This window comes from Zosterops lateralis (genome assembly GCF_965231275.1).
Source record: "Zosterops lateralis genome assembly, chromosome: 31".
Taxonomy (NCBI): domain Eukaryota; kingdom Metazoa; phylum Chordata; class Aves; order Passeriformes; family Zosteropidae; genus Zosterops; species Zosterops lateralis.
This window is the reverse complement of record NC_139791.1, coordinates 2,355,493-2,426,896: the sequence shown is the minus strand read 5'-3', so window position 1 is coordinate 2,426,896 and position 71,404 is coordinate 2,355,493. Positions and strand designations below refer to the sequence as shown.

At 49.2% G+C, this 71,404-nt stretch overlaps 1 protein-coding gene and 1 pseudogene across 2 annotated transcripts; both read left to right on the top strand.

Moving 5' to 3' along the window:
- Positions 1 to 21,312: 21,312 nt before the first annotated feature.
- Positions 21,313 to 22,008, top strand: LOC310920616 (olfactory receptor 14C36-like; the record flags this gene model as incomplete). The annotated part of the gene is made up of 1 exon (XM_083880676.1): positions 21,313 to 22,008. The coding sequence occupies one exon, from the start codon at positions 21,313 to 21,315 to the stop codon at positions 22,006 to 22,008; it is 696 nt and encodes a 231-aa protein (XP_083736802.1).
- Positions 22,009 to 28,366: 6,358 nt separating this feature from the next.
- On the top strand, positions 28,367 to 41,427 carry LOC310920693 (olfactory receptor 6F1-like; annotated as a pseudogene). Its single transcript has 2 exons — positions 28,367 to 28,566; positions 40,649 to 41,427. The product of its transcript is annotated as an olfactory receptor 6F1-like (transcript).
- The last annotated feature ends 29,977 nt before the right edge of the window (positions 41,428 to 71,404 follow it).

Here is a 71,404-nt window from a genome sequence, read left to right as displayed (position 1 = left end):
ACTGTGGGACTTATTGATGCTGATTTTACAGGTGAGATTTGTATTTTAGCACAGACACTGTATCCGCCGGTGCTCATTCCAGCTGGCACCCGGATTGCTCAATTGTTACCATTTTCGACCTTGGCTCCGGAACATCGCTCAGAAACACAAAGAGGGGACTATGGTTTTGACTCTACAGGAGGATCAGCATTCTTAACACTGGGCCAGCTGAAGTACAATATATTGGTTGAGGTCACATGTGTGTGCTTACACCCACAGGTCCTGTGTGGATTCCCAACCGCTGGATGCAAGCAGAGAATGACAGCACCCAGCAGTCCAGCAGAACGAGAGCGGCATCGCCTGCTCCTGATCCTTCAACCTGTGATAGCTCGGCTCCAGCCACTGTGGCCTAATCCTCTAGTAGTAGAAAATAGAACTGATGTACTAACATTGTTGCATGAACTACAAAGCACCCGACTACAATTAATTAAGAGTTCTAACTGTCTGCACTGCGACAAGCCTAACTGTGGTGCTTGGGTAAAAATATATTGTGGGGCTTGTTGCAGACAGTGGTGGGTTTTTCAACAGCAGCTTGCACACCCATGGTGCCCACGCTGCTCCTTTTATTGGCATCGTTATAATTGGCAGACAGCCATAAAAAATTATACAGGGTGCAATACTGTGCCAGAAGCAGTAAACCTTGTTCAAGATTTGGGTCAAAGAGATAGGCTGGAATTGGTATTTTTAATAGAAAGAGAGGTGTGTCGCCTGTTGGCACAAAAGGCTACTCGAATATTGCAGACAACCTGCAAATATGGGGTGGGGATACCTCATATGCATCAGGCGGATCCTGCTGATTGGGATATGTGTTGTCGCCGCTGGGCTCACAGAGCTACCAAAAATAGACGAAAGGCAAAACGTGTGGGTCACTTGGGTTAATCAATCTGGTCAGGATAATTTGCGTTTATCACTTGCCACGCCTTCCAATCCATTTCGCACTTGTTTAATTGGAAAACAAGAATGTGCGAGGGAAGCGTGGAAAAGCTACGTTTCTCATTGGCAAAATGAGACAACAGCACAATGGGAATATTGCTCTTGGTTTGCTGAAATCATTCAGCAAGGCAGTATTTCTCACTGTGACCCTCTCCTGCCTATTGATTTGGCTATATGGCTCAGGAAACGCTATCTTCTTGGAGCCCTTGTTCAGCAGTTAAAGAAAAAGGGGGAGAATAGGGGAGAGGAGAAAGACATTTGGGTATTAGAATGGTTACAGCCACCCATGCAACAATGTAAAACTGTTTTTCAAAAATCAGAAATGTTGGCAGTTCTTATCCATAAAGGCAGACAGCGTGCACAACAGATTACGGGGAATGAAGCAGGCACTATTCTGTTGCCAATAGCTCGAGATATACTGCAATGGTACATTGAAAATCATGAGGAGGTGGGCCTTGCTCTGCTGGGAGGAGGGGCCACAGTTGTGACAACGGTAAAGTGGCCCCCACCCTTGCGATGGGTGGGAGAACAACAGTGGCTGAGCAAACCTCTGCGGAGTGAACAGCCCATCCCAGAAGCAATCAGTTTTCACAGATGCTGGGAAAAGGTTACAAAAAGCTGCTATTACATAGCAGCAGGGAAATGAATGGCAAGAAGTAATATTGCCTGCTGAAGAGGGGGATTCTTTACAAACTTTTTCGAATTTGTTACTTGTGCTTTCATCGGTACCACAGGGAGACACCCGTTACTGCACTAGAAAAAGATACAGGGCTTCCCGCCTACTTGGCAAGCCAGTTGTTTGAGTCTCCGGAACAAAGAATAATAGCCGGAGTCCGCTGGGAGATAACGCATCATGCTGTACGCTTGCTTGCTGCTGCACGCTCAAAGATTTGTGCTACTTGGTGTGGTAAAACAGTAGGTGTCCCCAGAAGGTGGGTAATTCCAGAAAATGACTGAGATGATCTTTGTGCTTGTTTTGCTAAGATCGGGCATAAATCTAAAAAAAAGAGGTAAACGCAATGCCTCCAGTATGGAAAAATGCTAATGTGTGGGTTACTTGGGCAAATGCAACCAAGACTAATGCTTTTTGTCTGTCATTAGCCAGTGTCTCACAGCCTTTCAAAACCTGCCTGATAGGGTTACCCCTTAATCTTACTAATCCAAAGGACAGAGGATTTGTTTAGCAAATACAGTAAACTTGCATGTTGGGCTATAAAGCAGGCAAATGTTACTACAGAGGTCATATCAGCACTCACTCAGGATGTAAACAGCCTGAGACATGCAGTCCTTCAGAACAGAGCTGCTATAAACTTTTGGTCTAACACCCTGGCTAACTCAGCTTTTGAAAAAAAAAAAAAAAAAGCTACGATTTTTGCTTATGATTTTAATTGTCATTCTATGTGTGAAATTAGTGTTTGCTTGCTTTTTTTTTTCGTCGTCAGTCCCAAGTGCTTGCAACCATTAAAGAAAAAGGGGGAATTGTGGAGAAGATAGCTGAGGAATAGAGGATAAGGGACACAATAGCTCTTAGACTAATATTGTAACTAGAAGCTAGGACAAGGCCAGCATGAGGACGAGGGAGAGAAACTGAGATCATGAGAAAAGAGGAACTGAACGCTATAAGGCAATACAACTGTTGCAATATGCTGATATAACATGAAGTAAGCTATTGTGTAGTCACTACCAATCAGGAGCTTGGCTTTTGCAATATGTATGAACTAATTACTTAGAATATAAATGTAAGTGAGAAAACAAATAAAATCGAGCCTGATTGATCAGCATCAGTTGAGTCAGTCTCCCTCCATCCAACAATTATGGCTCTACCATTATGGCTTTGGATTTCAGGAATCTCTGTGGGGAAAGCCAGTGTCCTCCTTTTACCTGCAGGACTGCAGACACTGTGTGGGACACCAGCACAGTCATCTTCTGGCCTAGGGTGACTTTGTGTGCTTCCTGACTGTTCATCACCACTGCAGCAGTGGCTCTGAGGCGCCCTGGCCATCCCTTGGCTGCTGCATCCAGCTGCTTGGAAAAGTAGGTGATTGCCCTGTGATATGGGCCCAGGTCTTGTGCCAGTATTCCCAAAGCAATCCCCTGCTTTTTGTGAGAAAACAGAAAGAATGGTTTAGTCATGTCTGGAAGTCCCAGGCCTGGAGCTGACATGAGGGCCATCTTTAGTTGGTTGAAGGCTCTTGCTGCTTCTTTTGTCCATTGGAGATCTCTGTTTCTTTCCATAATCAAGACATAGAGGGGATTGACTAACAGCCCACAATTGTAAATCCACAGTCTACACCAGCCCAACATGCCCAAAAAGGTTCTCAGTTCCTTTACTGTCTGGGGTTTTGGGCTCTGGCATATTGCTTCCTTGTGATCCTGCCCTGAGGTTCTTTGTCCAGCACTGACCTCGTAGCCCAGGTAGAAAATTGTTTGCTTCACTATCTGAGCTTCCTTGTGAGATACTTGATACCCTTGTAGACCCGAAAAGTTTTGGAGGCTCACCATCCAATCTACACATATCTCTTGGGTTTGAGTAGCTCTCAGGAAGTTTCCTACATACAGTAACAACTCTCCTTCTCCAGATGGGACTTCCCAGGATTCCAAATCTTTTGCAAGTTGGTCTCCAAATAACATGGGAGAGTTTTTGAATCCTTGGGGCAAAACTGTCCACGTGAGCTGGGTTTTGCACCCTCTCTTGGGCCTTTCTCATTCAAATGCAAAAATTCTCTGGCTGGCTTCATGAAGAGGAAGGCAAAAGGAAGCATCTTTCAAATCTGAAATGGTAAGCCAGACTAGTTCAGGTGTTAAATGGGTTAGCAATGTGTAGGGGTTGGCAACCACGGGGTATAAATTCTCAGTTATCCTTTTAACAGCCCACAAATCCTGGACTACTCAGTATGACCCATCAGGCTTTTTAACAGGTAAAATAGGAGTATTAAAATCAAACTGACACTCTTAAATAGCCCCATCTGCAAAAAGCTAGGGTCAATTACTGGGCTATTCCCTTCCCTGTCTTCTTTTTTTAAAGGGATACTGTTTAACTCTAGCTGGTTGATTTTCTTCTTTAAGTTTAATTTGCACTGAGGGTGCATTCTTTGCCCTCCCTGGCATGTTAGAGGCCCATACCCCAGGAAATACCTGATCCATTTCTTTTCTGCTAATCTCTACTTCACTTTTAGCTTTGGTTTCATTGGCTGTTAACATTAAGCTTAACAATTCCACATATTGTTGATCCTTAACATCCAAAATAATCTCTCTTTTTTTGAATATTATCTTTGCTTTTAGTTGCTCCAATAAATCTCTACTCAAAAGTGCTGATGGAGCATTGGGCATGTAGAAAAACTTATGAATTCCCCACTGTTTCCCAAGTTTTTATTTCAATGGTCTACAAAATATGCTCTTTCAAATTGGCCAGTTGCCCCCTTTACCATAACACAATCATCTGTTACAGCCATTAAAGCTTTATTTAACACTGAGTACATTTCCCCCATGTCCCCCAAAAATTTAATTTCCTTTTCTTTGTTCCCTAGCTTGATTATAACCTGAGGGTCCCCTAGGGTAAGATCCTCCAGTTCTCCTCAGTCTTCTTTGATGTGAGCAACCACCCCCTCCCCTTTTCAATCTCCTCTTCTTTGATCATCACCCTTTCTCTGTTCTGGGCACTGTTTTTTCCAGTGTCCAGATTTGTTACAAAATGAACATTGGTCTTTCCCTAGTCAAGGTGGTCCTTGCTTTGGGAGCCCTTGTCCACGTCTCCCTTTTCCTTCTTCCCTTCCTACTGCTACCAATTTTCTCATCCCTTGTTTGTATCCTTCCTCTCAATTGCTGAAAACTCTTCATGCCTCATCTAGCAAAGTCTTCAAATTCCGCCTCCATTGGCCCCCAAATCTTCTGAAGTTTGCACCTAATATCCCAAAATGTTAGCCAATTTGCCCTGAACCCCTCGTGAGCCCTCTACGACTTGACAAATCCCTCCGCTGGCAACAAAGTCCCACTGTAGCTTGCAAGCAGACTGCATAGGCTCAAGCTGAGTGTGGGACATCTCCCACAACTTACCAACAGCCTCCTGGCCACACGTACACCTTATAGGCCACAATTTTCAATTTTTGAACAGACCGTTTTGTCCAGAGTTCTGGCAGTCCTTGTCTGTCCCCAATGAACAGCTGAGGAGCAGAGCCCTCTCTCCAGGGAGATCCCTGGGGATGCCCCGAGGGGTCCATGACCCAAACTGCTCTCACAGCTGAACACAACCCAGTCCTGCTGTGGTCACCAACTGATTTGCATAAAAACGATAGGATCATGGACAGAAGACTCCCTAACAAGTTGAAGTTAGAAAGTTGTGTGCTTTATTTAATGTTGGTGGCATGGGAGTAGCCTTCTAAAGGTGTGTGCACCAATCACAAAGCTCTAGCCCTCTATTTATTTACAAAAGTCTTACACATTCATTCAATTACTCAAAATGCCTGTATATATGCATAATCCTAGAACTGCCTATCCCTGCTTCATATTATAATGAGCCTAAAGTCCTTTATGTCTGCTCAGTTCTTCTCTAAAAATTGGGTTGGTCGACGTTGAAATGGGTCAGTGGTCTTGAAGGATGAAGTCAGAGACGTCTTCCTCACAGTGACCTTTCTACTTTAATCTTATTGGCAGTCTCCGTGACCTCGTGGGCCTAGTCCAATCCTCCTGCTGGATTCCAATTAGTTGATGTGTCAGGTGCATTCATGGTTTCTTCCATTATCACAATGGTCCATCTATCTTATTTTCTTCTAGAAACACAACTAAAATGAGCAAGTAATATATTACCTATACTCTAGCTTAAGCATCGAACAATTATAAACTCTTCCACTTCATCTCTACTCTTCTAACTTAAATCCTAATAAATATAAATTGCTTCTATTCCTTAGCTAAAACCTTAACTCTTTAAATTCATAATTCAAGTCACTGCAGGACACTGCAGACAATTCCTGAAGCACTTGGAGGATGATCCTGCTCCCCAAGAGATGTTCACATGGTGCCAACTCAGGAACTGAAATGGGGAGTGGGGTCAGAGAGGAAAGAGCAAACAGGGACGAGATGTTTGCAGGGGAGGGGACAGGAATGGGTAGTAGGAAGAAATCTGGCACAGGAAAGAGGAAAGAAAGCAAAGGGGAAGCAAAGGAAATGCTCAGGGCAGTTTGGGGGTGGCTGCCAGGCAGCCCTGGCTCTGAACAACAACATCTGCAGTGGGAAAGAAAACTCACAGCTCATGAGAACAAATTTTCTGTGTGACCTCAGAGACCATGACAAAACTGAGTGGTTTCCCTCCTGTCCCCCAGCCCTTCCTGGCCCCAGGGGCTGATGGCATTTGTGCTCCCTCAGGTTCATCTCCCCACACCAACACCATGGGGGTGCTCAGGCCTGCTCTGGGCACTGCAAACAGGGGCTCCTGAGCCAGTGCTGCCCTGTCTGTGCCTGCAAGGATCCTGCACCTGTGTGAGCTGGGGGAGAGGCCAGGGCTGCAGAGGGGGGATGTTGTTGGCAGGTGCATGAGGACGCTCTGGGACGCTGCCTGGGGAGTCCAGTGCAGTGGGGATGGATCAGCCCCTGCTCTGCTGCTCCTTCCCATCTCCCCCAGGGCCCTTGCAGAGCCCCAGCCATGCTGTTTGTCCCCAGCCTGCCCAGGGCCACCCTGGGGCTGCTCATGGGGCTTTTCTGTGCTGAGCATTGGCCTGGGCGTGTTCTGGAGAGAGCCTGGGCAAGGAGCCTGGAGCCCCCAGGCCCTGCCCTGAGGCGTCAGCGCTGCCCCAGCAGTGCCCATGGCCTGTCCCTGCTGCAGCCCCGGCACTGCCACCCCCAGCCCTGTGCCCGGCCCCGAGAGCCCTCAGGCCCTACAGCAACACCAGGGCCAGGAGGGCAGTGGGGCAGGGCCACGGGAGCAGCACTGGCAACACCAAGGGCTGCTGGTGCTGGGCACAGCTGCTGTGCCAGCCCTGATCTGCCCCCAGCTCTGCACACAGACATTGCTGCTGCAGCTGAAGAGAAGGGAACAAAAGGGGGATCCTGAGAAATGTCTGCTGGGAGATCATTTAGTTCATTTAAAGCCACTGAGAGCACAGCTCCTCACTCACGCCATCTGGGGCCGCAGAAAATGTGGAGACAATCAAAACAGGAAAGGACACACAAACAGTGGCCTCTCTTTGTGAACACCATTGGAAATTAAACAAAGAAAAAACCCAACAACCAAATCAACAAGTGCTATCAAAGAAGACTTTTATTATGAAAGATTTGCAGGAACTGGCCAGCAGTTCAGTGTTTTTGAAATAGTCCAGTGATCAGTGTCCAGACTGCAGCCTTGAGCTCCTGGTTCCTCAGGCTGTAGATCAGGGGGTTCAGGCCTGGAGGCACCACCAAGTACAGAACGGACAGGGCCAGATCCAGAGATGGGGAGGAGATGAAGGGGGCTTCAGGTAGGCAAATGCTGCAGTGCTGAGGAACAGGGAGAGCACGGCCAGGTGAGGGAGGCAGGTGGAAAAGGCTTTGTGCCTTCCCTTCTCAGAGGGGATCCTCAGCACAGCCCTGAAGATCTGCACATAGGAGAAAACAATGAACACAAAACAGCCCAAAGATAAACAGATACTAACAGCAAGAAGGCCAAGTTCCCTGAGTTTGGAGTGTGAGCAGGAGAGCTTGAGGATGTGTGAAATTTCACAGAAGAACTGGCCCAGGGCATTGCCATGGCACAGGGGCAGGGAAAATGTATTGGCTGTGTGCAGCAGAGCATTGAGAAAGGCACTGGCCCAGGCAGCTGCTGCCATGTGGGCACAAGCTCTGCTGCCCAGGAAGGTCCCGTAGTGCAGGGGTTTGCAGATGGACACGTAGCGGTCGTAGCACATGATGGTCAGCAGGAAATACTCTGACCCCAGGAAGAAGAAAATAAGAAATAGCTGAGCAGCACATCCTTCATAGGAGATGGTCCTGGTGCCCCAGAGGGAATTGTGCATGGCTTTGGGGACAGTGGTGAGGATGGAGCCCAGGTCGGTGAGGGCCAGGTGGAGCAGGAAGAAGAACATGGGGCTATGCAGGTGGTGGCCGCAGGCCACGGTGCTGATGACGAGGCCGTTGCCCAGGAGGGCAGCCAGGGAGATGCCCAGGAAGAGGCAGAAGTGCAGGAGCTGCAGCTGCCGTGTGTCTGCCAATGGCAGCAGGAGGAAGTGGCTGATGGAGCTGCTGTTGGACATTTCTTCACTCTCGGTATGGTGGGCTGTTGAAAGAAAGCATTGAGAAGCTGGGATCATTTTCTTTGAGTCAATCCCTTATATTGTATTTAGAATCCCCTCAAAATCACTTCTGTTCCAATGAGGGAACTTTGCTAAACTTTTTTGACTTTGGGTTTCTGCTGCTGCTGAATTATTGCTTCAATTTAAGCATTGGTCTTAATGTGAACACTGAGTAGCCCAGAGGGAAAACAGAGTTCTTTGTGCTTCAGTGCAGGCAGAGATGCTGGTCCCACATAGGTGCTCTTTGCTCAATACACCTCCCTATATTTCAGGGCAATCCCAATTAAAATTTTCTTGAAAAAAAAGTAGTCTTTTTGAAGGGTCCAAATTTAATTTCTCAAAACGCTTCTCTTCTTCTGTGCAGCTGGACAAGGGCAAACAACAAGGGTTGATGTGTCTCTCTGCCGCATGGAGTTGAGCATACTGGGAGCTGTTTCTCTCTATCCAAGCCTTGTCCCTGCCAGTGCTCCCAGAGCCCAGCCCAGCCCTGGGGGCTCAGCTCTGCCCTGCACACCCCTCCCAGCACAGGACACTGCCCAGGGGCATCTCCCTGGCAGCAGGGCCTTAAGGGCAGCTCAGACAAACAGAGATGCTGCAAGCCAAGGTGCTGCTGGTGCTGTCTGTAGGCAGAGGAGGGTGAGGAGGCACTTTCTGAGGGAGATCTGAGGCAGATCTGCTGATCCCCAGGGTGACAGTGCAGGAGTCTCAGTGACACAGACAACCCTGACAGACCCTTTCCCTTTCCTTTAGGAGAAAGCTGAGAGCAGCCCTGGCCATGCAGCACCATCTCCACAGCAGGAGGAATCTGCCCTGATGGGGGTCACTCCTTCCACCTCCAACTTCTCCCCACAGTGCATGGGGAGCTCCCAGGCAGGCTGAGAGCTGCCCCTGGCAGGTGGCAGATGCCCTGGCCTGGCCAAGAGCCCTCAGGGCTGCAGCACCTGCTCTGCACCACAGCCCTGGCTGCAGCCCCAGCCTCAGCCCCTGCAGCCGTCCCTGGCAGCAGGAGCCGTCCTGCCCTGCCCCTCTGATGGTGCCCAGGGCAGCCCTGCTCTGGAGCACATCCTCCCCCAAAGCAGAAAGGGCAGCAGAGCCATCCTTACAGTGCTGTCAGTCCTGTCCTGGGTCAGCTTTAGGAGATCCCTGCAGCCAGAGACTTAATGTGTCAGAAAGGATGAAGATTTCTCCATGAAGAAGCCCAGAATTGTCCTTCCAGTGGCTTTAAGCCCCTGTCTGCTTCACTGCTCTGAGGTACCTGCAGGCAGTGCCCTCAGCCCTGCTGGGCTTGGAGAGGAGCTGCTCTTTAGGAGAAATGTCTTTTTGATGCTCTTCTTGATTGCCAGGACCTACCTCTGTGCCAGGAGCCCAGCCCAGCTCAGCAGCACAGACACAGCACAAGGACTTTAATGAGCCTCTTGGGGTTTACTGTTGTTTACATTCAACTCAGTCCCTGAGAGTGTATTCATAAAACTGCTCAAGAACTAAAAGTCAGATTAAAATCTCCAAAGTTTCTTGAAATTTTAATGGGTCCCACTGAGTGACACGACTGACAAAGTGTCCTCAGGTTCCAGTTAGAGCAGAACACTGCAGGCAGTGATGACAGGTGGGGACAAACAAGACAAAGATGTCTCTCATGCTGACCAAACCTGGATGTGTTTCAGGAATGTCAAGGGCCAAGGCCTGAGCCCCAGCCCCTGCCAAGGCACATCCTGTCCCTCCCTCAGTGCTCAGGGCTCTTCCCAGGCCACTGGGATGTGGGGATGTGCAATGCCAAGGGCAGCACCATGGGGTGGCCCCTGCCAGGCTGCTGAGCAGGGCCAAGGAGGCAATGAGGCCCCAGGGCTGCAAGGGTCACTTGTCTCCTGCTCATGGCTCAGGCCCAGGCCCAGCAGCCATGGCCCAAGTGCTGCAGGAGTTGGCTGTGTCAGGGCCTTGCAGCTGCTGCCCATCCCTGTGCCCTGTGCAGCCCAGGCTGTCCTACGGTGTCCACGCCCTGCGCCTCTGTCCCTGCAGGCTGTCGTCATCCCCCGGCTGCCCCACCTGGCTGGGCCCTTCCTTTGCTGACAGCTCTGCCTCCTGCCTGCCTCTGCAAAGCCTTGATTCCAAAATGTTTGATTCCATTTTTACCGTGCCTGTGAAGATGTAGCACTGGGACAACTCATGCAGGGCCTGCTGTCTCAGTTAGGACGGTTGGAAGACAAGAAGTCATTTGGCCTAAGAGTGTAATCATAGAGAAAACAAGGACTGAATCTTGAAAGTTTGGGTTTGTTTTATTGAAATGGGTAAAATTTAATATGCATTTAGCATCTGTATATAAGAGAGACAGTTTTAGAATCACGTGTCAGCATAAGATAGGAGTTAGGAGTTATCCCATGTTGTACCTCAGCCCTGTATAATGATGCCCTGCCCTGGGAGAGAAATTCCTCTCTTCTTGTGTCCTGTCTGGATCTCCCCAGGTGATGTGTGTGGCAATATTTTTCTCAGGCTGTTTCATACAATGAAAAAGAGCTCCAGCAGGTCTGAATCCAGCCTTCAAGCCCTTTCAGGCTACTCCTATTCTGTCTTCAGTCTTCACTACCTCAGTCTCTGTGGGTCATGTGCGTGAGGCCTCCAGATCCCATCTTGGGGGATTTTTGGGTCCTTGCAAGGTCTTTTCAGATTAAAACATTGTGGTCATAGTCCATGAAAAATTGAAATATTTTATAGGCCTGTAGTGACAGAGGAAGGGGTGAAGCCTTTAAAATGGTTAAGCATAAATTCAGATTTGATGCAAGAAAGAAATATTTTAGGATGAGGCTTAAAAGGTGGAAACAGGTTGTCCACGAATGTCAATGCCACATTCCAAAAAGTGTTCAAGGTCATGAGCTTTGACCATCTGTTGCAGTGGCAGTTGTGCCTTCCCACAGCAAGGGAGCTGCAGTAGATGATATTTTAGGGCAAATACAATTTAAAAAGCAAACTATAAAAAAAATTAATTCAAGGAAAGTTCTGACATTTCCTCATGAAGGACTCACAAAGGGGGTCATTGGCAGAGATTTCCAGCATGACCTTGCCAGCTAAGCATGGGGGGTTCTGCATCGGGGTCTGAGATTCTTGATGGAAATCCACAAAGGGCATTTGGGGAATGTGCAAGATTTCCCATGGGATGTCTATGAAACAACTCCAGGAAGGAAGAGGATGGGGGATCAAGGTGGTTTGCTGGGAGGTGATGCTCAGTGCCCATCCCTGGCCATGCCCTACAGCTGATCCCCACAGCCTGTGGCATTTTCCTAAACCCTCCATTGCCAAGAACTGTCTGGGACAAGGCAGCTCTCTCTGCTCTGGGTACCGAGGGATGTCCCAGTGCCAGATACTGGAGTGGGGACCACAAACCATCAGCTCCTGTGTCCTTTGGGGGCCCAGGCACTGGTGAGACTGGTGTGTGTGCACACAGCACTGGTGTGTGTGGGGCTGGCTGTGACCACCAGGGAACATCAAACCAGAGCAGCCAGAGAGCAGCAGAGGCCTGGGAGCTGCTGTGGGAGATCAGGTCCTGCAGGGATCCACATGGTCTGGGTGTCTGTGCAGCTCTGCATCTCATCCTGCCATGGCAGAGCACACAAACAGCCCCTCCCTGTGTCCCTTTCTCCACTGACTGTGCTTTGGCCTGGCCTGGAAACCTCCCGAGGTCCCTCCCAGGAGGAGTCCCTGTGCATTTCCCTCCCCCATGGCTCTGCCCTTCCTGATCCAGCAGCTGTGGGGCAGCAGAGCTGGGGCAGTGCAGGGACAGGGCTGGCTCTGACAGGGCTGTTGTGGGTTAGGAATGGTGCTCTCCAACTTACTACTCCCACTACAAAGACCATGTGTCTCCCCAGATTTATATTCCCACCATCATCCCCCACACCACAGGGGCTTTCCCTGCCTGGCCCTGCTTGATCTCAGCCCACGTTTCACACTCAGGGATAACCTGGAGATGGTGTCCATGGTTAAATCCACCCCTTGCTCACCAGCCCATCTGGAGGTTGCATCTCTGCCCTGATGACCTGAGGAGTCCTGGGCCCATGGAGCCAGAAATAATTCACCCTTGTGTGGCCAGTGCAGACCCACCTGAGACACTTTAATCCTGGCAGCCCCATCCCCCTGTCCATTGTTGTGCTGCTCTTCAGTGCCCAACTCTTGGGTACATGAGCATCCACAGGAGGGACTTTCACAGCCAGCTTCTCCCATGGGCAGAGATGTCTTGCCCCAGTCCAGCAGCCCAGATGGGTTTCCCTCTGTGCTGCCAATTGTCCTTTTTCCATCATTCCAGCCACCCCACGGAGCATTTGCCACCATCCCCGAGTCAGTGCAGAGGTGCAGCTCTGGCCATTTCTCTCCTCAGAGCTCTGGGTATGGTCCCAGTATTGCAGTGACTGCAGGAAAGGCGACCCCACAATGAGACATTTCTTGGCCAAATACAGACAGAAAGAGGGACAAACTGTCTGTGACTCGGGGTTTGGCCTCGCAGCAGCCGCTGTGGTTTGCAGGGAGCTGCAGTGTGGCCTGGCCCTGTCTGTGCCCGGCAGCGCTGGCCTGGGAGAAGGTGTCGGTGCCAGCTGGCCCAGGGAGCTGCAGCGTGTGGGGAACAAATCCCTGCTGGCCTCCTGCCCCAGGGGGACACTGCAGGGCCTTGTGGAGCCAAGGGGTCATTGAGATACTTCCTAGCCAAGGGACTAGAATGAAAACTATGAGGCCCTATGAAAATGATACTGAGATCAGCTGGATAGAAATTTTTAACACAGTTTGACTATTAGAAACTGTTCTGCCAATTGAGAGGGGCAATTTAAAGAACACAGATACCAATGGAAAGAATGGTCTTTTTTTAGTATGAATATAAAGGCAACACAAAAGTAAAATTATCTATTCAATGAAACTACACACTCTGCTTTAGCAACAAACAAATGTTAATAAGGTAATGCCCCTTATCATTACTATACGAGAGAAATGATAGGGATTGAGAAAGATGCATCACCAATTGCCTAAATAAGTTACCACTGTCCAGAGTCTGCAGTTGCTGGGGAGCCCCATTTCACAGCAAGGACCTGGAAAACCCTTCCCAGAAATTGGCAAAATCCTGCACTGTGCATCCACTCATAGGTGAGGTCTCCAAATTCACCCTGAAAATGGGTCCAGCTTTTATAGGCCCAAATCAGTAACTCCTCACAGAGTGGGCTATGACATCACAGAGAGGGTTATGTCAGGTCATTGATCAGTTATGGCATAATAGAGTGAACTTGTATGACATAACAGAGAGGCTGTGTGACATCACAGCAGGGCCGTATGAGGTCACTGGGTTAGTCACTCTGCCCCAGCCCCACTCACATTTCCCCCCAGAGAAGTCTCCCCTGCTGCTCGTGCCCAGCAGGGTCCCCTGTCCCCCTGGGTCCCCCTTGCCCCCAGCACTGCAGCCTCCCCCAAGGATGTTCCACAAATCAACCCCCAGAGCCTGACACGGGGACAAGGGGCTGGGCTGTGTGACCAGGACTTACAGGACAGGGATTATTCAGGTCACTGTGGCCTGGGTTGGGTTCCCCAGGGCAGGAAAGATGTCTGGCAGCTGCAGCAGGGTTAGGGAAGGGCTCCAAGGTGGGGCTGGAGCCCTTGGGCTGTGAGGAGAGGCTGAGGGAGCTGGGCTTGTCCAGCCCTGAGCAGGGAAGGCTGAGGGGCTCCTGATCCCAGCCTGGCAGTGCCAGCCAGGAGGTGATGGAGAACACAGAGCCAGGCTCTTCACTGGGGGCCTGGTGGGAGACAAAAGACAGAGGGTGGAAGGGGCAAGAGGGGAGGTTCAGCCAGGACAGAAGGAGATTAAATGAGTCAGATTGGTTTCAGCATTTGCTCACCCCCAAAAGCAGCCTCACCCCCTTCTCCATCCACCACTGACAGCTATGCAAATGAGGAGTTGTTCAGGATGTTTTATCCCCACTTTGTGCAGAACATTCTGATTCAACAACTGAACTGTGTTTATATCTATCACAGAATCATCTTGGTCTAAAATTGATTTTGTAAGGAAATCCCTTGTGAATGGCAGACATATCAGACGTTGCTGGGATGTCTCACATTCCTAAAGGGAAGAGTTTCTATGTTTCCTAAAATTGTATCATGTATACTTATTTTTTCCCCATGACAATGAAGAGACATTTTCTGTGCCTCTCAGTTGCCAACCCCAAAGGACACAAACCTAGTGAGTTGTGGTTCCCACTTGCACCTCCCTCCACATGCACAGCAGAGCTGCCTTGTCCCAGAAAGTCCCTGGCAATGCAGGGATGAAGGGAACAGGACAGGCTGTGGGGATCAGGGGCAGGGCACAGCCAGGGATTTGGGGTGGTTGTGAGCCCAGGGCAGGAGCCGGCCCTTGGCCTTGCTGAACCTCATCCAATTGTCCTGGGCCCATGGCTGCAGCCTGTCCAGATCCCTCTGCAGAGCTTCCTGCCCTCCAGCACAGCCACACTCCCACCCAGCCTGGGCTCACTGGGAACTGACTGAGGGTGCCCTCGGTGCCTCCTCCAGATCATCCTTCAAGAGATTTAACTGACCTGGCCCCAGTCCTGAGCCCTGGGGACATCCCTGGATGTGACTCCATTCCTCAGCTGCTCTGAGTGCCAGGGCTGGATGAGGGAAATGGTGGGGTGGGGGTAGGGACAAAGTCTGATTGATTGTCAGCCATGAAGGGTCTTGATTTTCAGATCTATTCAGACTGCACTAGGAGGTCCTAAGTGTAATGTCAACTGGGGATTGCTGGTATCAATCTATAAACAGGAAAAGAAAATGAAACAGGAAAAAAAAACTCTTCATTGTTTTCAAAAAATATATTCACTTCCAATATACTTTTGAAATCTGTCTAATAAACCACAGAAGAATTGAAGACTGGAGTTATTCCCAGGGGCTTGTCTTGTTTGGGTGTTTCGAACAAATGTTAATGAGCCTTTGTCAATGAATTTCTCAACTGAAGAGTTCAGGAACAAAAGGCCTCTGGAAAAGGAAAATTCATTAGCAACCTGCAAGTGGCTGAGGATCCATCCTGATCAGAGCAGCAATGAACAGAAATGAGCAGAGCTTTGTGGCTGCCCCAGCTCTGGGATGGGCCCTGGGCCTGGAGCAGGAACAGCTCCTGAGGGCCACAAGGGCACAAGGGGCTGTTGTGCTGGCCTGGGCAGATGGGATGGCAGCAGGGACTGCAGAGCTCTCGGGATCTCCTGCAGAGGAGTGCCGGGCACCCAGGGAGCCTCCTTTTCCTTTGGCCAGGCAGGTTCCCCCATGGCTGGGGCTGAGCCCTGTGTGAGCTGCAGCTGCTGCTGTGCCCTTGAGAGGGGCTGAGGCCGTGGGGCCCCTGCCCAGAGCAGCCTGGGCTGAGCAGAGCTGTGGGGCCAGAGCCGGCTGGGCTGTGCTGGGGAGAGGCCCTTGGTGCTGCACAGAGCTCAGGGCAGCTGGCAGAGCTGGCAGGGAGCTGGGCTGGGCTGAGAGAGCCTGGCACAGAAACCATCAGTGTCCATCTCAGCCTGGGGGAGCGTGCAGGGGCAGGACTCAGCCCAGGCCTTTTGGGGCAGGGCCAGCGCCTGGGGAAGGCATTGAAAACAGGCAAGTGGCCCAGAGAGGAGGCTGCTCTGTGCCCTTGGTGGCACGGACAGAGCAGGGAGGGGGCCCAGGACATTTGTCCCCAATGGCAGCCTCTGTCCCCAGGCGTTGGCAGCCCTGGCTGCTGGGCCCAGGTCTGGGGGCACTTTGGCTGTGGCCCAGCTCCATCCTCCTGCGGGGCTCAGGGCTGTTCCCGGCCATGGCCAGCCCTGCCCGGCCTCTCTGCTGGCCCAGAGCCCGGCAGAGCCCGGGGCAGGGCTGTCTGTGCAGGCCCACAGGGGCCACGGGCTGTGCAGGAGCTGGCAGAGGCTGCCCAGCAGGGAGGCCATGGGGCACAGAGCCCCAAGGCTGCCGTGGGCACCACGGCACAGGGGCCGTTCCCACCCGCAGGGCTCCTGTCCTGCCCTGGGCCTGCACAGGGGCTGTGGCACCATGGCTGGGCCAGCGCGGCACAAAGGGGCCACGGAGCTGCTGCTGGGGGGGGACAGCAAGGCCAGGCACAGACAGGGAATTGCTGGGCATTGCCCTGGCTGGGCAGGGCTGGCTGTGGGAAGGGCAGAGCTCAGCTGGCCTTGGTGGCTGCAGGAAAAGTCCAGAGCCCAAAGAGCCTCCATGGCTGTTCCCTAGACCATCACTGGATTTAATTCAGGCAGACACTGATGAGAGGCTTAGGAAGGCTTGGAGAGAAGAGAAGCTTCACAAGCCTCAAAGAGGGGGATGTCGCCAGTTTTAAAACCATCTCCACCTGTTGAGCACACACAGTGCTTGTTCTTCAAAACTAACTGGCCAATGGAACTGCCCAATGCCCATTGTGTAAGAAGTATTGGAAAGTGACCAGCTCCAGTTGTGCCAACTTTTAGCAGTCCCCTGGGCAGCCAAGTGTGATTCTGGCATCACCAACCACCAGGGACCACCAAAGAGACCCCCAGGTCAGAAGAACACATCTGTGAAGGGAGGGGAGAATATGTTAATGATTTCAGGAAAATTAATATCATATGTATGTTTATTCTGTCACAATCACTGAATATGTATGTGAAACACAGTCTGTAAGCAGGAACTTTCCTGTACTCTGCATGGACAGCTTTGGGAGGAGCTATTCCCCCTTATGCATCTGTCTGAAAAAAGAATGGCACTTCTTCCTGCTCTCTTGGTGTTAAGCAGTTTATTTTATTTTTTTCTCATTTTTGGTATCAGTGTCACAAAGAACCTTCACTTCCATGGGGTCCTGCAGTGTCACAATGGCCCCTTGGTTCCATGTGCCCCATCATGTCACAATGGTGGCCTTGGTCCCATGTGGCCCCAAAGTGACAAAAGGGCCCATTGGTTCCTTGACACCCTGTAGTGTCATAATGATCTCCTTGGTTCTGCAGTGTCACAACTGGAGTCCTGGTTACATGAGACACCAAAGTGTCCCAATGGATCCTTGTTTCCATAAGGTTTCACTGTGTCGCCATATTCTCAGCAGTTCAATCAGGCCCCACAGTGTCCCAATGGTCTGTTAGGCTCTGCAGTTTGAAAATGGCCCTTGGTTCCATGAGGCCCTGCAGTGCCACACTGGCCCTTGGTTATACAAGGATCCCCTTTGCTTTCACAAGGCCCTGAAGTGTCATAATGCCTCCTTGGTTCCAAGAGGCCCTGAAGTGTCACAATGACCCAGCCCAGCCCATTCTGGGTGAGCCCCATGGCAGTGCCTGCTCTGGGCTGCTCCAGCGCTGGGTGCACTCACCCCACAGCCCTGGCCCCCTTGAAGGGCTCAGCAGCTGCTGAGGGGCAGAGAGGGAGGTCAGCCTCCACATCAGCCCCAGGGCTGGAGCTCCCCAGGGCAGGGGAAATGGAGCTCAGGGACAGTGCACAACTCCTGCTCCTGGCTCCAGGAGATGCCCAGCACAGGCTGCCTCTGCCCACCCAGTGCCAGCCCCTCTCCCCAGGCCAGCACAGCAGCCCTGGGCAGGGGAGAGAGGGGCCTGGCCAGAGCTGGGGCCTGCAGCAGCAGCTTCCTCTGCATTCCTCCCTGCAGGCACAGAAACACTCCTTTGCTCTCCTCCCTGGACATCCCTTTCCCCAGCTGGGTGTGCCCTGGCTGCCTGGGCTGCCTTGTCCTGCTGCCCCAGCCCTGCTCCCCACAGGGCCCTGAGCTGGCTCTGCTGTTCGGGACACACCAGGTTCTGCTGCTGTCCATGGCCAGGGCTGCAGGGAAGCAGCAGCTCCACGGGAAGGTGTCAGAAAGGCTCTGGGCACTGAGGCTGAAAGGGGCACCCCAGGGTGTGCAAGTTCTCTGTGTGGGAGCTGAGCTGGTGACCCCTTGAGCCCTCCCAAGTGCTGGGGCTGCACCTCCAGCTTCAGAGGAGATGGGACAGATGGGAGCAGAGACAAAGAATTCCTGCTGCATTCTTTATTGTGTTTGCTTCTACAGGTGTCCTGGATCCATCTGTAGAGGAGGTGTTTTGTGTCAGGTAACACTATGGAATAATAGGAACATTTTTTAGCTGAAAATAATATTCAATGCATAATGCACAACAAGAAAAAAAGACACATATGATCAGAGAAGCATCTGAATTTTTCAGAGGATGACAGATTCATTGATATTCCAGTAGTCAAACCCATTCAAATACTTTGCTCAGGGTTTTCTTGAGATCAGAAATGATCACCAGGGGCCAAAGCCAGCCAGAGCTCTCTGTCCTGGCAGCTTTTGTCTGGGAGAATCCTTTCATATAGGGAATTTTTAAGAGGGACTATCAATTTTGGCCATGGGACCTAGAAAGACAGATGGTTCATTTCCATCCCATGGTAACTCATACCTTTAATGGACATGTGATTCTAAAAGAGTGACCTTAAATACAGGTGCTACATGTGTATTACAATTTAGCCATTACCATAACACCCACCCCAAGTTCCCAGATTTACTCCTTGTTTTGCCTATCCCTGCACTCTTGAGCCAGATGTCTTCTACTTATCTTAGAACCATCCCTGCTGGGAAAGCAGGCCCTGCATGCCTTTTTACTGAGTGAAAACTTCACAGGCACAGTAAAAGTTAAATTAACCCTTTTGGTATCAAGCCCAAGGCTGTGTGTGGCCAGGCAGAGGCAGGCAGGAGGCAGAGCTGTCAGCAAAGGAAGGGCCCAGCCAGGTGGGGCAGCCGGGGGATGACGACAGCCTGCAGGGACAGAGGCGCAGGGCGTGGACACCGTAGCACAGCCTGGGCTGCACAGGGCACAGGGATGGGCAGCAGCTGCAAGGCCCTGACACAGCCAACTCCTGCAGCATTGGGCCATGGCTGCTGGGCCTGGGCCTGAGCCATCAGCAGGAGACAAGTGACCCTTGCAGCCCTGGGGCCTCATTGCCTCCTTGGCCCTGCTCAGCAGCCTGGCAGGGGCCGCCGCATGGTCCTGCCCTTGGCATTGCACATCCCCACATGCCAGTGGCCTGGGAAGAGCCCTGAGCACTGAGGGAGGGACAGGATGTGCCTTGGCAGGGGCTGGGGCTCAGGCCTTGGCCCTTTGCATTCCTGAAACACATCCAGGTTTGGTCAGCATCAGAGACACCTTTGCCTTGTTTGTCCCCACTTGTCATCACTGCCTGCAGTGTTCTGCTCTAACTGGAACTTGGGGACACTTTCTCAGTCACCTCCTTCACAGGGACCCCATAAAACTTAAAGAAACATTGGAGTTTCAGTCTCACTTGGAATACTTTTTGAGATGTTCTTGAAGAGCTCTTGAAAAGTTTTTTAAAACACTCTCAGGGACTGACACCACAATACCAAAGCCCCAAGAGGCTCATTAAATTCCTTATGCTGTGTATGTGCTGCTGAGCTGGCCTGGGCTCCTGGCACAGAGACAGCTCCTGGCAATCAAGAAAAGCTTCAAAAAGACATTTCTCCTGAGGAGCAGCTCCTCTCCCAGTCCAGCAGGGCTAAGGGCACTGAGTGCAGGTACCTGAGAGCAGTGAAGCAGACTGAGCCTCAAAGCAGCTGCGAGTGCAATTCTGAGTTCATTCATGGAGAAATCTTCACCACTTGTGACACAGTAAGTCTGTGGCTGCAGGGATCTCCTAAAGCTGACCCAGGACAGGACTGACAGCACTGTAAGGATGGCTCTGCTGCCCTTTCTGCTTTGGGGGAGGATGTGCTCTAGGGCAGGGCTGCCCTGGGCACCGTCAGAGGGACAGGGCAGGATGGCTCCTGCTGCCAGGGACAGCTGCAGGGGCTGAGGCTGGGGCTGCAGCCAGGGGTTCCCAGGGCTGTGGTGCAGAGCAGGTGCTGCAGCCCTGAGGGCTCTTGGCCAGGCCAGGGCATCTGCCACCTGCCAGGAGCAGCTCTCAGCCTGCCTGGGAGCTCCCCATGGACTGTGGGGAGAAGTTGGAGGTGGAAGGAGTGACCCCCATCAGGGGAGATTCCTCCTGCTGAGGAGATGGTGCTGCATGGCCAGGGATGCTCTCAGCTTTCTCCTAAAGGAAAGAGAAAGGGGTTGTCAGGGTTGTCTGTGTCACTGAGACTGCTGCACTGTCACCCCAGGGATCAGCAGATCTGCCTCAGATCTCCCTCAGAAAGTGCCTCCTCACCCTCCTCTACCTACAGACAGCACCAGCAGCACCTTGGCTTGCAGCATCTCTGTTTGTCTGAGCTGCCCTTAAGGCCCTGGAGCCAGGGAGATGCCTCTGGGCAGTGGCCTGTGCTGGGAGGGGTGTGCAGGGCAGAGCTGAGCCCCCAGGGCTGGGCAGGGCACTGGGAGCACTGGCAGGGACAAGGCTTGAATAGGGAGAAAGAGCGCCCAGTAGGAAATCTCCCAGCAGCCCAGAACCAAACACTTGGAATCCCTCCCTGTCTAGCTGCACAGGGAAAGAAAGAAAAGTTTAGAGAAATTACTTTGAAATTGAAGCCTTGAAACACTCAACTTTATTTTCCCAGCATGTTTTAGGTGCAGGCACCCTGAAATAGAGTAATGAAGAAAGGCCATTTGTGTGGGGACCATCAGGTCTGACTGCACTGGGGCCCAAGGAGTCCTGTTTTCCCTCTGGGCTCCCCAGTGCTCAGGCTGAGACCAGTGCTAAAGAAGTAGATTTCTGTCCCTTTAAAGAAAGGGGCAGTAACTCAGGACAAACCTGAGCTCAAAAATACAAAAATGATAAGTGAAATTTACCTGAAGACAAAGAAGTAATTTTTAATGAATGAGTAAGAAAATAGGATAGACTTAATCCAAAGAAGTAGGTCACAGCTTAACAATGTCTTTTTTCAACAGCCCACCATGCTCAGAATGAAGAAATGTCCAACAGCAGCTCCATCAGCCACTTCCTCCTGCTGCCATTGGCAGACACAAGGCAGCTGCAGCTCCTGCACTTCTGCCTCTTCCTGGGCATCTCCCTGGCTGCCCTCCTGGGCAACAGCCTCGTCATCAGTGCCGTGGCCTGCGGCCACCACCTGCACAGCCCCATGTTCTTCTTCCTGCTCCACCTGGCCCTCACCGACCTGGGCTGCATCCTCACCACTGTCCCCAAAGCCATGCACAATTCCCTCTGGGACACCACGACCATCTCCTACTCAGGTTGTCTCATCCAGGTCTTTCTGTTTGTCTTTTTCATGTCTTCAGAGCTTGCCCTGCTGACCATCATGTGCTATGACCGCTACGTGTCCATTTGCAAACCCCTGCACTACGGGACCCTCCTGGGCAGCAGAGCTTGTGCCCACATGGCAGCAGCTGCCTGGGCCAGTGGCTTTGTCTATTTACTGCTGCACACAGCCAATACATTTTCCCTGCCCCTGTGCCATGGCAATGCCCTGGGCCAGTTCTTCTGTGAAATCCCAATGATTATCAAGCTTTCCTGCTCCCAATCCTTCCTCAGGGAACTTGGGATTATTGTGGTTGGGATCTGTTTAGCTTTTGGCTGGTTTATGTTCTTAGTTTTCTCGTATGTGCAAATCTTCAGGGCTGTGCTGAAGATCGCCTCTGAGCAGGGACGGCACAAAGCCTTTTCCACCTGCCTCCCTCACCTGGCTGTGGTCTCTCTCTTCCTCAGCACCTCATTTTTTTCCTACCTGAAGCCCCCCTCCATCTCCTCCCCATCCCTGGATCTGGCCCTGTCAGTTCTGTACTCAGTGGTGCCTCCAGCCCTGAACCCCCTGATCTACAGTCTGAGGAACCAGGAGCTCAAGGCTGCAGTGTGGACACTGATCCCTGGACGATTGCAGAAACACTAAACTGCTGGCCGGTTTCTGTGAATCATTTGCAATAAAAGTCTTCTTTGAAAGTTCTTGTTGCTTCGCTTCTGCTTTTTTTTTCAGTGTGTTTTAGTTTTCAATGATGTTCACAAAGCAAAGCCATTGTTTGTGCTCTTTCTTGTTTGTTTCTGTCAACCTTGGCTGTGGTCCCAGTCTGTGTCAATAAGGGGCTGGGATCTCAGTAGTTTAAATGAAATAAAGGATCTCCTAGCAGAGTTTTCACAGGAGATCCCCCTTTTATTCCCTTCTCTGGTGCTGCAGCAGCAATGTCTGTGTGCAGAGCTGGGGGCAGATCAGGGCTGGCACAGCAGCTGTGCCCAGCACCAGCAGCCCTTGGTGTTGCAAGTGCTGCTCCCGTGGCCCTGCCCCGCTGCCCTCCTGGCCCTGGTGTTGCTGTAGGGCCTGAGGGCTCTCGGGGCCGGGCACAGGGCTGGGGGTGGCAGTGCCGGGGCTGCAGCAGGGACAGGCCATGGGCACTGCTGGGGCAGCGCTGACACCTCAGGGCAGGGCCTGGGGGCTCCAGGCTCCTTGCCCAGGCTCTCTCCAGAACAAACCCAGGCCAATGCTCAGCACAGAAAAGCCCCATGAGCAGCCCCAGGGTGGCCCTGGGCAGGCTGGGGACAAACAGTATCACACCATGGGAATGTCTTTGGGGAGCAGGATTGTCCTCCAAGTGCTTCAGGAATTTTCTGCAATCTCCAGAGGCAGCACAGGCCAGGGAGGCACATCTGGGCTGCTGTGTCTGGCTGTGGAGCTCTCTGTTCTGGGAAATGAGGAGGGGCTGCAGAGGCTCTGCAGGACTGACAGGATGGGCTTTGGGGCTGTGAGGAGAAGCTGAGGGACCTGGGCTTCTGGACCTTCTGAAGAGGAGGTCAAGGCCTCATCCTGCAACTGCTGCAAGGGGGCTTTCAGAGAATCACAGAATAAACCAGGTTTGACAAAACCCTTTATATCATCAAGTCCAACCTGAGCCCTAAAACCACTTTGTCTCCCCTGAGCCTCCTCTTCTCCAGGATAAACAACTCCAGCTCCTTCAGCTGCTCCTCACAGGACTTGTGTTCCACACCCCTCACCAGCCTTGTTGTCCTTCTCTGGACACACTCCAGCCCCTCCACGTCCTTCCTAAATTGGTGGCCCAGTACTGGAGACAGCACTCAAGGTGCTGCCTCATCAGTGCCGAGCACAGGGGAAGGATCACTGCCCTGGTCCTGCTGGCCACACCATTCCTGATCCAGGCCAGGGGCCATTGGCCTTCTTGGCCACCTGGGCACACTGCTGCCTCATGTCCAGTCTGCTGTCCAGCACTGCCCCAGGGCCCTTTCTGCCTGGCCACTCTCCAGACACTCTGTCCCCAGCCTGGAGCACTGCAGGGGTTGTTGTGGCCAAAGTGCAGGACCCGGCCCTTGGTCTTGTGAAACCTCCCATGGCTGGATTTGGGCCCTGGATCCAGCCTGTCCAGGGCCCTGTGCACAGCCCTCCTACCCTCCAGCAGATCCACACTCACACCCAGCTTGTTGTCACCCTTTTTCCTTGAGGTCCTAGATAGATTTAAACCTATCAACTGTAGTCATGAACAAAAATCAAGTATATAAAGGCAAAAACAAAGGTTGTGGTCACTTCAAGGGACTATGTGGGACAGAATTATGATAGGATGTCAGCTGATTAATGGAACCACTCATAAGAAAACAATCCAAATCAGTGTTTGAACCACTTCCACAAACACAAGGCAGTTTGTAGTTGTTCAAGTGAATTGGACTGTTGGTATAACTTTACCTTAGTACAGACCATTCAGGTGCTTTTTCTCTGGGCCCATGATAATATTGGGCTCTTCTTTAGATTTAAAATAAATGCCAACAACTGAGCCCATTACAACTTATACCAGCACTCCAGCTCAAACCCAAGTCACCCCACCTAGGTCTGAACCCAGAATTTATAAAATCAGCCCATATGTGATAAGGAACATGGGCCAACAGCAATTGCTGTTTAATCCAGAATGGTCTCCCAAGAGTGTTGAATTACTAATGCGAACTAACACCTCTGAAGTTCAACCAGCCAGCTCTTCCTTCCTAAAGACATCCTTTGAGGGCTGGACAACAAAGTTGCAAAGGGAAGCATACACCAGGGACAGAATGTGAAGGGATCTGACTGGAATATTAGCAACAGGGCTGGGATTTCTAAATAGAATTGATTCAGAAATATTAATTAATAAATTTGCCATTGTGACAAGTGACCTAACAAAATTAAAACAACCCTTACAGTCATCTTTGTTGGCATTGGGAACCAGTCAGTGGCATGTTTCAAAAGTATTGCCAAGTTTGGAAAAATATTGCCAAGTTTGGAAAAAAACAGGGGACCAAGAGCATAAGTTAACCATAGATGCACTTGCTATGGCTCAGGGTAATGTGTCTTTGGCTTTCAGCTGTGTGCAGGAACAATTATGGCTGCAATCAACAGCTGCCTCAATTATAAGGGAAGGAAGTGAAGGGGCCTTTCTGACTGATGTTTAGATACCCCCGCCCACCTCTGGGGGCTTTAGCTAGCTCAGTTATTAGGAGGTTTTGGAGAGAATTATACCAAGGATGAGATAAAAAATATCGGAGAGGTCCTTTCCTTGAGACCTTTGTCCCAGGCGTTTATTCTTCGAAATTCCAGGGGAGAAAGAGAGAGAACAAGGAAGAGCGATGGCCTTATATAGCCCCCTGCTCAGGGAAAAGATGGCTGGACCACACCCAATGAGGTCAGAGAAGGAAGGAAGGGTCACTCTATATGGTAGGAACTATAGAGGGTTAATAGTAGAAACCATTCCCCTAGAGAATTACAACACACTGAGATTCAAAAAGCTGTCTGGGACAATGCTACTGATTTTGAAAAAAAATTTCCATCCTGGTGGACCTTGGTAAACTTCACCCGTGATCCAATTGCTGACACAGCTACTGCTTTTGTGCTCACTGTACACAAGGTCACAGTTTATGTTATTCACCCCATTATAGCATTAGGACTGAATCATGAGAGATCAGGGCTCTACCCCTCAGAACACAGGACATGGGCATGGGGAGTGGATGGGAAAGGGCAAACTGTGACAGGGATTCATTTGTGAAAGTAACACAATTGATGCTCAAGACATATGTCTTGATACTGAACAGGGTGTTTGTCACTTTGAAATTCATCCAAACACTTGTCAAAGGACTGTTCTTGTATATATTGGTCAAGGTTGTGTGTGTTTGTGAACTGCATGTGCTTTTATAGAAATAGACAAGGATAATGTAACTTTGCCTGACAAGAGTAATTTTGATCTTTGTATTTGTAATTTTGTTAAGATTTTAGGGTGTGACTTCGTGTATTTAGTATCAGTTGTGTCTCGCCAGCTACTTAAGTCTGACAATAAGATGTATCACAGGTTGTCACCCACACCTACTGGGATGAACCTCATTTTAGTCAGACAATTAATTAAGCATCAGGACTGTGCCAAAATTCTAAAAGATATTCAGAAAACTGGGGAGAAAACTTTAATTACTCTCCATTGTGACACAAAAGAAACAAACAAGGTTCTGCAAAGAGTAAAACAGGAGGCAAGACACAACTGGTGGGATTCACTTTTTGATGGTCACCCACTGCAACTGGAATCCTAAATATATTGTGTCACCCCATCATTATCTACCAATATTAGTATTAGTTAAGTGCTGTCTTTTGTAATGTTTATTTGGAATTGGAAACTATTATAACAAATAGCAACATTAACTCTTTATCCCAAGTACATGGCAAGGCATTGAGAGACACATCTGGTAAGGATTGGAATTTGAACTAAGTAAAAGAATTTACTGCCTTTTTGAAAAGGGGGGAATGAAACATGGGATTGGAAACTAGAGGATATGAGTCATAGAAATTAGGAGACATTGATATAGAATAGGCATTCAGATGATGTGTATTGCCTAATATTTGCTGCTCTTTGTAATGTTGCTTGAGAAGGGAAGGGACATGACTATTGCCAGAACAGCAAGAAGGAATGCAGGGATGTCTGATAAGGAGAGGATGCTTGCATGGACAGGAGACAGGAGCACAGGATTGCCAGAGATACTGAGATAGCGAGGCCCCTTTGACCCCAGAACCAGATAGAACTGGCCTTGTAGCTTGGACTGTGGCCAGAGGATTGGTGGGCATGCACAGGGCAGTGGGGTCAGGAGTTCATCACTGAGGAAAAGTGTTTTCTTCATCTCTGAGACAGCCAAGACAACCACCAGTGAGAAAGGCACAGGAGCAAAGGACTGATAAGACAATTATCATATGAAGCACAAAGGAGGGGAGCCAAGGAATGAATATGCACAGGTGTGAAATTTGATGCATATGTAACAACCTCAATGTTAAAAGAAAACATGAGGGAGCAAGGAGGTGCGTATGCCTTTGCAGAGGTATCCTCCATATGCCCGGCCAAATAAACTACATACCTACTTTAAAAGTCACTTTGTCTCTGAGTTTCAGAGCTGTGTAAGTGTATGTGACCCTTGCCTGGTGCAGGCTGGGGGCAGGCAAAGGGCCCTTGTCCGAGCTGTGTGCAGAGGAATCCTCAGGGGCCCAGGCCGGGGCTGCTCAGCGGCTGGTGGGTTGTGGTGAGTGGCGGCAGCTGTTGACGCTTCCCTTGGAGCGTCTCCAGGCAGGGAATGTTGGGGGCTGCCAGCGCTGGGGTTTCCCAGAGCCAGTGGAACATTGGAAGGTTGGGGCTGCCCTGCTCCTGGCGCAGGCGGCAGAGCTCTGTCAGCCCCTGGAGAGGACAGCCAGGGCTGTGCAAAGGTGAGAATGGCAGAAGGGGCTGAGCTGAGAGGGAGCCAGAGGGATGATGGAGTCCAGGCACTGGGGGCCTGGGCATCCCTGGCAGGGGTGTGCCAAGGCTCCTGGAGCTGGGGCAGCCTCGGGGCTCTGAGCATTCCCTGGGGAGCCTGGTCAGAGCCCAGCCCGGCCTGCAGGGGAAGGAGCTTTTGGTGCTCTGGGGCCCGGGGCCGGCCTGGCCCAGGCCCAGCCGTTGCCTGGGCTGCTGTCCCTGCTGGCCCGGGGCCCGGGTGGGAGCTGCCCCAGCGCCGGCCCTGGCAAGGAGCCGCAGCCCCCGGGGAGCTGCCAGCTGCGTCTGCTGGGCTGCGGGCGAAGGGAGGCGGCGGCCGCAGAGGCGCGGGGAAAGGTCCTGGCCCCGGCTGCAGCTCCCGGCCCAGAGCAGGGAGGAGCGGCAATTGCTGGCTGAGAGAGACCCTTGGCAAGGGCCTGCAGGGAGAGGAGACAGGGAAGGGCTTTGCGCTGCCGGGGCCCGGCTGAGATGGGATATGGGCATGGACTTGTAGCCTGGGAGGGCGGTGGGGCCCTGGGCCAGGTTGGCCCCAGAGTCTGTGGCTGCCCCCGAATCCCTGGAATTGTCCAAGAGATGGTGAGATGGGGCTTCCTGCCAAGGAGGGATGGGATGGGATGGGATGGGATGGGATGGGATGGGATGGGATGGGATGGGATGGAATGGGATGGGATGGGATGGGATGGCTGGAAAGGTTGGGATGGTGTAGGGTGGGTATGGAAGTGTGGGGGTGGGATGAAGTTTGTGAGGGGTGGGGATTGGAATGGGAGAATGGGGTGGTTTGGGCTTTTGGAGTGTGGCACTGGAGGGAGGGAGAGCAGGGGACACTCTTGGGGATGGGTCCTGGTGCTTGTAGTAATTTTGGGTGGGCCCTTGAAGTGTCTTGTGGGGAGTTGCAGGGTAATTAATGGAGAAGGCCAAGGTAAAGGTGTGAAACTGTGGAGGGCTGAGGTGAAGTGGCAGGGATTTGGGGAGAGTGAGGGCACCTGATTCCAAGAAGGAAGGAAGGAAGGAAGGAAGGAAGGAAGGAAGGAAGGAAGGAAGGAAGGAAGGAAGGAAGGAAGGAAGGAAGGAAGGAAGGAAGGAAGGAAGGAAGGAAGGAAGGAAGGAAGGAAGGAAGGAAGGGAGGGAGGGAGGGAGGGAGGGAGGAAGGAAGGAAGGAAGGAAGGAAGGAAGGAAGGAAGGAAGGAAGGAAGGAAGGAAGGAAGGACGGACTAGAAGTAAGAAGGAAAGAAGCAAAAAAAAAAAAAAGAAAGAAGTTAAATTAAAGAGAGAGAAGGAGGGACTATTGCCCAAGAAACTACTGGGCAAGATAACACTGGGCAAGAAACTAGTCCCCACAAAACTACTCCCCAAGATACTAGTGCGCAACAAACTGTCTGAAGTGCAATCTCTGTTCTGTATAGCAAGACTGCATAAAAAGAAAGAAGCAGGGAAGGAAGGATTGCAATGTTTGTCCAGACTGGGAAATTATCACCCTTGTTCTTGCCATGTTCCTGTCTCAGCAATATGAGCAGGAATTCAGCACCAGAAAATGAAACAGCAGTTACTGAGTTCATCCTAGAGGGTTTCCCAGAGCCTGATACAAGACTGCAGCTATTTTTCTCTTGGGTCTTTCTGCTCATATACCTGAAAACAGTGATGGGGAATGCAACCATCATTTTCCTCGTGTGTGTGGATCACCACATGCAAACCCCCATGGACTTTTTATCTGCAGCCTGGCTGTCCTGGATTTGTGAGATAAGAATGTATTCTATTTGCCATCTGTTGGAGGTGGGGGGCAGTTATCTTATCTCTTCCAAGAACAATGTCTCCCTCCGGGGAGATGTCTCCTGCTAATGGGCCATTAAGTGACTCACTGCATGACTGATAAGGTACATCATCCCATTGTGAGATGCTCCACCCAGAAGGAGGAACCAAGCATTCCTACCTGCATAAAATAAGCTTGGTCTAAGCCATCGGCCCCAGTTTTCTTCACTGGATTCCCAGAGGAGCAGCCATCTTCGCTAGATTCCCAGAGAAGCAGCTTCTTCCCTGCTGGATTCCCAGAGGAGGACCAGGCCCATCTACTCTATCACCAGACCTTCACAGAGAACTATACCCTTCTACAGGATCTCTGCTTCAGCAGCATTTCATCTGCCACTGCAGGAGGCACAGCCACCATCCAACTGGACTTTTACCAACACCCTGACTCCTCAGGGTGTCAGGTTTTCTGACTGTATCAGTAGTTTTGTTTGTACTAATTACATTTGTTGTTTTTTTTTCTATTTTAGTTTTTTCTAGTAAATAACTATTATTCCCATTCCCATACCTTTGCCTGAGAGCTGTTTTTTTTTTTGTTTTTTTTTTTTTTTTTTTTTTTTTTTTTATTTTGAAATTGTGGTAATTCGGAGGGAGGGAGGGGGTTTACCTTCCCCACTTCACAAGAGGCTTTTGCCTTCCTTTACAGACTCCTGTCTTTTCAAACTAAGACAGATCTTGGCGCCCAACGTGGGGCTCGAAGGCATTGAAAGGAAAAAGGGAATAATAGTTCTTAAGTAATCTAATTGTGTGTACTGATATAGAAGCATCTTTGAGTGTCACCATGTGGTCTAGCTTACCTTGGTTTGGGTGGCACGTGATCGTGGCTGTATTTCTCCCATTTGCAGGCCCTTATCTAGATATGGGTCCTATAACTAAGGCTACTGTGGCTGTTATCCAGTTTGGCTTATGGGTTAATAAGGTGAGGAATTCATGGATCTTTAACTTCCTCTGGAAGGCAGGTACATGGATTCAGAGCTATCATACACTAACTGTGTGTTTTTGGGGTTACCTTAATAATGGTACCTATTGTGAAGAAATGACACCAGGGGAGATTTTCTCCCAACCTTTTAACCATCTTTTTGGGTCTGCTCCACCAGTTTTTGAAGGGTTAAGATCCACTCTGAATGCTAATGATGTCATACAATGGGTGGTGTTGTTGATATGCCTGTTATATTTAGCACTCAGAGATAAGGGAAGATTAACATGGAGAACTACCCTGACACCTGCCCCAGAGACTAGAGATGCTGCTGTTCCAGAGCCTGACCCTGCCCCACAGTCTGTCTCAGAAATGAACCACCCAGATTGGGTGGGGGTTCTGGTTAAGGAGATACGTGAGATGAGTCAGATGCTGAAGGAGTGCATTTCCCCAGCTATTGAGAAACTCTCACTTTGCCTTCAAGAGGGACAGCCAAATAGTACAGCAGTGAAACCCACAAGTGTTACAACTGTCCAGGGTCCAGCCGAACCACAAAGGCAGTCACAGCCAGCAGCAGTTGCCCCAGTAGAAACAAGGAAGTCTAAGATGAAAGCTGAGCACCCAGATAAGGATAGGAATGGAGGAACCTCACAACCCACAGGGGAGCCAGAGGTTGCAATCATCACCGAGTCCCTGAGGTACGAAAGTCTCCGTAACCTGCACAAAGACATTGTGCGACGGGGACGTGAGGCTTATACTACCTGGTTACTCCGGGTCTGGGATCTTATGAGTACAGGCGTACAGCTGGATGGTGGTGAGGCAAGGAACTTGGGACCCTTGACCCAGGACTCAGGTATGAATCAGATTTTTGTAAGGGAGCCAGGGTCCCTTTCTCTCTGGGAGCGGCTTTTAATGAGTGTCAGAGAGAGGTTTGTCCACAGGGAAAGAATGCAGGAGCACCACCATAGGATGCGCTGGAAGACCCTTGAGGAAGAGATCCAACAGCTGAGGGAAGTAGCAATATTGGAGGTACTCTTCGGGAGGGATGGACAGCATGACAATGACCCCGACAAAGTCAGGTGCACAGGGCAAATGCTGTGGAGCCTAGCAAACCTTGGGCCATCTCAATACACCACTTTTATTGCAACAATTGATGCAGATACTAACCGAGAGACCGTGGGTTCTGTTGCCAACAAGCTGAGGAATTATGAGAGCATGATCAATGGCCCAATGCAGGCTCATATCTCAGCTGTGATTAAGGAGTTCAAAGAGGAGATGAGAGAGATGAGGGAGGAGATGAAGAAAGTTAATGCAGCCCCTGTGCGAGTTACAGGCCCCAAATTCAGTGCCCAACATTCCCCAGCTAGAGACAGAGGGTACACCCCAAGGGCCAATTTGTGGTTCTTCCTGCGTGACCATGGGGAAGACATGGGTAGGTAGGATGGGAAACCCACTTCTGTCCTGGCAGCACGGGTGCGTCAGCTCAAAGAGGGAAACTCTAACCGAGAAACTTCCACCAAGGTGAAGGTAGCCTCGACCTCCCATGACCGAGCTGCCGGGTATGATGTGTCAGATCCCCTTGAAGGAACCTCTAGTATGTATGCCCAGGAAGGGAATAATAACCAGTGTTAGAAGTGCCCTGTCTCTAGCCAGGGAGAGGCACGGGAAAACCGGATCTTCTGGACAGTGTGGATCCGATGGCCTGGTGTCAGAGTCTGTCCGAGGATGTGTTATGCCTCACAACTGTCTCCGATGGTTGAAGACCAAGACCCCCGGAGAGACTGGGGAGAGCCCCTGGCCTGGCTGAGGTGGGGCACCTGCCGAGGACTGATACGCATCTCCACAAGAATGGAATGCAAGAACAATAGCAGCTCGTTACAGTGGACTGAGCTGGTTATACTGACCGTGCTAGAAGGGTACAGCTTGCTGCTTGTTCCTGAGCACCCAACTTTGACGCAGGTGCCTGCACTGGCCCAGTGCCCTCTTTGGCTCCATTCCACTCGCCTTGGTCCTTTTCCCGACCACCCTATAAAGACTCTGCGGATCCCGTGCACCCTTTGTGTACACCCCACTGGAGAAGATCGCGTCTATGGGCATCTCTACGTCTTGAGGACCTCCGACTCTCCACGTGGTAGCTATAATCCCCCTTCCCCTCTTTCTCTATCTTTCTCACTATTCTCTATTTTCTTTCCCTACTATCGCATTGTGGGCACTAAATAAAAGTGCATTTTTTGTTTAAGCAAACTGGTTTGTCCCCTGTTGTGTCTTTTGCACTTTGAGATCTCCAAAACGAACCATCAGGTTCCCCGCATATGTTTGCGGACCCTGACATTAAATTGGCGTCACGGACAGGATCTTGATAGACTGTGGAGTTGCGGGTTTTATATAGTTTGTAGAAGGGGAAGGACCCTCGTCTCAGCCGCACCCAGCACGCCACTTCGGTGAGCGCTGTTAGAAAGCAAGGGGGGCGAGGGAAAATTCCCGCAAACTGTATACACCCAGGCGAATAAGCACTCCCTGTCATCAGGATATTTCAGAAACGATCTCACTGTGCAAAAGATGGGACTCTGTGTTTTAAGCTGCTTGGTGTAGTTGAGGAGACAACAGGCGTTTTTTGTGAAGAAGTGCCTCCCAAGCAGCTGGGTCTCCTCTCCCATTCCAGGGAAGCGAAGGGAAACACAGTATTAGCTGTGCCATTGTTTGTAACTTTAAGAATACCTCCCTGAGAGTGGTTTTTTGTCCCTTCACAAAAAATGAGTGAAAATTCTAGTACAAAAGATAAGGATATTCTTTTTGCTTTGCTAACAAAGCATGGTGCTAGACCTTCTCCAGCCGGAGAAGAGTGGGCACAAGATAATTGGTTTAAGTGTGAAAACATTGTAGATAGAATATATTCTTTGCAACATGATGCTAAGTATAAACTGGGCAGAAATAAAACCATTCTTTGCTCAGTTTTGGGGGCCTGCCTTTCGGCAGCCATAAAAACCCATTTTAAACAGGTAAGTGAAGAGAGAGCAGAAATAGAATCCCTGCAAAAACAATTGGAACAGAAAAGAAATCAAGAGGGAGAAGTAATAGAATCCCTGCAAGATTTGGTAGAAGCTTTGCAAAAACAATTAGAACAGGAAAGAAATCAGAAATATCTGTTGCAGATTTCCCTTGCAGAAGAGCGGAGCAAAAATTCAAAACTTGTAGATTCACCAAAGGAAACAGGAGGAAAGGAGACATACAGCATTAAACAGATATACCCTCAGAAAGAATTAGCACACAGGCAAAATTGTGGGGAACTCTGTTGCTCCAATTTGAGACCTCTTGTCAAAACAGAATTTAATTGTATAAATGAAGAGGTTCATGACCCCCACATAACCACCAAACAAACACCCAACACAGCCACTGAATTAGCTAAATTAAAGAAAGAATACTCCCGACTTTCTAGTGAATCAGAGACGGAGTATGTCTTTAGAGTTTCACTTACTGGTGGTGACCAAATTAAATTAAGTAAACAAGAAGTAAGTGGCTATTGGGGACATGGAGTTTTCTTAACAACAGGGAATACACGTGCCCCATGGTCCCTGACACAGCGTGCAGCTCACTGGGCAGGGGGACAAAGCCCCCTTGAAAGGGGCGACCCTCTGGCAATAGTCGGCACCCTGGACCAACTCCTAGAAAACATACACAAAGCTGCATGCTTGCAAATGATACATGAAAGAAAATTAATTTCTGTCTATGAGTCACCCATGCAACAGCCTGTCAGACCCGAGATTATGACCCCCCTAATTCGAGGTTTGCCAGAGTCTCTTAAACCAACAGTAATTCTTTTCCAAAAAACAATAGCATCTATCACTCCGGTAGACAGGCTTGAAAGATTTCTTGGACACACAAGTGGTCAAACCGGTTCCACTGACTCCACTGACTTCTCGCCTTTTGCTACTCCTAGCACACAATCTAACAACAGTCATAACAGTGGAAAATATGGACCAGTGGAGCATTCAGAGGACAAACCCGAAAAACCCAGAGAAGTCAGGCACATTGCTTCTCCTAATGAAAAACCAGAAAAGGGAAAACAAATCTCTAACCAGCAGCAGTTGTGGTTGCTAGGGCTGAAAAGGGGACTACCTCAAGAAGTAATGGACAAATTGCCTTATGATAAATTGGTTAAAATAAAATTGCTGCTTTTTGAAGCAACTGCTCACCAAGCCCTTGGCCCTATTCATCCTACAGATCCTTTTCACGTAGAATGGAGATTTGCCACCTCAGGATTGTCATTATATATATGGCAAAGGGGTCCTGAAGGCCCGATCAGATCTGTCAGCTCTTACTCCTGTGGCTTTAAAGATGCTGAAAAGAAGTACACTACCTGGGAAAAAGGCTTGTTTGTGGTTAGCTTAGCTCTCATAGAAGTGGGAAAAATTGCACAACAACAACCAGTTGTTTTGAGAGGCCCCTTCAAGGTTAAGTCAGTCACTACTGGGACTCCCCCACCTGACGGGGTGGCCCAGAGGGGCTCAGTAAGACAGTGGTCTGCTCAGATTGAACATTATTGTAACATCTTCTCAATAACTAAAGGAGCTGTGAAAAATCTAGCACTACAAGAAGCAGAAAACTTGGATAGCATCCAAGACAAACCTGCCTCAGTCATTACCCCTCCCTTTTCCCCCGAACAGCCAGCAAATCCTTGGTTTACTGATCCTTCTGCCTTTTGCCCGACAGCTTCAAGCATAATTCCCTCACTATGGGGACCAAGTGATTCCAGCAATCCAGCACATTGCCCTGGACAACCTGTTTTGGTGGACCTCCCTACTGTAGGGGAAGTACCACTAGTGCAGAAAACCCCTCTGAATAAATATACATGGGCAGCCTTTGATGCTCTAGGGAAAGAGCATCAAATAAATACAGGATGGGCAATTTTCATCATTCTAACCTCCTGCCTCCTCATGGCAGATTCTGTTGTGCTTACTTTCCACAGGAGAACTCTGAGGGACATGAAGGCCATATAAACCATGATAAATATTTTAAACAGAAATTTTAAATAGCATTGATTCAGAAATATTAATGAACAAATTGGTTGCCACAATCAAAGATTTGACCAAATTATAACAATTATTATAATTGTCCTTATTGGCTTTGGGGACACTTCAGTGATTGCTATTAAACATATTACCAAATTGGGAAAAGATAAATGTGAATGATAGCAAATTGGTAATTGATACACCTGGTGCTACACAAAACAATGTTTCTTTGGCCCTTAAACTGCATCCAGGCACAGCTTTGGATGCAGATGGTTGTTGCCTTAATTATAAGGCAAGAAGAAGAAAGAATTCTTCCTACTGAAATTTGGAAAATACTTTGGAACAATTCAAATTATTTTCAAAGAGAATTCCAATCCTGGTGGAAATTAGTGAACTTTACCTATAACCCCAATACGAACACAGTTACAGCCTTTGTGTTAACAATAGGTAATGCTTCAGTGCATTTGATATTCCCTATCATTGCATTAGGTATAAATCATGATGGAGCTATTCTCTATCCTTCTGAGCATAGAGAATGGGCCCGTCAAACTGTCAATTTAGAATCTTGTGTTGTTAGGGAGCAGCAAGGTTTCATTTGTGAAAGTAATGCAATCATAGCTCAGGACATTTGTTTGGACACCGAGCAAAATATTTGTCATTTTGAAGTACATCCTAACGAAGCTCCTGGAACAGTGCTCGTGTATATAGGCAATGGGTGTGCATGCTTTAGGACTGTCTGTGATGTTGTAGTTGTAGAAAATGCAATAGTAGATACTAAAAATCACTCAAATTTTTGTGTTTGTGATTTTACCACAATTACAGGATGTGACTTTTCTTATAAAGTCCCAGCTACGTCCTCCTTTTGATTTCGGTTTTGATTGGCCTTGTTTTAGTTAACATCCCTTTTGCAAAGGACACTCCTAAAGTTATTGACGTAAAATGCACTACCCAGACAGCGAAAGTTAAGCCTGTAACAGCAGTTTGATTTGAAACGGTTTGTTGTTTTGATTAATGTTGCTTTGTCTTAGTCATGTTAATTAAAAATTAAGGTTGTTTTGTTTTGTTTTGTTTTGTTTTGTTTTGTTTTTTTTGTTTGCTTAGAAATTATTATTATTTAAAAATTTAAAGAATTTTGTGAAAGAAAATTGTTTTAAATTAAGTATTTGATTGAAAATTGTAATTGTTGATTTTAATTGATGGTATTATATTAATTATTTAGTAATTTGAGTTAATATTTTGAAAAATTGTTATATTAATTATTTGGTGATTTATGTTGATTATTTTGAAAAAAATTGTTAAAAATTGTTAAATCAATTTCTTTAATTTTTGTTTCATTTTTGCTTCTATTCCCTTTCTGTATTTTTCCTTCTTTCTCTCTGTCTCTGTCTCTCTCTGTCTCTCTCTCTCTCTCTCTCTCTTCTACACCCTCTCTATTGTCTCTGTTTTTCTGGGATATGCTGCCAATGTGGATGAGTCCTGAAGACTTCACGAGATTACGGAACCTGCTGATGGAAGAACACCTTCGTCGTCAGTCGTGAGTCACGGGGTGGTGTCAGAGTCTGTCCGAGGATGTGTTATGCCTCACAACTGTCTCCGATGGTTGAAGACCAAGACCCCCGGAGAGACTGGGGAGAGCCCCTGGCCTGGCTGAGGTGGGGCACCTGCCGAGGACTGATACGCATCTCCACAAGAATGGAATGCAAGAACAATAGCAGCTCATTACAGTGGACTGAGCTGGTTATACTGACCGTGCTAGAAGGGTACAGCTTGCTGCTTGTTCCTGAGCACCCAACTTTGACGCAGGTGCCTGCACTGGCCCAGTGCCCTCTTTGGCTCCATTCCACTCGCCTTGGTCCTTTTCCTGACCACCCTATAAAGACTCTGCGGATCCCGTGCACCCTTTGTGTACACCCCACTGGAGAAGATCGCGTCTATGGGCATCTCTACGTCTTGAGGACCTCCGACTCTCCACGTGGTAGCTATAATCCCCCTTCCCCTCTTTCTCTATCTTTCTCACTATTCTCTATTTTCTTTCCCTACTATCGCATTGTGGGCACTAAATAAAAGTGCATTTTTTGTTTAAGCAAACTGGTTTGTCCCCTGTTGTGTCTTTTGCACTTTGAGATCTCCAAAACGAACCATCAGGTTCCCCGCATATGTTTGCGGACCCTGACACCTGGCACATCAGAGCCACAAAAATATGATGCTTTAGTTGATACTGGTGCGCAGTGTACTTTAATACCATCGGGACAGGTAGGGGCAGAGGCTGTTTCCATTGCTAGTGTGACAAAGGGATCTCAGCAACTGACCCTAGTGGAGGCCGAGGTGAGCCTGACCGGGAAGGAGTGGAAGAAACATTCTATTGTGACCAGCCCAAATGCTCCATGTATTCTAGGCATAGACTTTCTCCGGAACAGCTATTACAAAGACCCAAAGGGACTCAGGTGGGCTTTTGGAATAGCTGCTGTAGAGGCAGAGAACAGTAAGCAGTTGAACACCTTGCCTGGATTATCAGAGAACCCGTCTGCAGTAGGACTCCTGAGGGTGGAAGAGCAACGTGTGCCAATTGCAACCTCGACATTGCACCGCCGGCAATATCGGACAGATCGAGATGCTGTGATCCCCATCCACCGGATGATTCGTGAGCTAGAGAGCCAAGGGGTGGTCAGCAAAACTCACTCACCCTTCAACAGCCCCATCTGGCCTGTGCGCAAATCCAACAGAGAATGGAGATTGACTGTGGACTACCGTGGCTTGAATGAAGTGACTCCACCGCTGAGCGCTGCCGTGCCGGACATGCTGGAACTCCAGTACAAGCTGGAGTCCAAAGCAGCAAAGTGGTATGCCACTATTGACATTGCTAATGCGTTTTTCTCCATTCCTCTGGCAGCAGAATGCAAGCCTCAGTTTGCTTTCACGTAGAGAGGTGTGCAGTACACCTAGAACCGACTGCCCCAGGGGTGGAAGCACAGCCCCACCATCTGCCATGGACTGATCCAGACTGCACTAGAAAAGGGTGAGGCTCCAGAACACCTGCAATACATCAATGACATCATTGTGTGGGGGAGCACAGTGGCAGAGGTGTTTGAGAAAGGAGAAAAAATCATCCAGATTCTCCTGAAAGCCGGTTTCGCCATTAAGAAGAGCAAAGTCAAAAGACCTGCCCGAGAGATCCAGTTCCTTGGAGTGAAATGGCAAGATGGACGCCGCCAGATTCCCACTAAGGTCATCAACAAGATCACGGCGATGTCTCCACCGACCAGCAAAAAGGAAACACAAGCTTTCCTGGGTGCCATAGGATTTTGGAGAATGCACATTCCCGAGTATAGCCAAATTGTGAGCCCTCTCTACCTGGTTACCCGCAAGAAGAACGATTTCCACTGGGGCCCTGAACAGCAGCAAGCCTTCACCCAGATCAAGCAGGAGATTGCTCATGCAGTAACCCTTGGCCCAGTCAGGACGGGACCAGAGGTGAAGAACGTGCTCTACTCTGCAGCCGGGAACAACGGTCTGTCCTGGAGCCTGTGGCAAAAGGTGCCTAGTGAGACTCGAGGCCGACCCTTGGGATTCTGGAGCCGAGGTTACAGAGGGTCCGAAGCCAACTACACCCCAACAGAGAAAGAAATCTTGGCTGCCTATGAAGGAGTTCAAGCCGCCTCGGAGGTGATTGGCACGGAAGCACAACTCCTCCTGGCACCCCGACTCCCGGTGCTGGGCTGGATGTTCAAAGGAAAGGTTCCCACTACCCACCATGCCACTGATGCTACATGGAGCAAATGGATTACCCTTATCACCCAGCGTGCCCGTATTGGAAATCCAAATCGCCCTGGGATTTTGGAGATAATTACGAACTGGCCGGAAGGTGAAAACTTCGGTCTCACTGATGATGAGGAACAGGAACAAGTGACAAAGGCTGAAGAAGCGCCACCATATAACCAACTACCAGCAGAGAAAACATGCTACGCTCTTTTCACTGACAGTTCTTGTCGCATCGTAAGGATAAACCGAAAGTGGAAAGCAGCCGTATAGAGCCCCACACGACAGGTTGCACAGGCTACCGAAGGAGAAGGTGGATCGAGCCAACTCGCTGAGCTCAAGGCTATTCAGCTAGCCCTGGACATTGCTGAAAGAAAGAAGTGGCCAAGGCTCTATCTTTACACCGATTCGTGAATGGTAGCCAATGCTCTGTGGGGGTGGCTGGGAAAGTAGAGAAAGGCCAACTGGCAGCGCAGAGGAAAACCCATCTGGGCTGCTGATATATGAAAAGACATTGCCTCTCGGGTGAAGAAACTAACAGTGAAAGTCCGTCATGTAGATGCCCATGTCCCCAAAAGTCGGGCTGATGAGGAGCACCGAAACAATGAGCAAGTAGATCAGGCAGCAAGAATAGAGGTGTCAAAGATAGACCTAGATTGGCACCATAAGGGGAAGTTGTTCCTAGCTCGATGGGCCCATGATGCGTCAGGTCATCAGGGCAGAGATGCCACCTACAAGTGGGCACGAGACCAAAGGGTGGACCTAACCATGGACAGCATTTCTCAGGTTATCCATGGCTGTGAGACGTGTGCTGCCATCAAACAAGCCAAGCGGGTAAAGCCCCTATGGTATGGTGGACGGTGGTCCAAGTACAAGTATGGGAAGGCCTGGCAGATAGACTACATCACACTGCCCCAGACACGCCAAGGCAAGCGCTACGTGCTGACCATGGTGGAAGCCACCACTGGATGGCTGGAGACCTACCCTGTGCCTCATGCCACCGCCCGAAACACCATCTTAAGCCTGGAAAAGCAAGTCCTGTGGAGACATGGCACCCCTGAGAGAATAGAGTCAGACAACGAAACCCATTTCAAGAACAGCCTTATCAACACCTGGGCCAGAGAACATGGTATCGAATGGATATATCATATTCCCTATCATGCTCCAGCTGCCGGCAAAGTTGAACAGTGCAACAGACTCCTTAAGACCACCCTGAAAGCACTTGGTAGTGGAACTTTTAGAAACTGGGAAATGAACCTGGCAAAAGCAACCTGAATGGTCAACACCCGAAGGTCCATCAATCGAGCTAGTCCTGCCCAGTCTGAACCCGTGCACACAGTAGATGGAAATAAAGTCCCTGTGGTACATATGAAAGGTATTTTAGGAAAAACTGTTTAGATTAATCCCACCTCAAGCAAAGACAAACCCATCCGTAGGATTGTTTTTGCTCAAGAACCTAGTTATACTTGGTGGGTAATGCAGAAAGATGGAGAAACCCGTTGTGTACCACAAAGAAACCTAGTCTTAAGTGAGAAATGGGTGTAAGATTTCATTGTGATGCAGATGGAAATAGAATAAGGGGTGGATAATGTCCTGGATTTGTGAGATAAGAATGTATTCTATTTGCCATCTGTTGGAGGTGGGGGGCAGTTATCTTATCTCTTCCAAGAACAATGTCTCCCTCCGGGGAGATGTCTCCTGCTAATGGGCCATTAAGTGACTCACTGCATGACTGATAAGGTACATCATCCCATTGTGAGATGCTCCACCCAGAAGGAGGAACCAAGCATTCCTACCTGCATAAAATAAGCTTGGTCTAAGCCATCGGCCCCAGTTTTCTTCACTGGATTCCCAGAGGAGCAGCCATCTTCGCTAGATTCCCAGAGAAGCAGCTTCTTCCCTGCTGGATTCCCAGAGGAGGACCAGGCCCATCTACTCTATCACCAGACCTTCACAGAGAACTATACCCTTCTACAGGATCTCTGCTTCAGCAGCATTTCATCTGCCACTGCAGGAGGCACAGCCACCATCCAACTGGACTTTTACCAACACCCTGACTCCTCAGGGTGTCAGGTTTTCTGACTGTATCAGTAGTTTTGTTTGTACTAATTACATTTGTTGTTTTTTTTTTCTATTTTAGTTTTTTCTAGTAAATAACTATTATTCCCATTCCCATACCTTTGCCTGAAAGCTGTTTTTTTTTTGTTTTTTTTTTGTTTTTTTTTTATTTTGAAATTGTGGTAATTCAGAGGGAGGGAGGGGGTTTACCTTTCCCACTTCACAAGAGGCTTTTGCCTTCCTTTACAGACTCCTGTCTTTTCAAACTAAGACACTGGCCTTCCTGGAAATTTCATTTACACTCTCCACAAGCATCAGACTGTTTGTGATGCTGAGTTCTGGTCAGAACACTCTCTCACTAAGCAGCTGCTTTGCCCAAAACTATTTCTATTTTTCTCTGGGCTGCACAGGGTTTGTCCTTCTGGTTGTCATGTCCTTTGTCTGCTGTGTTGCCACCTGCCACCCTTTGCTCTGCGCTGCCATCATGAAGCCTCAGCTCTGTGTCCACCTGGGTGTTGCTGTTTGGGTCCTCAGCTTTGTCCTGCTGAGCTAATGCTGCTCTTCCTCTCTGAGCTGTCTTTCTGTGGCTCCAAGATCCCCCATTTCCTCTGTGACAACTCCCCCTGGTTCAAACTGTCCTGCTCTGACACCAGCCTGCTTTGGAAAACAGACTCTGTCTTCTTACCGTGGGTCGTGCTGGGCTCCTTATGTTTGACTCTGGCATTTGACATCTGCATCCTGTTCTGTGTTCTGCATCTTCCAGCTGCCTCTGGGAGGAAGGAAGCTTTGACTACGTGTTCTCCCATCCCATCACCTCATCCATTGCCTGTGGGAGCTGCATTGCTCTCTGCACGTGTCCTGCAGAAGATGTTTCCTTGAGCACCAACAGAACTGGAGCTCTGCTGAACACAGTCCTGTGCCCACTCTTAAATCCATTCATCTGCAGCCTTGGGAACAAATCTGTGATGCTGGCCCTGAATAAATCCATTGCATCCATTGCCAGGCCAAGAACAAAGCTTTTCCCCTAACCAAGGTGCATTTCTGGAAAGGCATCCCAAGAGTCTGGTATCATCTGTTACACAAAACCAGTGCCTGTGTGTGCAGCCTCCAAACACGGCTGCCTCAGGAGATTGATGCTCCTGCTGGGTTGTGTCAGGGTAAGAGAGAAGAGACTCCTCTGCACACCCAGACAGGGCACCAACAATGGCAGCAGGACAAACTCAGTTCATTCTCTGCCCTGGCTGCTCCCAGGCCCATCTCTGGAGAGCCACCAGCTCATGGAGAGCCCATCTCCAAAACAGAGAAGAGCTCAGAGGAACAGTGGCAAGTGAAAATCCAAATCACAGCTCCTGAGCAATGGACACCTTGTCCCAGCTCCTTTCCTGGGACAGCCCTCAGCCCTGGTGCCCAGGTTTGAAACCCCAAAGTCACTGAGAGCAGGTCATCATTGGGACTAAGGGGATTGTTGCCCTGGCGTGTAGGACACATTATGGGATGGAGAGGAAGAGCAGTTTTGGATGCACAGGACTTGTGGGAAGGTGAGGGGAGGACCCCAACCAGAGCAGTCTGTCCTGTGCTCTCTTTAGACTTCAATTCTACCTCCTGTGTGAGCAAATCTCTGTTGTGCCTGAGCACAGAGCCTGGGGCTGTGAGGGCAGCAGCTGGAGGAGGCACCAAACAGCCCATCTGCCCCTGGTGCCAGCCACGGAGTGACCGCAGGGACTGGACTGAAGGATTTGGGGCTGGGGGCTGTGTCTGCTCTGCACCAGCACCTGCACTGGGGCTGTGGCCTCGGGGCTCAGATGTGCAAATGCCTCAGCTGGTGGGATTGGGATCCAGGGGAAGCTGCTGAGCAGACGAGTGTCTGAGCACAGCTGCTGCAGGGATCCATGGATAGGTGTGACCATGGAATGGGATAGACTGGACCAGGGCAGTCCTGTTGGGAAGGATCTGCAGTTCAGAGCAGAATGATGGTCTGGTCCCACTGCCCGAGCCCTCCAGGGCTGTCTAAAAGTTCAAGCAGTCATTAAGGGCACTGTCCAGATGTCTCTTCAACACTGACAGGCCTGGGGCATCAACCACCTCTCCAGGGAGCCTGTTCAGTGTTTGACCACTTTCCCAGTAAAGAAACACTTTTTCCTGTGCAGTCTAAACCCTCCCTGGTACAGCTGGGAACCATTCCCACACGTTCCCTCCCAGGATATCAGGGAGAAGAGAAAGGGAAATGCAGGGCAGAGCCAGGGGGGCAGCGAGATGGGAGTGTGCAGCCTGCAGGGACACAGCAGCAGCTGTGGGACAGCGCAGGACAAGCTGGGCTGGACGTGGCCAAGGGCCCTGGCAGGGCTGGCAGGGCCCAGGAGAAGCCCAGTCTTGGTGCCCTGGGGCACAGCAGGGTCTGTGCCACCAAGGGCCGGGAGAGGACACCTTGTCCTGAGGCCCTGGAGCCTCCTGGCACAGCCCCAGCAAGGCTGGGCACTGTCAGCCCCTTGTCCTGCCCTCAGCATCCCCCTACATCCCAGTGGCCTCAGGGATCTGCTGGGACCAGTCCCTGGGGAGCCTTGGTCAGGAATGGCCCTGGGGGGCTCCTTAATGCTCCCAGGGACTGCAGGTTTTTCAAAAGACTTTGGGTTTTGCTTTGGCCTCGGAGTCTCTGAGGGGTTTGTGCAGTCATGGCCTCCAATTATCTGCTGTAATTAGTCCCTGGAGAGTTTTTGTCAGTAACAACACTCAGTGGGGCTCATTAATGCCTCAAAGTACTCAGGAGTCATTCAAGTACTACTTTTTGACACTGAATCCTCTCTGAGAAGTTTGTGCAGTCCTGGCCTCCAATTATCTGCTGTAATTAGTCCCTGGAGAGGCTTTGTATTGACACTCAGTGGGGCTCATTGATGCTCTGAGATACTCAAGGGTTTTAAGGTCCTTTGGGTTTTCCTTTCCACACTGAGTCTCTGAGGGGTTTTGGGCAATCCCAGCCTCCAGTTCTCTCCTCCAAGGAGTCCATGAGGAGCCTGTGTTGGGGATGGACCTCAGTGGGACCCAGGAATGCTTTGAGACACTTTGGGTTTTTCCTCTGACTTGGACTCCTGGAAAGGTTTGTGCAATCTCCTCTCAGGCCCCGAGGGCTCAGCACCAAATGCACCACGGGGCTCTTTGGGATCAAGCAAGTCCTGACAAACCATGGCTGTGCCTTGATTTCCCTCTGGTCTGGTGCAGTTCATTAGGAAGGTTTTCTACTGCAGTTATGGAGAAAGATTTCAAAGACTTGCTAAGAAATACACATTCCTGTTATAAAGGGTGTATTTTATTACTGTTCTCTTTAGAGCAGAGGTGATTACAGCATTCTGTGATTGATATTGATCCAGGACTCTCCTCAGGAGGTCTGGCCTGCTCAGAGAAACTGTGCCTTGAGGTCTGAGCCAGTGTGGACAACTTTGCTCCACATTCCTCAAGCCCATCCTGCCTGTCCTCACTCACCTGGGACCTGCTTTGCTGGAGAGCTGCCTGCACTCAGGTAAAAAGGGGTTTTCTATTTTATGAAGCAATGTAAAACTCCTAATTTTCCCCACTGAAAACAGACACACTCCCCAAGTGTGTGCCAGCCCAAGGGGCCACCAAAACCACTCCAGCCCTGCCCTGGGCCAGCTGTGAGGGTGGATCATCATCCCAACCTGCCCTGGGCCACTGCAGGGGGCTGTGGCCATGGGCACTGCACTGACCCCACTGCTGGGTTTGGGGGCCACGGCAACCCTGAGCAGTTCAAGTGTCCTTGGAAACACTGGGGAGGACTGGGACATACTGGGGACACTGGGAATGCTGTGGGAGACACTGGGACATACTGGGAGTGATACTGGGGGATACTGGGACAAACTGGGGACAATGGAAACACTGTGGGGAAGATTGGGGGACACTGGGGCGTGCTATGGAAGATACTGGGGGGAACTGGAAGGGAATGAGAATGAACTCAGGTGTATTGGGAGAGACTGGGCTCTACCGGGAAGGCCTGGAGAAGTTGAATGAGTGGGTCCCGCCTCTACCGTCGCCCATTTGTGGATGCTTCCGCCAATCACTTCCCGCACCCAATCAGAATCAGGGATCGGAGCCTCAGGGCAGTGCCTGCACTCGGCGCCATCTTTTCTTTTTGCCTGTAACTCCCATCATGCCCAGCGGCCCAAAGGAGCCCCATTGCAGCCGCGACTACAATGCCCATCATGCCCCGGCGCTCCACAGAGCACACCCCCCATCCGTGATATCCACCCTCCACACGTCCCGTAAACTCCAGAATCCGTAAGTGCCCCCTCAGCGACCGTTCGGGATTCCCCGAGTGCGTCCGCAGATCCCCAGAATGCTCCCAAACCCAGAGATGCTCGTTAGAGCAACTTTTGGTAAATCATCTCCTATCATCGCCTGCGGACTCGGAGCACCTCAGAACACAGTTCCGCAGTTAAAAATCCTGCCGTGCTCCAGGCGCTAAGGAGGACGCAGAGAGTGCTCCAAGCTCCCTGCAACTGCTCCCGAACCGTTTACGTTCCTCCCAATGACCTCAAGTCGCGGCTCGGACACAAAAGTTTCCCCCAAGTGCCTTCCCGGACCCACAATCGCCCTGTTCGAGCCACTTCCGGGACTACAGCTCCTAGCATGCCGCGCGGCTAACCTCAAAAGCTATTCCAGTCGTGACTCCATCTCCCATCATGCCCCGCGCTCCTCAGAGAGCCATTGGAGCTGCGCCTCAAACTCCCGTGATGCTCCGCGGCCCCGTTAAACCGTGTTCTACCCGCGCCTACAACTCCCATCATCCCCCGCGCCCGAGAGAGTCCCCTCAGAGCCCCCTAAGTGCCCGCCCGGACCCCGAAGGGCCCCAGATTCCCCTCCCTGACCCCCAAGTGCCCCCCTGGACCCCCAAGTGCTCCCCGGACCCCAAATTGTCCGACAGAATCCCTAAGTGCCCCTCCAAGTGCCCACCCGGCTCCCCCAAGTGTCCTCCAGACCCTCAAGTTCTCTCAAAATTCCTTCCCCAGACTCAAAACTGCCCTAAATGTTCCCCAGAAATGTCTCCATGAAACCAAAAGTGGCCCCTTTTTCCCTATCTGAAATTGATTAAAAAGATGAGAAAATGACAAAACAAGACTAATTAACATGGAGAGGGAGAAATCAATAGCCAGTTGTGGTCAATTAATAATTGAAGGGAATTGTGTTGCTTAGAACTAATAGCCTAAAATTCTTTGGTTGATAAACTGCATAGTTTTTTAGTATACGTATAAAAATAGATAATAAACATACAGAATTATATTATAAATAAGAAATATATTAGTATAGTATTATTGATTATTCAATTTTAATTATCAAGAAAAATTCTCTTTTTTTTTAATGTGTTGGGATTTCAGTCCCAGGCTGGGCAATGTCAGACATGGTGACCTTGAGTGAGGAGCAGGTTGTCCAAACAGCAGGGTCAGAACACAAGGGGCTCATTCTTCTCTGTGCTCAGACCTCCTAAGGAGACATTCACCATTAAGTTCAATTCGAGAATGCTTCAGTGACCATTTCTAAGAATTGAAAAATTAAAGAAATTACACATTTGATTAAAAAAAAATAAATCATGACATGCAGTTTGAAATCTTCTTCCATAAGAGAACTCCAAACTGACTCCAAGCAGCTGCACAAGCCCTGGAGACTCAAAGGCAATTGAAAGAAGACAAAGAACTCCTCAGGGCTTTCTGTATTTTCATGAAGCCCACGCTGGATTTGGGGCTGAGTCCAGGAGCCCCAGGCACTGAGAGAAGGCTGAAGAAGCTGCTCAAGGAGTCAGAAGCAAAACCCCAAGTCCCTTGGAGCATCCCTGGGCCCCAGGGAGGGCAGGGAGTGCCAAAGGCTCCCCAGGGACTGGTGAGAGCAGATCCTTGAGAGCAGGATTGCAGGGAGGCCAAGGCTGTGAGCAGGGAACTGCAATGCTGAGCAAGGCCTGGGCTGGTTGGAGGCAGCAGAAAGGCCAAGGGCTGAGCCCAGGGCTGGGACAGCAGGGCCTGTCCCTCGTGGGTGGCTCGGGGCTCTTGGTGGGGCACTGGGATGGCAGGGGCAGCAAGGACAAATGTCCTCAAGCTGCAAGGCCTGGCAGCCTCCTCAGGGAGGGGCCAGGCAGAAGCAAAGTGCAGGCCCTGAAAGGAAAGTTCCTCCTGTGGGGCCTCCAGAGGCGCTGCCAGAGCCCAGGGGACAAAGGCCTGGCTGCCTGTGGCCCTGCCAGCCCTGCCCAGCCCTTGGCCATGTGTCCTGCAGGCTGTGCCCCCTGTGCTGCTGCTGCTGTGCCCTGGCCGGCTGCACACGCCCATCTCGCTGTCCCCCCAGCATTTCTCAGCCCAGCATTTCTGTGCCCTCCCTGGGCTCCCTGCACCCAGCGCTGCCGGCCCCTGGCACACAGAGCCAGCCCATGGCCCAGCCTCACGCTGGGACACCTCCTGCACCAAAATTCTGCCCTGCCAGGGACTTTTCTTTTTCCTCAGCTCCAGGCTGAACCTTCCAAGCTGCACTTTGGAGAGGTTTCCTTCTCTTCCCACTGCCAAGGAAAGCTCTGTCTGCTGCTGTTCACAAACAGAGAAGGGCTGGTGGGAGATGCGGTGGTGAGAGGGTGTTTGAGGTACAGTGACAATGAAATGATTAAGATTTTAAATAATCTTTTAAAGAAGGAGGGGTGTCAACAAAACTTCTACACTGGACATAGACAGAGCGGCATTCAGCCTGTTCAGGATGCAGATTTGGGGAGTGCCAAATCAGGTACTGATTTTTTTTACGGGAAACAGCCCTTAAAAACAATGGGGTCCAGTAAGGATGGCCACACTTCAAGATGTAAATTTTAAAGAAATAGGGGCAGGCTGTGTGCCCAAATATAAGCTAGAGAGTAAAGTTACTGCCCTTGCTCCCCATGGAACTTTTTCAGGAACTCAGGGGAAAATAAGAGGCTGTATCCCCTTGTGACAGAGTGGAAGGCAACTCCGGAAATGCATGAGGATGTTGTTAGGTCATGCAAAAAGAAAATTAGGCAGTTGTAAGCTCAATTAGAATTTAACCTGTCTGTTTCTGTGAAAGATACTAAAAATCTTTTAATCAATAAATTAATGGCAAAGAGAGGCGTAAGGAAAACCTCCATTCTTTATTTGGGGGGTATATGGTTACCAAAGATGAGGAAGAGCCTGTGGTACTTAACCACATCTTTGACTCAGGTTTCAACAATCAGATAGGTTGTCCTCAGGACAAGTGCTCTCCTGAGCTGGTAGGTGGACACAGGAAGCAGAAGAGCCCCCCTGTAATCCAGGAGGAAGCAGCTGCTGACCTGCTGAGCCACTCAGATGCTCACAGGTGTCTGTGGAGCAGATGGGATCCATCCTAGGGGCAGGAGGGAGCTGGTGGATGAGCTCCCCAAGCTGCTCTCCAGCATTTCTCATCAGTCCTGGCTCCCCAGGGAAGTCCCAGAGGACTGGAGGGGCCAAGGTGAGCCCATCCCCAAGAAGGGCTGGAAGGAGGATCTGGGGAACTCCAGGCCTGTCAGCCTGACCTGGGTGCCTGGAGAGGTTATGGAACAGATCACCTTGAGTGCCATCACAGGGCACCCACAGGATGGCCCAGGGATCAGAGCCAGCCAGCGTGGATTTCAAGATCTGCATTGATGGTCTGGATGAGGGGATTGAGTCCACCATCAGCAGATTTGCAGATGCCACCAAGCTGGGTGTGAGTGTGGATCTGCTGGAGGGTAGGAGGGCTGTGCACAGGGCCCTGGACAGGCTGGATCCAGGGCCCAAGTCCAGCAATGGGAGGTTGAACAAGACCAAGGGCCGGGTCCTGCCCTTTGGCCACAACAAGCCCTGCAGTGCTCCAGGCTGGGGACAGAGTGTCTGGAGAGTGGCCAGGCAGAAAGGGAGCTGGGGCAGTGCTGGACAGCAGGCTGGACATGAGGCAGCAGTGTGTCCAGGTGGCCAAGAAGGCCAATGGCCCCTGGCCTGGATCAGGAATGGTGTGGGCAGCAGGAGCAGAGCTGCTGTGCCACCCCTGTCATACCCCCAGCTCTGCACACAGACATTGCTGCTGCAGCTCCAGGGAAGGTAATAAAAGAGGGATCATTTGTGAAAATTTTTCAGGGAGATACTTTAGTACATTTAGAGCCACTGAGAGCACAGGTCCTCATTGACAGTCTTTGCCCACACAAAATGTGTATAGAAACAAAACAAGACAGGGCAAAAATAATGGCCTTGCTTTGTGAACATCATAGAAAACTAAAACACAGGAAAAAAACCACAAGCAAAGGAACAAGTACCATCAAAGATGACTTCTATTACAAATGATTTGCAGGAACTGCCCAGCAGTTTAATGTTTCTGAAATTGTCCAGTGATCAGTGTCCACACTGCAGCCTTGAGCTCCTGGTTCCTCAGGCTGTAGATCAGGGGGTTCAGGCCTGGAGGCACCACCGAGTACAGAACTGACAGAGCCAGATCCAGCGATGGGGAGGAGATGGAGGGGGGCTTCAGGTTGGCAAAAAATGAGGTGCTGAGGAACAGGGAGACCACAGCCAGGTGAGGGAGGCAGGTGGAAAAGGCTTTGTGCCGTCCCTGCTCAGAGGGGATCCTCAGCACAGCCCTGAAGATCTGCACATAGGAGAAAACAATGAACGTAAAACAGCCAAAAGCTAAACAAGCGCTAACAGCAAGAAGCCCAAGTTCCCTGAGCTTGGAGTGTGAGCTGGAAAGCTTGAGGATGTGTGGGATTTCACAGAAGAACTGGCCCAGGGCATTGCCATGGCACAGGGGCAGGGAAAATGTATTGGCTGTGTGCAGCAGAGCATTGAGAAAGGCACTGGCCCAGGCAGCTGCTGCCATGTGGGCACAAGCTCTGCTGCCCAGGAAGGTCCCGTAGTGCAGGGGTTTGCAGATGGACACGTAGCGGTCGTAGCACATGATGGTCAGCAGGAAATACTCTGACCCCAGGAAGAAGAAAATCAGGAACACCTGTGCAACACATCCTTCATAGGAGATGGTCGTGGTGTCCCAGAGGGAATTGTGCATGGCTTTGGGGACAGTGGTGAGGATGGAGCCCAGGTCGGTGAGGGCCAGGTGGAGCAGGAAGAAGAACATGGGGCTGTGCAGGTGGTGGCCGCAGGCCACAGCGCTGATGACGAGGCCGTTGCCCAGGAGGGCAGCCAGGGAGATGCCCAGGAAGAGGCAGAAGTGCAGGAGCTGCAGCTGCCTTGTGTCTGCCAATGGCAGCAGGAGGAAGTGGCTGATGGAGCTGCTGTTGGACATTTGTTCTGTCTGGACATCCCCACCTGGAGAAGGAGGAAAGACAGTGACATTTGAGGGGAGGTTACTCACAGGAAAGTCAAAGCCCATTCTCATAGAGCAGTCCCTGCCACTGAACACCTCACTGTCATCTATGTCTGGGAGAACTTCCTTCACTGTGGTTGCTGGAGCCCTAATTGCTGCTGGCCAGTGTTCAGTGAGGAGCCAGAGCTTGACCTGCAGGACACCTGGGAGTCATCCCTGAGCGCCAGTCAGTGCAGGGGAACAGTACAGGCGAACACCAGTCCTGGTGTTTGAACTTGGACAAAGAATCTCCTCCTAAGGCATGGGAGCTGCCAGAGTGAAGGGATGAGGATTGCAGGAGGCAGAATGAGAGATTCTACTGCACCTGGGTAGAAGAGAGAGTCCAGTGAGGCAGGAGGATTGTCTGAGCCTTAGTGCAGACTGAGGGGAGCTGCTCTGTCCCTTTCTCCTCTTCCCAGCTGCCCTGGACTTCCACCTTTCTCAGCTCCACTCCCGTGTTACCCTGGAAAGCCAGGAGACACTGCTGAGAGCAGAGGGATCCCTGGCACACAAAGTGGCTCCTGCCTTTCCCAAAGTCAGGCAGAGTCAGCTCATTCCCAGCCTGCCAGCCTGCCCTGCCCAGAGCTCCCCGAGGCAGAGGGAGCTGGGACACCCCATTGCTGTGCTCAGCCTGCACAGGAGGAGCCCAAGGGCTGGGCCTGAGCCTGCAGCTGGAACTGCCATTCCCAGAGAGCCCCTCAGCAATGCCAGGAGCACCTGAGCAAGGCAAGGAGAGAGCCGGGCCCTGAGGAAAAGCCTTTCCCTGCCCAGCCCTGCACAGCCCCTGCCAGGCAGCAGCAGTGCAGGACAGTGGCCCTGAGGCCCTGGTCAGCAGGGAATAGGCAAATGGCAGGAGAGATGCCCTTCATCTCTGGGGCTGCTCTGCCGGCCCAGGAGAGGACTGAGGGCCCTGAGCCCCCAGGCTGAGGGCTGTGCTGGCTGGGAGAGGACACAGGAGCTGTGCTGCTCAGGGCAGTGTGTGCCCTGCAGGGCAGGGCTGGCAGGTGCCACATGTCCCCTTCAGCAGGGCTTTCCTCAGCACTGCCTCCCTCCCTCCCTGCCCACGGCTCTGCTGCTGGAGCTGTCCCAGCCCAAACTGTTCCTGTGGGCCCGGGCTCCTTCCCTGCCAGTGCTGCCAGAGCCCAGCCCAGCCCCTGGGCCAGCTCTGCCCTGCAGCTGCTCAAGGCTGGAGGAATTAAAGAACAGCTCCCTCAGGCCTGGGCACCATGGAAAGGTGATGCTGGATGGATCTGGAGGCTGGGGAGTTGGAGGCACTTGCTGAGGTTCCCAGGAATCCTCAGAACTATAATATAAGAGCCTCAGCCCCTACTCTATCCTGCATAACTGAGTATCCATTGCCAAGGTGAGCCAGGGAAAAGTGGGAGCACAGATTCATCAAAGAAAAGACTTGAGCAGGAAACTCCTGCCTTGAATGTGCTCATGTCAAGTCTCCTCAGAAATGACCTGGGCATGAGCTGGAGCTCTGAGCAGTCCTGGCCCACACAGCACCCTCTCCACAGCAGCAGGGCCTGCCCTGGCACGAGTCACTCCTTGCACACACAGCTCCTCTCCACGATCCATGGGGAGCTCCCAGGCAGGCTGAGAGCTGCCCCTGGCACGTGGCAAATCCTTTGGCCTGGCCAAGAGCCCTCCGGGCTGCAGCACCTGCTCTGCACCACAGCCCTGGGCACCCCTGGCTGCAGCCCCAGCCTCAGCCCCTGCAGCCGTCCCTGGCAGCAGAAGCCATCCTGCCCTGTCCCTCTGACGGTGCCCAGGGCAGCCCCGCTCTGGAGCACATCCTCCCCCAAAGCAGAAAGGGCAGCAGAGCCATCCTTACAGTGCTGTCAGTCCTGTCCTGGCTCAGCTTTAGGGGATCCCTGCAGCCACAGACTTACTGTGTCAGAAGTGGTGAAGATTCCTCCATGAAGAATCTCAGAATTGTCCTTTCAGTTGCTTTGAGCCTGTTGTGGTTTTGAAAGCAAAATGAATGAGAGGCTCCAAGTCAGAGATATAATTTAATAAGAAGAAAGGTAAAGAGGTAAAAGTAAAATAAAATAAATACAATAACACAAAGGATCACTGACAGAGTCAGAATACAACCTGAGCAGGATGGTGGAAGCAGTCCAGGTGAGGTGCTCTTCCTGAAGCAGTGATCCTGTAGAGAGGTCTGGGAGCTCTGGTCCTCTGGGAATCCAGTGGGTAAATGCCCACTGCACTGTCCCAAATTCCAGCTTATATTCAGGTGAGAATGCTTGGCTCCTCCCCCTGGGCAGAGCACCTCACAATAGCATGAGAAGTGTGAAATGTGTCCTTGATGGCCCATTAACAGAGATAACCCCTGGAGGGAGTTACCTGTGACTCATGGGCCATTAGCAGGAGACACCCCAGAAGTCATTAGCAGAAAACACCCCAAAGGCGTTAATAGGCCATTAGCAGAAAAGGCAGGGGCTTGGGAAAACACTAGCCCACCTGGTTTCAACAGTTCATGAAGATGGTGATAGAATAAATACTTTGTGTACATCCTACACTGCAACCCAGGACATAATCCACCCCTTATTCTATTACCATCTACATCATATCCAAATCAATACATTCTTACAAAGATATGCATACACATAGAGAATAAAATGTTACACACTGTTCTCACTTAAAATTAGGTTTCCTTGTGGTACACAATGGGTTTCCCCATCTTTCTGCATTATCCACCAAGTGTGACCAGGTCCTTGAGCAAAGACAATCTCACGGATGGGTCTGCTTTTTCCTGAGGTGGGATTAATCCAAACAGTCTTCCCTAAAATGCCTTTCATATGCACTGCAGGGACTTTATCTCCATTCACTGTGTGCAAGGGTTCAGACTGGGCAGGACCACCTTGATTAATAGACCCTCGAGTGTTGACCATTCAGGTAGCTTTGGCTAAGTTCATTTCCCAATTCTTGAAGGTTCTTTTGCCAAGTGCTTTCAGGGTAGTCTTTAGTAGTCCATTGCACTGCTCAACTTTTCCGGCAGCTGGTGCGTGGTAAGGAATGTGATATATCTATTCAATACCATGTTCTTTAGCCTAGGTGTTTATAAGGCTGTTTTTGAAATGGGTCCCATTGTCTGACTCAATTCTCTCAGGGGTGCCATGTCTCCACAGGACTTGTTTTTCCAGGCCCAGGATGGTGTTCCGGGCAGTGGCATGAGGCACAGGGTAGGTTTCCAGCCATCCAGTGGTGGCTTCCACCATGGTCAGCACGTAGCGCTTTCCTTGGCGAGTTTGGGGAAGGGTGATGTAGTCAATTTGCCAGGCTTCCCCATACCTGTACTTCAGCCATCGTCCACCATACCACAGAGGCTTCACTCGCTTGGCCTGTTTGATTGCAGCGCAGGTCTCACAGTTGTGGATGACCTGGGAGATGCTGTCCATAGTAAGGTCCACCCCTCAGTCACGGGCCCATCGGTATGTCGCATCTCTTCCTTGATGACCAGAGGCATCATGGGCCCAACGAGCTAGGAACAGTTCTCCTTTGTGCTGCCAGTCCAGATCCACCTGTGATACTTTCACTTTGGCAGCTTTGTCCACCTGCTTGTTGTTGTGATGCTCCTCATTAGCCCGGCTCTTGGGTACGTGTGCGTCCACGTGTTGAACCTTCACGGTCAGTCTCTCTACTCGGGCAGCAATGTCCTGCCAAATGTCAGCGGCCCAGATGGGTTTTCCTCTGTGCTGCCAGTTGGCCTTTTTCCAGCAATTCAGCCATCCCCACAGAGCATTAGCTACCATCCACGAGTCAGTGTAGAGATAGAGCCTCGGCCATTTCTCTCGTTCAGCAATATCCAAAGCCAGCTGGACAGCTTTAAGCTCTGCAACCTGACTCGACCCACCTTGTCCCTCGGTAGCCTGTGCAACTTGTCGTGTGGGGCTCTAAACTGCAGCCTTCTATTTTTGGTTAGCGCTTACAATTCGACAGGAGCTATCAGTGAAGAGAGCATATCGTCTTTCAGTCTCCGGTAGCTCATTGTATGGTGGGGCTTCTTCGGCACGCGTTACTTGCTTTTCTTCTTTTTCAGACGATAATCCAAAATTCTTACTTTCTGGCCAGTTTGTTATAACTTCCAGAATCCCAGGGCGATTTGGGTTTCCAATACGGGCGCGCTGTGTGATGAGAGCAATCCATTTGCTCCATGTGGTGTCAGTGGCGTGATGCATGGAGGGAACCCTTCCCTTAAACATCCACCCCAGCACTGGTAATCGGGGTGCCAGAAGCAGCTGTGTTTCAGTACCAATCACTTCTGAGGCAGCTTGAACTCCTTCATAGGCGGCCAAGATCTCCTTCTCTGTGGGAGTGTAGTTGGCTTTGGAGCTTCTGTAACTTCAGCTCCAGAATCCCAATGGTCGGCCTCGAGTCTCCCCAGGCACCTTCTGCCACAGGCTCCAGGACAGACCGTTGTTCCCGGCTGCAGAGTAAAGCACATTCTTCACATCTGGTCCCGTCCTGAGTGGGCCAAGGGCTACTGCGTGAGCAATCTCTTGTTTGATCTGAACAAAGGCTTGTTGCTGTTCAGGGCCCCAGTGGAAATCGTTCTTCTTGCGGGTAACCAGATAGAGAGGGCTCACGATCTGACTGTACTCAGGAATGTGCATCCTCTAGAAGCCTATGGCACTTAGGAAAGCTTGTGTTTCCTTTTTGTTGGTAGGTGGGGACATGGCAGTCATCTTGTTTATTACCTCTGTGGGGATTTGGCAACCTCCATCTTGCCACTTGACTCCCAGGAACTGGATTTCTTGAGCCGGTCTCTTAACCTTACTTCGTTTAATGGCAAAACCAGCTTTCAACAGAATTTGGATAATCTTCTCTCTTTTCTCAAAGACCTCCCCTGGGGTGTTTCCCCATACGATGATGTCGTCGATGTACTGCAGATGTTCTGGAGCCTTACCTTTCTCCAGTGCAGCTTGGATCAGCCCATGGCAGATGGTGGGGCTGTGTTTCCACCCCTGGGGCAGTCGGTTCCAGGTGTACTGCACGCCCTTCCAGGTGAAAGCAAACTGGGGCCTGCACTGTGCTGCCAAAGGAATGGAGAAGAAGGCATTGGCAATGTCAATGGTCGCATACCACTGTGCTGCCTTGGATTCCAGCTCATATTGAAGCTCTAACATGTCTGGCAGAGTAGCGCTCAGTGGTGGCGTGACTTCATTCAAAGCACAGTAATCCACTGTCAGTCTCCATTCTCCACCGGACTTACGCACAGGCCATATCGGACTGTTGAAAGGTGAATGAGTTTTACTGACCACTCCTTGGCTCTCCAGTTTACGGATTATCTCATGTATAGGAATCACAGAGTCTCTGTTAGTGCGGTATTGGCGGCGGTGTACTGTTGTTGTGGCAGTTGGTACCTGTTGTTCTTCAACTCTGAGCAGTCCCACAGCAGAGGGGTCATCTGAGAGACCAGGCAAAGTATTCAACTGTCTGATGTTTTCTTTCTCAACTGCAGCTATTCCAAAAGCCCAGCGATATCCTTTCGAGTCTTTGAAATATCCATTTTTGAGATAGTCTATGCCGAGAATGCATGGGGCCTCTGGACCAGTTGCAATGGGGTGTTTTTGCCACTTGTTTCCAGTTAAACTCACTTCAGCCTCTAATACAGTCAGTTCCTGGGACCCTCCTGTCACCCTAGAAATAGAGATGGATTCTGCTCCTACATACCTTGATGGCATCATGGTACATTGGGCCCCCGTGTCAACCAACGCCGTATATTCTTGTGGGTCAGATGTGCCAGGCCATCGGATCCACACAGTCCAGTAGATCTGATTATCCCTTTCCTCCTCCTGGCTAGAGGCAGGGCCCCCCTATTCCTGGTCATGGCATACATTGTTCTCCTCCTGTACGTATGTTTCTGAGGTCCCTTCCAGAGGATCAGTCATATCATATCATCATTCCTGTACCGTCTGGAGTTCTGAGAGACTGGGGCAACCTTGATTCTAGATGGGCTTCTTGTGGTAGGTGTTCCTCTTTTCAGTTCACGTACCCGGGCTGCTAAAGCGGAAGTGGGTTTTCCATCCCACTTCTTCATATCTTCTCCATGCTCTCAAAGGAAAGACCAGAGGTTACCCTGTGGTGTGTATCCTCTCTCCCTGGCTGGGGGACGCCTGCTCCTAATGGCAGAGACTCTCGTCAGCTCTGGTGAGATATGGTAAATTTCTTCCTTAAGTTCTTTTAATTTCTGATGGCCTTCTTCAATCAAGCTCTGGACTTGCTTAGCCAGTCTTGTTTCCACAGACGAGACATGGGTGCGAACTGGGGCGATGACAGTGTCCTCGTAAATTCTTAATTTATTAGCCAAGACACCCACCTTGTCCTCACCTTCCCTCCATTGCAGTGTTGCCAGGTAACGTGAGTGCATTTCTGGTCCAAGCCGTGCAAGTCTCAGCCACATCCGTGATGTGCACTGGACATCATCTGGGTTTTTAGGAAATCTCTCGTTTTCTGAAAAAATGATCTTCAGCACAGCCAATTCCCTCAGGCGTTGGATACCTTGTTCTATTGTGCTCCATTTGCCTTGGTGCACTTGGAGATCTTCTTTACAAAGGTATCTGTTTTTCACACTTGTCAGCAGTCGCTGCCAGAGGCTGAGAGGTTCTTGGGTTTTCCCAATCTCTTGGTCAATGACCACATCCTGGGATAGCGATCCTAGTTGCCTGGCCTCAATTCCATCCAGAATGGTGTCATTGGCTGCAGCGTCCCAGATGCGGAGCAGCCAGGTCAGGATGGACTCGTTGGTGTGGCGGGTGAATTCCCTTCGCAGGTCACGCAACTCACCCAGGGTTAGAGAGCGAGTGATGATCTCTATCTCTGTCTCCTCTGCTGGCTGTGAAGGTCCTGCTGCATCCTCGTCAGTCACTACACGGACTGATTTGCTTCTTGACTTCTTCTTCTGAGTGGTGGCAACGGCTACTGGTTTAGGTGGTTCCAGTTCAGTGATGGTTTGTGTGGAGATGCTGACAGCACCTTTGGTTCCTTTCTCCTCTGTGACAGTCTGCATAGATGTGGACACCGTTGCCTCACTTTTGGCTTCTTTCTTGTCTCTAGTGGTCTGTGTAGATGAGGACACAGTTGTGTTGCTTTTGGCTCCCTTCTCCTCTGTATTGGTCTGTGTGGACGTGGACACTGTTGATTCACTTTTGGCTTCTTTTTCCTCTGCAATGGTCTGTGTAGATGAGGATACTGTTGTCTTGCCTTTGGTTCCTTTCTCCTCTGTATCGGTCTGTGTAGACGTGGACACTGTTGATTCACTTTTGGCTTCTTTCTCCTCTGCGATGGTCTGTGTAGATGATGATGCGGTTGTTTTGCTTCTCTTTCCCTCTTCCTCTTCCTTAAGAACACACTGTATCACACCAGATAGTGTTTTGATCCTAAGCATGGTGCAGAAAAAACAAAGGGCTGTGCAGAGAAGAGAAAACAGGACTAACAACAACATCATACTATCCTTGGTATCAAGAGGGTACTCAATATTTTCAAAAACTGCTGTGTTATGCCTGAAAAGCTGGAAAAAATTATTCTTTACTCCTCCCCACAGGGGCTGAGTGAGATTGTTGAGGCCCTAGATGTAGCATCTTAGACCAGAAAACGAATCCAAAACTGGGTATATATTTTGAATGCTGTTCATTGCCTTGGAGTTTATCAAGCAATGGGCATAACAGACCAATAAGGCAATTTTAGTACCATACCCTGGTCTATGCAGGAGCATTGAGACTGGCAGATAGTGCCCCATGTGTGGAAAAATATAGAGAGATAGGTATAAGACACATGTAAGCATGTTGAGCATCATAGCAAACAGGTGTCTTCTCAAATACAAAACTGTAATTCTGACTTTTCTCAGTGCCTCTGGCCCCACGTTGGGCAACCAAAAAATGTTGTGGTTTGAAAGCAAAACGAATGAGAGGCTCCAAGTCAGAGATATAATTTAATAAGAAGAAAGGTAAAAAGGTAAAAATAAAATAAAATAAAATAAATGCGATAACACAAAGGACCACTGACAGAGTCAGAATACAACCTGAGCAGGATGGTGGAAGCAGTCCAGGTGAGGTGCTCTTCCTGAAGCAGTGATCCTGTAGAAAGGTCTGGGAGCTCTGCTCCTCTGGGAATCCAGTGGGTAAGTGCTGCTTGCACTGTCCCACATACCAGCTTATATCCAGGTGAGACTGCTTGGCTCCTCCCCCTGGGCAGAGCATCTCACAATAGCATGAGAAGTGTGAAATGGGTCCTTGATGGCCCATTAACCGAGATAACCCTTGGAGGGAGTTACCTGTGACTCATGGGCCATTAGCAGAAGACACCCCCAAAGGCCATTAGCAGAAAAGGCAGGGGCTTGGGAAAACACTAGCCCACCTGGTTTGAACAGTTCATGAAGATGGTGATAGAATAAATACTTTGTGTACATCCTACACTGCAACCCAGGACATATGGTTTCCACAGCCATCCCCCGTCACTATCCCCGAAGAGACCCAGATTACTCAACTTGTGCCTTTTAAGTCTTCTGTTCACAGGGCAGAGAACTGGTCATGGGGAGATGGTGGCTTTGGATCCACTGGGCCACCTCAGGTTCACTGGACTGCTGTCATGACCGAAGAACATTCTGAGAAGGTGTTTACCCTGTCCATCCCTGGTGCGACACCACTAGAGATCCACCTCCGCAGGATCCTTGACACTGGTGTGGACATCACAATTCTGTCCCTTTCTGCTTGGCCCCTGGAGTGGCCCTTCGATCCAGTGGAGAAGTCTGCCTGGAGGTGGCAGGAATGATGCAATGCTACATGAGCCAGCAGCCTGTGATGATTATGAAACCAGAAGGACAGACGGTCATGGTTTGGCCTCATGTCACAAATGAAACTCATACCAATCTCTGGGGGAGGGATCTTCTGGCCGCGTGGGGGGTGCATATCAGGACAGATTTTTGATGGGACCATTGCGATGAAAGGCGCAGGGTGTCCTACACCTCCTATGCGGTAGCTGGTGGACAAACCCATCTGGGAGAACCAGTGGCCCCTCCCTCAAGACAAATTAGTTGCCCTTTGTAACCTGGTTCAGGAGCATCTGGATCAGGGTCATCTGGACCCTTCTACCAGTCCCTGGAACACTCCTATCTTTTGCATCAAGAAGAAATCTGGGAAATGGAGGTTGTTGCAAGGCCTCCAAAAGGTCAATGCTGTGATGGAAAGCATAGGGATGTTGCAGGCTGTATGCCGTCAGCCACCGTGCTTCCTGCAGATTGGCCGGTCCTCATCATGGATCTAAAGGATTGTTTTTTTACAACTCCTTTGCATCCCAATGACAGACCGAAATTTGCCTTCTCAGTGCCAGCAATCAACAATGCTGAGCTCGCACAGCGATATCAATGGAGGGTTCTTCCCCAGGATTGTTGCAACTGCCCAGCCATATGTCAATGTTATGTGGCCTGAGCTTGGCTGGAGTTTGTAAGCAGTTTCCTGATGCTCATTTTTATCCCTACATGGATGACATATTGGTGGCTGTGTCCACCCAGGATGAATTGCTGAGGATAGAGCCTCAGTTGCTCAACGCTTTGCATTCTCATTGGCTGGAAGTAGCTCCAGAAAAGGTTCAGCAACAACCTCCTTGGAAATATTTGGGGGTCAAAATTTTGGAACAAACGGTCCAACAACAAGAGGTGCAATTTGTGTATTCGGTGAAGACACTGAATGATGCCCAGATATTGGTGGGTGTCATCACCTGATTGTGTCCGTATTAAGGACTGACCACGGCACAACTGTCTCCTTTGTTTGATTTGTCAAAGGGAGACTCTGATTTGAAGTCGCCTTGCACATTGACCCCTGAGGCACGTCAGGTGTTGGAGGAGGTTCAGGAGCTGTTTCTGCTCACCAAGTCTATTGCATTGACCCCACCGTTGATGTCACTGTTTTCATCACCACTCCAGATTTGCATCTCATAGGCATCATTGGCCAATGGAGTGACAAATGGTCTGATTCCTTCCATGTCTTGGAATGGGTCTTCCTGCCCCATCAGCCACAGAAGATGGCAACTGCATTGTTTGAGCTGATCGCTCATTTGATAATCAAATGCTGGCAACTGTGTTTGCAATTGATGGGTGCAGATCCCGCAAAGATCGTACTCCCGGTACAGCAGGAGGAATTTGACTGGAGCTATGCAAACACTGTTTCTCTGCAAAGTGCTCTGGAAAACTTTTCAGAGGAGATCACTTATCATCTACCCAGCCATAAACTATTGCAAGTGACAAAATTCACAGAGATTTCTTTGCCACCCAAAACTACTCAGAAGCCTGTGCACGATCCACCATCTTTACTGATGGTTCGGGAAGGACAGGAAAGGCCATTTTTTCTTGGAGGGATGGATCTGAGTGGCAGGTTCTGGAAGATCATGACGATGGGTCAGCCCAGTTGGTTGAATTGAGGGCTACTGTCATGGCATTGCAAAAATTTTCCCAGGAGCCTTTCAATTTGGTCACGGATTCCGCCAATGTGGCTGGCATAGCACAGCAGTTGGGATATTCAATTTTGAAGGAAGTCAGAAATGCTGCTTTGTTTCATTTGCTGAAGACCCTGTGGTGTGCCATTCAGGCCCGGGTTCATCCATTCTACGTTTTGCACATCAGAAGTCATACCAATCTGCCAGGGTTCATAGAGGCAGGTAATGTGAGGGCTGACCCAGCGTGGGTAGCACCTCAGCCTGACACATTCGTGCAGGCCAAGGCATCTCATGGGTTTTTCCATCAGAACACACATACACTGCAGAAGCAGTTTCAGCTGATGCCAACAGAGGGCCCTGACATTGCCAATTCTTGTGACAACTGTCACGTGCTGGCAGCACCTTTACTGGCAGGGGTGAACTCCAGAGGCCTGAAGGCCTTGGAGCTTTGGCAGACTGATGTCACTCAAGTTGCCGAGTTTGGCCGCTTCAAGTATGTGCAGGTCACTGTGGACACTTTCTCCTCTGCAATGTGGGCTTCTGCTCACACGGGAGAAAAGACCCACAATGTCATTGCCATTGGAGGCAGGCCTTTGCCAATCTAGGCATACCTTCTGCTGTGAAGACTGACAATGGTCCTGCTTACGCCTTGCAGAAGGTGCAGCAGTTCCTGCAGTTGTGGGATGTGTCACACAAGTTTGGTATCCCTCATTCTCCGACTAGTCAAGCTATTGTAGAACGCACTCATGAAACCAGTTCTTCAAAAACAAAAACAAGGAATGCAGAGTGTAACACCGCACAGTCGGTTGGCAAAAGCTTTGTATACCATCAATCACCTTACGGTACAGCTGAATTCTAATAACCTCATCATGTTGAACCATCACCTGTTGTTGCAGGTTTTAGATGAGATGCATCAGCCTCGAGCAAAGCTTTGGGTGCAGAATTTAGTCACCAAAAAGTGGGAGGGTCCCTATGACCTTATGGCTTCGGGGTGTGGGTATGCCTGTGTACCCACAGATACTGGGGTGCACTGGGTGCCTGCGAAGTGTGTTCATCCTGACCTGTGACCGCAAAGGCAAAATCCGGCTGATGGGCAAACTGGAGACGGTGACCAAAATGAAAGTCATTAAGTGGATGAGCCATCGAGTGATGATTCAGATGCAGACGAAGTGAGTGATCATTCCAAGGTTCCCTCCACAAGCAGAGATTGAACATTGTTCATTTTTCTTTTTCCCTTTTTTTTAATGGAAAAAGGATGAGTCGTCGCCCTGATCTTTTTCAGCCTTCTGATGTTTGTATTTTTGTAATGGAATTTCTCATGGACTTTTAGGTAAACAAAGTGATTGTTTAACGTTCCTTTCTTGATGGACTTCTAATTTGACCAGTGGAGTCAGAGAGGTGGCAACCTTGTTTGTCCAGTCCCTGGCCACTGTCAAAAATCTATATAAACCCAAATAAAAAATAAACCACAGTCGCTTTTTGCTCTGACACTGACTGCCTGACTGTCCTTCATTTTGTTTCTGTCTAGCGACACAAACCCTCCTTGTATTGTGTTGCCATCAGGAGTGTGTTGGTAACTACTCCTTAGACCTCAGGGCCAACAATGTTGCAATTAAAAATGAGTGCAAAAATGAACCAACTGACTGCTGGTATAGATTTATTTTAACCAAATTAACTTATGTGACATGCAATTGGCAAAATAACCAGGCAAATCAGTCAGGTCTGAAAGGCCTAGTTCATAAATATAAGATAGGTGCTTTAGCAAAACCCATATTGAGTACAGTGGTTACATCCCAAAGGGTAGAAGGGACTAAGAGCACCCCTAGCCAATATGATACTGAATGGCCTTGGTCCCAAGCTTTCATTCATTTTACTGGATACATGGGGAAGTATAATTATGTGAAGGATTTAAACCAATCAACTGTTGTCATGCATGAAAATCAGATATACACTAGGCAGGAATGGAAAAACCAAAAACCTGGTGGCTTCAAGGGTAATAGGGGAAAAAAATTAGAATAGGATGTCAAATGATTAATGGAACTACCCACAGAAAGGAAATTTTAATCAGCATTTTGACAAATCAGACAAATAAGCATGAAAAGGTTTGTACGCACCCAAGTGTACAGGATTGCTGGCATAACTTTACAATAGTACAAACCATGGAGGTGGTTTGTCTTTGGACTTATAATATTGAAGGGCTTTCTTTTAAGTTAAAAATAAATGCCATAGCCCACCCTGTTACAGTCAGTATCACCACTCAAGCTCAACCACCGCTTATGCTGAGCCTGAGAATTTTTGAAATTGGACATATATAATCAGGAAAACAGGCCAACAACTATTGTTAAATCTGGCATGGTCTCTTAAAAAGTCAAACTGCCGATGCAAAATAATGTTTCAGAGATTCAGCCAGCTTGTTTGCCTTTTCTGCAAACTTCCTTCGAGGGGTGGATGACCTGGTTGTGAAAGTGGAGCCTTTCTAAAAACTAATGCTAAGAGACATTACTGGTGTTTCAAGAACAGGACTTGGAATTTTGAATATTATTGATTCAGAAGTACTAATGAATAAATTGGTTGCCACCACTAGAGATCTGACCAAATTACAACAAATACTGAAGTTGTCCTTATTGGCCTTGGGAACCCATCAGTGGCTGTTATCAAACATATTACCAAATTGGGAAAAGATAAATGTGAATGACCACAAATTGATCATTGACGCACTTGGTGTTGCTCAAAGCAACATTTCCTTGGCTTTCAGCTGCATCCAGGCTCTGATGCAGTCAGTTGCTGCCTCAGTTATAAGATAGGGTGAAGAAGGCATTTTTCCTACTGCAATATGGAAAAAAATTTGGAACAGTGCCACTGATCTTGAAAGAGAATTTCAATCCTGGTGGAACTGAGTGAATTTTACTTACAACCCCATTACAAACACAGCCACAGCTTTTGTGTTAACCATACGTAATGCTTCAGTATATTGGATATTCCCTATCATTGCATTAGGATTGAACCATGAGGGAGCTATTCTCTATCCTTTTGGGCACAGAGAATGGGCCCGTCAAATTGGTGAGAAATGGCAAAGTGTTAATTTAGAATCTTGTGTTGCTTGGGAACAACAAGGGTTTATCTGTGAAAGTAATGCAACTATAGCTCAAGACATTTATTTGGACATAGAATAAAATATCTGTCATTTAGAAGTTCATCCTAATGAGACTCCTGAAACAGTGCTTGTGTATATAGGCAATGGATGTGCATGCTTGAGAACTGCTTGTGATGTTGTATTTGTAGAAAATGTAGTAGTGGATTCTAAAAATCATTCAAATTTTTCTGTTTGTAACTTTTCATCACAGTGTACAAGAAATTGATTGTGTTTTGGAAAGGGTAAGAAAAGATGTAGAACACAGGTGGTGGGATACTCTTTTTGGGTGGTCACCTACTGCCACAAGTGTCCTGAACAAATTGTGTCATCCTATTCTTGTTCTTTTGATTTTAGTTTTGATTGGTTTTATCAGCAATCCTATACATTATGAATTGGAGAATGATGAAGTGGTTAAAACAATTGACATCTATAATTAATGCACAAAATTTGGTCAATATCCCCTCCCCTGTGGACATCCCTAAGGCTATTGGGATGAACACAAGATGAACTACATGAGTAAGCCAGAATGATGGATTGTAAAATGGATTATATTAAAGTAAGATAAAAAATTTTGGTAAGAAATTTGAATATATATATATATATAGAATTGATTTTTGTTTTGATTGATTATTTGGTTATAATTGTTTACAGTTTCATTTTTTTTTCTTGTTTCTTTCCTCTCTTTGAATTTTTGCTCTATCTGTTTTCTGGGATATGTTACCAACATTGAACTTTGAAACAACACTACAGAGTCTTGTTGATGGAGCTCTCTTGATGACAATCATGAGTCACAGGGTGGTGTAAGAGACGATCCGAAGATCCCTCATCTGCCTCACGACCGTCGTCAAGGACAGAGACTGAAACCGCAAGGACAGAGACTGAAACCCCAAGGACAGAGTCTGAAGCCCCTAAAACCCCAACACAGGAGTTCTGGCCTGGCTGAGGTGGGATGTCTGCCACGTGCTGCCTGCAGGTGAGTTTGCTGGAGCAAAACCTGGCAGGCATTCCCATTGGAACCTGAGCAATGGGCAAGTCATGGTGGACTGACTGTGCCTGCTGCTGGATTGGTCTGTTCTGTACTTGTTCTCATTCTCTCAAAATAAACATCGTATTGATCTCCTCATCCCGTGGCCAACTGCCTGTCACTTTGGAAAAGACTATAAAAACAATCACTAGGTCAACCAAAATCAAAGATTGCCCCTACAGAAGACAACAGATCTATTGGCAAATGGCTACGAGGACTTCACCTCATCTGGTGGTAGTTAATCCCCTCCCTTTCTCTCTCTCTCCCCCACCCGGGCCCCGGGCCAGCAGGGACAGCAGCCCAGGCAATGGCTGGGCCTGGGCCAGGCCGGCCCCGGGCCCCAGAGCAGCAAAAGCTCCTTCCCCTGCAGGCCAGGCTGGGCCTCTGACCAGGCTCCCCAGGGAATGCTCAGAGCCCCGAGGCTGCCCCAGCTCCAGGAGCCTTGGCACACCCCTGCCAGGGATGCCCAGGCCCCCAGTGCCTGGACTCCATCATCCCTCTGGCTCCCTCTCAGCTCAGCCCCTTCTGCCATTCTCACCTTTGCACAGCCCTGGCTGTCCTCTCCAGGGGCTGACAGAGCTCTGCCGCCTGCGCCAGGAGCAGGGCAGCCCCAACCTTCCAATGTTCCACTGGCTCTGGGACACCCCAGCTATGATTAATATTCTCTAGTTTGCAATCCCATGTTTCATTCCCCCCTTTTCAATAAAGCAGTAAATTCTTTTACTTAGTACAAATTCCAATCCTTACCCTATGTGTCTCTCAATGCCTTGCCACGTATGTGGGATAAAGAGTTAATGTTGCTATTCGTTGTGACAGTTTCCAATTCCAAATAAGCATTACAAAGACTCTACTAAACTAATACTAACTAATATTAGTAAAACAATAATGGAGTGACATAATGTATTTAGGATTCCAGTTGCAGTGGGTGACCATCCAAAAAGTGAATCTCACCAACTGTGACTTCCATCCTGTTTTACTCTTTGCAGAACCTTATTTATTTCTTTTGGGTCATGATGGACAGTAATGTAAGTTTTCTCTCCGGTTTTCTGAATATCTCTCAGAATTTTTACAAGGTCCTGATGCTTAATTAATTGTCTGACTAAAGTGAGGTTCATCCCAATAGGTGTGGGTGACAACCTGTGAAACATCTCTTTGTCAGGCTTAACCAGCTGGTGAGACACAACTGTTGCTAAATATAGAAAGTCACACCCAAAAATCTTAACAAAGTTACAAATACAAAGTTGAAAATTACTCTTGCCAGGCAAAGTTACATTATCCTTGTCTATTTCTATAAAAGCACATGCAGTTCTCAAACACACACAACTTTGACCAATATATACAAGTACAGTCCTTTGACGAGTGTTTGGATGAATTTCAAAGTGACAAACACCCTGTTCAGTATCAAGACTTGTGTCTTGAGCATCAATTGTGTTACTTTCACAAATTGTTGTTCCCGGGTAACACAGGATTCCAGATTCACAGTTTGCCATTTCCCATCCACTCCCCATGCCCATGTCCTGTGTTCTGAAGGGTAGAGCCCTGATCTCTCATGATTCAGTCCTAATGCTATAATGGGGTGAATAACATAAACTGTGACCTTGTGTGCGGTGAGCACAAAAGCAGTAGCTGTGTTAGCAATTGGATCATGGGTGAAGTTTACCAAGGTCCACCAGGATGGAAATTTCTTCTCAAAATCAGTAGCATTGTCCCAGACAGCTTTTTGAATCTCAGAATCAGAAAGGCTCTTTCACTTTCTTCCCTTATAATCGAGGCAGCTGTTGATTGCAGCCACAATAGTTCCTGCACACTGCTAAAAACCAAAGACCCATTACCCTGAGCCATAGCAAGTGCATCTATGATTAACTTATGGTCTTGGTCCTCTGCTTTTTCCAAACTTGGCAATACTTTTGAAACCTGCCACTGATTGGTTCCTAATGCCAGCAAAGATTGTTAGCCAAGGAAAGAACACACAATCGCAAAATTGTGTGCGATGCTTTATTTCAGAGCTCTGGGAGCCGAGCGTCCAGTTGGATGACCCAAAATTTCGGCTCACCAGCATGCTAAATGAATACAATTTTATATCTTTCTTGTTACATAAGGATTCATGTTAATCATTAAACCTCATTGTTCCATTGGTTCCATCCCGAGGAACAATGGTCTGCGTGATTCTTGCTCAAAATTCTGGTTGGAGAAAATAATCATATTTAATTACCAAACTGAGATTACAATCGACAATTCTAGCATGCGTCATACTAATGATTATATTGGTAAAGATCCTCCTGACCTAACTTTATTCTTTTAGAGCCTGTGCGTTCTACCAGGGTACCCCCTTTCTCTCCCCCCACCACCTGTGCAAAGTTATGCTTTATACTTCATTTAGTTAAAACAATAGCATGGAATAACATCCTGGTTACAAGTGGAGCCGATCCCTGTTCTTGGGCCCTTGCTATTTCAGAAATCAATTTACCCTATACTATCAAGATGACTCTAAGGATTATTTTAATTCTGTTAGATCACTTGTTGTAGTGGCCAATTTATTCATTAATATTTCTGAATCAGTTCCATTTAGAACTCCCAGCCCTGTCCCCTAATATTCCAGTCAGATCTTTCTGCATTCTGCCCCTGGTGTATGCTTGCTTTTGGAACCATGTTGTCCAGCCCTCAAAGGATGTCTTTAGGAAAGAGCAGGCCTCTTGAACTTCAGAGATGTTAGTTTGCATTCGTAATTCAACACACTTGAGAGACCATTCTGAATTAAACAGCAATTGCTGTTGGCCTGAATTCCTTATTACATATGGGCTGATTTTATAAATTCTGGGTTCAGGCCAAGGTGGCGTGATTTGGGTTTGAGCTGGAGTGACTGGCTCGGTTGTGGCATTTATTTCAAATCTAAAGGAGAGTCCAATATTATCATGGGCCCAGAGACAAACCATCTTAATGGTCTGTAGTAATGTAAAGTTATAGCAACAGTCCAATTCACTTGAATGCCTACAGACCTCCTGTGGGAGTGGTTGAAGCACTGATTTGGATTGTTTTCTTATGAGTGGTTCCATCAATCATCTGACATCCTATTTTAATTTCCTCACCTCTTGTCCCTTGAAGTGACCATAACCTTTGTTTTTGCCACTCTTGCCTTTCATATACTTGATTTTCATGCATGACCACAGTTGATAGGTTTAAATCTTTTATATCAGAATATTCTCCCATGGATCCAGTGTACCAAGTAAAAGCTTGGGACCAAGGCCACTCAGCGTTGTTCTGGCTAGAGGTATTTCCCAGTTCTTGGATTGTGATTATGATTATAAACCAAACAATTTTCTTGACTAAATTATTGCAACTTAGATTGCAAAACATTCCAAATCAAAATGTAATTATTTAGTTGAAATGAATTTTAGTTTCAGTTATCACCTGATGTTAATCTTCAAGGGGCCTCAGGAGCTTTTTTTGCTCAGGAGTGGTGAATCCAGGCATTCTGCTCCTGAATCTTAATCGCAGTGGAAGTGGTGAGAAACACTTGGAACGGTCCTTCTCACTGCAGCTCCAAGGTCTTTTCTGTAAGAGACTTGACATACACTTAATGCCCAGGCTGTATCTCATGCACTGGCCCATCCAGCCCTCTGCTCTGAGTTCCAGACACATGTGTTTCAGTCTCTCTGAGTTGTTTACCTAAGGCTACCATATGAGCAGTCAGCATTTCTTCCCCAGTTTGGGTGGATATCCCTTTCTGCACACCATATGGTCTCCTGTAAGGCATTTCAAAGGGGCTCAGCTTTTCCTTAGTTCTGGGCTCAGTCTGAATTCACAGCAATGCTAATGGGAGGGACTGGGGCCAAGGGAAATTCACCTCTTGCCCCAGCCTCACAATTTGTTCCTTGATCAGATGGTTCATTTTCTCAACTTGGCCACTTGACTGGGGACAGTACGGTGTGTGGATTTCCCAGTCTATGCCCAGCTGCTGACTGATCTGTTGAACTATGTTTGAAATGACATATGTTCCCCTATCTGAAGATATTGTGGCTGGAACTCCAAAGCCTGGTATTATTTCTTGTAACAGCACCTTGGTTACCTCCTGGGCTTTGGCAGTCCTGGTGGGGAAAGCCTCTGGCCATCCTGAAAAGGGATCTGTCAGTACCAACAAATATCAACACCCCCCTTTTCTTGGTAATTCCAAAAAATCAATTTGCCACTGCTGACCAGGTCCATGGCCCTTTCCAATTTGGCCAAGGTTTGGTTTAGGGATATTCTTGGGGTTAGACTGGAGGCAAAGTTCACACTGCTGGGTCACCTGAGTGATAGTGGCATATAAGTTTATGGCAGTGATCTTTCCAATCAAGTAATTATACAAAGCGTCAATTCCCCAGTGTGTTTTCTGATTTTCTTCTCTTCCTAATGGCCATAGTAAATGGGAGGAGATAACCAGTTTCCCTTCTGCTGTAACAGCCCATCCCTCCTGGTTATGTGTTCCCTTTTGATCCTCAATTAGCCTTTTGTCTTTTTTATTATACACGAGCTTATCTTCTAGGGAGATTTGGCCATTGGGAATCAGGGCTCCTTCTACTGTCACCTCACCTTTTGCTGCTTCTTTTGCCTCTCTGTCCTCCAGCTCGTTTTCCTCTTCCAATTCTGATGTCCCTTAATGTGCATGATTGCCCCTTTCTCAGGCAGTTGGACTGCTTCCAGCAGTTGTATTATTTCTTGTGCATGTTTCATGTTCTTCCCTTGCAAGTTTAACAGTTCTCTTTCTTTCTACATGACCCCATGAGCGTGCACTACCCCAAATACATATCTTGAATCTGTATAAATGTTAATCCTCTTTCCTTTTGAAAACTATAATGCATGGGTTAGGGCAATTATTTCTGCCTTCTGTGCAGAGGTACCTGCTGATAATGGTCCTGATTCAATCAGGTCTCTGGATGTGGTAACTGCATACCCAGCATGTTGTTTTCCATCGATGATGAAGCTGCTCCCATTGGGGAACCAGGTTTCTGCATCATCCAAAGGGGTGTCCTTCAGGTCTGAATGGCTGGAGTAAGTGGCTTCAATGGTCTCCAGGCAATTGTGATGAATTGGCTCTCCTTGGTTCCCACTAAGGAAAGAAGCTGGGTTGACAATGTTAGTTACCACTATCTCTACATCATCTTGTTCTACCATCATAGCTTGGTATTTCAGGAACCGTTGTGGGGAAAGCCAGTGGCCTCCCTTTGTTTCCAGTCCTGAGGATACTGTGTGAGACACCAGCACAGTCATTTTCTGGCCCAGGGTAAACTCACAGGCTTCCTGAATGTTCAGCACAACTGCAGCCACTGCCCTGAGGCAACCCAGTCATCCTTTGGCTGCTGCATCCAGCTGCTTGGAAAGATAAACATCTGCCCTTCTGTATGGGCCCAGGTCCTGTGCCAGTATTCCCAGGGTAATTCCCTGTTTCTCATGAGAGAAGAGAAAGAATGGTTTACTCACATCTGTCAGTCCTAGAGCTGGAGCTGACATGAGGGCCTTTTTCAGCTGACCAAAGCCCTGGGTGGCTTCCTTTGTCCACTGGAGGTCTCTGCTCCCATTTGCAATGAGTGAATACAGAGGTTTCACAAATAACCCGTAGTTGTAAATCCATAGTCTGCACCATCCCATCATGCCCAGGAAGGTTCTCAGGTTTTTACTGTCTAGGGTTTCAGGGTTTGGCATATTGATTCTATGTGCTCTTTCCCCAGAATCCATTGCCCAGCACTGATCTCATAGCCCAGGTAGATCACCTTTTGTTTTACCACCTGAGCCTTTTTCTTTGTCACTCTGTACCCCTGAAGCCCCAAAAAGTTTAGAAGGTTTACTGTCCAAGCCACACACCCTTCTTCTGTTGGGGAGCTGTTAGGATGTCATCCACATACTGCAACAGTTTCCCTTCTCCTGGTGGAGTTTCCCAGGATTCCAAATCCTTTGCAAGTTGTTCTCCAAATGGGGGCAGGGTGGGGGGGAGGGGAGTTTTGTACCCTTGGGGAAGAACTGTCCATGTCAGCTGAGCTTTGCATCCACTTTTGAGATTCTCCCATTCAAATGCAAAAATTTTCTGGCTGTCGTCATGGAGAGGAAGTCAAAAGAAGGGATCCTTCAAATCTAAAACAGTAAACCAAGTTAGCTCTGCTGTTAAACACATTAAAAAGGTGTACAGGTTTGCCACCATGGGGTAGAGATTCTCAGTTATCTTGTTAACAGCCTGTAAATCCTGCACAACCCAGTGTGACCCATCAGGTTTGCAGACAGGCAGCATAGGAGTGTTAAAATGTGATTGGCACTCCTTCAGCAACCCCAGCTGTAAGAAATTTTCAATTATCGGGCTAATTCCTTCTCTGTCTTCCTTTCCTAAGGGATACTGCTTGATTCTGACTGGTTGTTTTCCTTCCTTGAGCTTAATTTGTATTGGAATTTAATTTCTTGCCCTTCTTGGTACATTGGAAGCCCATACACCTGGAAACACTTGGTTCAGTAACTCCTCACTAATTTCCTCTTGAGCCTCCATAGCTGTCAGTATTGAACTCAATACTTCCGTATATTTCTCATCATTCACCTCCAGAGTAACCTCTCCAGTTTAAACAAAATGGTTACCTCTAATTTCTCAAATAGATCTCTCCTTAGGAGTGAATCCAGAGGAGTTGGGCACGTAGAGAAATTTATGGATGTCCCACTGTTTTACATATCTGTATTGGAGTGGCTTGCAAAAATATGCTACTTCAGGTTGGCCAGTTGCTCCCCTTACCCCAACAAAGTCGTTCCTCACTGGCACCAAAGCTTTATTTAAAACTGAAATTGTTGCCCCTGTGTCCACCATAAGTTCCACCTCTTTCTTTTCCTTCCCCAGTTTCATTTTTATAACCAGTGGATCTCCTGGGGTAAGATCCTCCAGTCCCACTCAGTTGCTTTTTGTTCCAGCCACCACCACCTCCTGTCCCTGGTTCCTTTTCCCATTTCTTCTTTGTTCAGGACACTCATTTCTCCAGTGTCCAAATTTTCTGCAAACTGCACACTGATCTCTGCCCAGCTGGGGTGGTCCTTGCCTGGGTGGTTCTTGTCCCCACCTCCCTTT